The sequence below is a fragment of the Beta vulgaris genome, chromosome 6 (assembly GCF_026745355.1).
Source record: "Beta vulgaris subsp. vulgaris cultivar EL10 chromosome 6, EL10.2, whole genome shotgun sequence".
In the NCBI taxonomy this organism is placed as follows: Eukaryota; Viridiplantae; Streptophyta; class Magnoliopsida; order Caryophyllales; family Amaranthaceae; genus Beta; species Beta vulgaris.
Genome location: NC_079207.1, coordinates 60,877,973 through 60,950,061, shown reverse-complemented (window position 1 = coordinate 60,950,061; position 72,089 = coordinate 60,877,973). Strand labels below are relative to the sequence as shown.

General features: G+C 34.9%; 3 protein-coding genes across 3 annotated transcripts; 2 read left to right on the top strand and 1 right to left on the bottom strand.

Moving 5' to 3' along the window:
• Positions 1-36,815: 36,815 nt before the first annotated feature.
• On the bottom strand, positions 36,816-47,695 carry LOC104897280 (amine oxidase [copper-containing] zeta, peroxisomal). The gene is made up of 12 exons (XM_010684131.4): positions 47,228-47,695; positions 43,203-43,312; positions 42,760-43,065; positions 41,268-41,380; positions 40,786-41,116; positions 40,461-40,676; positions 40,092-40,328; positions 39,489-39,674; positions 39,125-39,265; positions 37,945-38,213; positions 37,595-37,676; positions 36,816-37,207 (listed from the first exon to the last, which is right to left on the bottom strand). Exons 1-12 carry the CDS (start codon positions 47,430-47,432, stop codon positions 37,082-37,084), a joined length of 2,322 nt encoding a protein of 773 aa, XP_010682433.1. The 5' UTR covers positions 47,433-47,695; the 3' UTR covers positions 36,816-37,081.
• Positions 47,696-54,705: 7,010 nt separating this feature from the next.
• LOC104897281 (hypothetical protein) lies at positions 54,706-59,445 on the top strand. The gene is made up of 4 exons (XM_010684132.4): positions 54,706-55,280; positions 57,845-57,997; positions 58,101-58,306; positions 59,027-59,445. The coding sequence occupies exons 1-4, from the start codon at positions 54,819-54,821 to the stop codon at positions 59,232-59,234; spliced, it is 1,029 nt and encodes a 342-aa protein (XP_010682434.2). The 5' UTR covers positions 54,706-54,818; the 3' UTR covers positions 59,235-59,445.
• A 3,131-nt stretch (positions 59,446-62,576) lies between these two features.
• LOC104897282 (60S ribosomal protein L27a-2) lies at positions 62,577-63,218 on the top strand. Its single transcript, XM_010684134.4, has one exon. It carries the CDS (start codon positions 62,655-62,657, stop codon positions 63,096-63,098), a length of 444 nt encoding a protein of 147 aa, XP_010682436.1. The 5' UTR covers positions 62,577-62,654; the 3' UTR covers positions 63,099-63,218.
• The last annotated feature ends 8,871 nt before the right edge of the window (positions 63,219-72,089 follow it).

Sequence of the window (72,089 nt, the reverse complement as noted above, 5' to 3'; positions counted from 1 at the left end):
GTAAAAATTAAGGGGATGTATTGTGTGGTATATATAATTTCTCCATTTTATTGTAGATGCACCCATATTTTTTTTTTGTTTTGAATTAATTGTACCATTTACCTTATTTAAAAACTTTATTGTCTTTCAATCTACGTAATTATACTTGACACATGGGATGAATGCAAACAAAACAACAATTTTCTCTCTAGCTTTAACAAACATTACATTTGTTGTTTTGTAAATTCACGCTCTTAATCTTTTTCTCCTTCATATTTATGTTAAACCAATTTGTATACAACTAAAAAAAATGAAGGAAGGTTATGTGTAAAAAAGTATGATCTTTTCATTCAACAAGTACATATATATATATAAATTAAGCTTTCAAGAGTTAAAAGAATTAGATTTCTCGATCTTGCTGCTACCGCTTTCCAACAAGTGAGGGAGTCCTCGAAAGGCGCTTGAACGTTTATGAAGAAGCTACTAACAAAAGAACTTCCTTAAAAGTTAAAATTGAGTAGTTCATACTTGATAAATAACTAGGAGAGGAAGTCTTATCATCTCATTGTATTGAAAAATTCTGGTTCCTTTATTTTTGCCCCGCCCCTTTCTCGTACTCAAAAAGGTAGAGAAAGAGGTGTATATATAAAAGAGGTACAAGGAGGGACTAGTGAATCCGTAGCTTAGGGAGCGACCACTAGAAACTAGAGTACAAAGAAAAGAAAAAAACCAAAAAACCTATAGCTAGCTCCTCAAGGAAGCAGTACAAAGATTGATGGCGAGAGCCAAAGACTTGGCTTCAATTCTTCAAGCTTCACATAAGCGGGCAAGGTGGGCATCTTCCTGCCATCACTCGGCAGCAGCCGAAGTCGATGATGGCGAACTGGGGAAGGGATGGTCCACCACGGTGTTGAAGAGAGCAGATATGGCGAGGAAAACGCCTAAAACAAGTCGTAGCAAGCCGTCAGCAATGGAGGAGCTTAACCGACAACGGCTGGGGCGGAGTCGATGAAGAATATCGACTAGGGAAACACTCATCCTTGTGGCGGCGAGATCACCCTACTGACGAAGAGAGAGAGTCAAAACAATTTAGATCTGAAAATTTCCAGATCTGAAAATTTTCAAGATCTTGACAAAAAAAACTTAAGATGGGGCAGCAAGAATTCAGGATTAGCGGTGCGAAGACCACCAAACCACCATCCGAATTTAGATGTCAAGGCGCAGGACTGAATCTTGAAATTCACGGGATAGGCGGGCTGGTTCATGGACTAAAAATTCTTGACCCACACTTGTCTATTATTGGTTTTCACGATTTGAAAATTCGTTTGGTGGTTCGTGGGTCTAGCGGACTAGACCGAGCAGACGGGACGGCATGATAATTTTTTAATATTTATTTAATCATTGAAATTATTCATTATTATTACATAAAACTTTTAAAATAAATTAAAATATATACAAATAATAATAATATTAATTAATAATTTTATTATTTTTGAATTTGATTGAATTACAGTATGTGTAATCAGATCAAGATATATACATTTTACTTAAAATATACACAATTCAATTTGGTGAAGTAATTACTTAGGCTAAGCTGGTCCAGTTTCATGAGCCAGGTTGGATCGATTTCATGGTTCAAGTTGGGTAGCGGGATTTCATGGACAGGGCTCAAAAAACACAGTCCAAGGCTCACCCACTAATATCACGGTTCGACCTGGGCTAGGCCGAGATTTCCGCATGACCCACATGACCTACGAGGTAGGCTGGGCTAGATTAGCCTGCATGGTTAATCATCATTATGATGGAGAAAGAGATGAGAGCTCTATGAAACACATGTACCACCCTCATTCCCTGAATTTTAAACTTTAAAGGTTTGAATCCTCATCCCAAGTTAATTTCCAACGGTATATTGGAGAGTTTCTCTGATAATTGTGTTGAAGGTGGACTTTTGCGCTGATTGTCTTCTAGGCTACAAAGACATATACCCAACCTCTAATCCAATGTGTCATGCAGGCTAATATTCTACCAAGGATGGGCCTTCGACAACTATCTAACTTGATAAATTTTTTTTTTGAGGGGAATCTAACTTGATAATAATAAAAACCTGAGTGGAGTCCAATATCCAATCATATAAGCCACTTGGATAATACTAAATACAAGTGGCAAACTCTCGTCCACATGCCGCCTCCATTAATTTATAATACCTTAATTAATGAGGAGAAGGTCGGTCGGTAAGGCTTGCCTTCCCATTAGCTAATTATACTCAAAAGTCTCAAATCTCAGTCTCTATATATTATGTATTCACTCTCCTTAATACCTAAACTTTTCTCGACTTGTGTGGACCCGGTTCACGTCAACATTAGTGTACACCAGACAAAATAATATATCATTAATGACAATCCACTATATTATTCGAAAACCAACTATATTATGCAAAATCCACTATATCATTCAGACCCACACTATATCATGCAGAAACTTACTATATTATTTAGACACACTAACTATATCATACAGATTCTCACTATATCATTCAAACACACATTATATCATACAGAAACTCACTATATCATTCAGAAACACGCTATCATGCAGAAACTCACTATATCATTCAAACACACACTATATCAAGCAGAAACTCGGTATATCATTCACACTCATTATATCATGGAGAAACTAAATCATTTCATATGTTAGAACACGTGTCATGATATATATATATACTACGCAACTTAGATCTTCCTGTATGTTAAACCATTTTAATTAATTCCTTTATTATATTGCATAGAATTTCACATTATGTTTTCCGTTAATGAAATATACTATATTGTATATAAGTTCATTATATCTCTGTAGAGTTCACTATATGAAGTTAATATATTACCAATTCGATGCACACTAAGTTAATTTGAGTTTTTTTGAACTTTTCTTCCCTTTGTATTGCTTGACAAACAGAAAGCTTTCAAGGTTGCATTAGGTGGAGGTTGAAGGCCATACAACCAAAACCATGCATTGGCATTTGGCAGTATGCTGTGATGCCACAAGACGTAAGGTTTAGAATAAATAATGCACACTTTGGTCTAATATTATTGTTTATATCTTTTTTTATGCATATCACATCCAGTTCACCAGAGCATAACTTCGACTATATTTAATTTGACCCGAGTCGCAAACCTGTTTATGATGACAGAGTCTCCCAATAACGATTTTCCAGTTTCTGTATATGGTAAGACTCGAATCGAGATTTTTCTTAAACGACATCAAATTACTTATCATTTAAACCAACTCTTATTGGTGATATTATTGTTTATATTACCTTAACATTTTTGATTCCTACAGATGTTTGTTTACCTAATCGTCTAGTTAGACTTTTAAATGTTGAGATATGTCGACATCAAGTCATTTGTCCTAGATACTAAAGATATCAGTATATAATTGTGCGTACATCCAACATAATATAAAGAAAACTATATCCCGTGACCATGAGACACATATCTACTTTGTAATATTAATATACATGGGGGTGGCTAACCTATATTGATAATTTTATGCAAATAAGATAAAAGTGAACCTTCTTCTGAAAATCAAAAGTGACACAAAATATTTAAAATAATTGTTAAAACATCATATAAGATCTATATACATTATTAATGCATTTAGACAAGGGTTGTAGGTCATCAAGTCTCATCCCGAAAATCTGAGAAGATTAAAGGCATGTTCTCTTCGGCATAAAACAATTGAACTGATTGCAACTTAACTGAACTGAACTGAATTGATTGCAACTGAACTAAATTGAACTGAATTAAATTATAACTAATAATAGTGATAATAATATAATATAATATTACTGAATGAATAATAAATTCATAATAATGATTCATTATTAATAATAAGGTATTAAATAAAATAATAATTAATCGATTATGAAAACTAGTTAATGTTCAATAATACTATTATTTTGCCTAGTAATTCAACTATCAAAATGTGTATTTTTTTTCATTTCAACAATGACAAGTATTATTGTTGTTATTATTTATAGTATTATTGTTGTCATCTATTAAAAAGTTTGTACTTTGAACAATGATAAATATTATTGCAATGTGTACTTCTTAGGCTTAAATCATTTTAATATAATTAGCCGAATCATATAAACAAAAAAGTATTAGCAAAACAATAATTAGCAATATTAAAATAATAATAATAATAATAAATAATAATGATTGTAATCATGATATTAATATTTATAATAGTAATAGTAGTAATAATAATAATGATAATAATAATAATTATCATTGTTTTTTATCAGAGAATTAAATGATTGAACTGAACTGAATTGATTGCAACTGAACCAAACTGAACTGAATTGAAAATAAGCTGGAGAAATTAGGCCCTAACTCAGGTAGAAACGAGATAGAGAAGAACCTTATCTCTCTAGAAATGTGTTGTAATGACTTAATGAGAAAAGTCAACAAACTTGCTACTTATAATAGCTCACGAGTTATAACGTGGATGTATAGGAGTTATTTACAAGATGTTGTAGGAACGTAAACTGGTAACAATTAAAATAAACTTATTTGACAACCGTTGCATGAGAAGATCACTGCCCCAAAGTTGAATTTGCCTCACAACAACACACAGACTCACAACAATCAACCTCCAGGGATACACAGTTTTTGTGTTTTAGGTGTTGACGGAAAAGCAGATTGAGAACTCTCTTTATTATTGCCTAGAATAATAGAGGAAATTGGAACAGAGAGGATGTGTTTATGTTTTTTCTATGTCCTTAAGGAATACCAGAACACTGATATTTATAGGAAAAATGGGAAACCAAACGTGATCATATCATGGCTGATAACGTGGGAAAAACGGGCACTAAATGGGGAAGTTAATGGCAGCAGATCAAGAGAGAAATCAGGGAATAAAACGGTAACTTTAAGAGACGAATTAGGAAAAAGGGGTAACTTAATTACTGATTAAAAACGATCATTATATGCTGACAAATAATTGACCCAAAAAGATAGTTAAGTTTATTTCCCAAGGCCCATGACCCATGACCCGGGCCGGGCGGGAGGCGCGCGCACTCGTGGTAATCACACATCACCACAAACCCACTAAAAGCCTCATTGATACTCAACTTAAAGGGTAGAGGAAGAGTAATGGTTATAAACATTACTCTTCCCGTCTATTCTTTCAATGTGGGACAAATGATAAAATAGACTCTTCATATTCTTTTGAAGCAAACTTATAGTTTCTATTATAAACTCCAACAATCCCTACATGATTCAAAAGAAGAAATTAGAAAGAAACAGAGTTGGAAAAAGATGATATGGGCAATAGATTCTAGGTTTTGAAGTATCAATGTCTTATTGACTTGAATTGACACTCAATGCATACAAATATGTTATACTGTCGTAATAGGTAGATTTTTCTTTGAACCTTTCACGAAGTTAGCAAAGCATAGTTGCGCAATCAACCTTTTTCAAATTAAGAAACGTTCTCGCAATTGTAACATCGCTGCCCCACAATTAGCCTAGATTCTCATCAATGCTCTAGGGAGCCTAAACCTTCTGACTCTCATAGGGGATTGGGCGTAGCCCCCACATTCATATAGGTAAGTTCATCAAGTTTGTACTGTCACAAACCACCTTAAGTAAGACTATGAACTTATTGAGAGCTCTATGCTCAACCTTACACATATAACAGTTTTATGAAACAAAATACTACATCACTTTTATTAATAAAAATGGTAATAGTATACAGTAACTTGAGTTCTTTTCTAATTTTGTTTGACCCTTTGAACTTAGAAAGTCCTAAGAAGGGTATCCATAACAGTTCACTCCACAATAGGCTTCAAACCCATTCCTTGTGCTGACTCCAGCATCATTTTTCTACAAAGGTCTTTGGTGAAAGGATATGCAATATTCCTATCTGACTTTACATACTCGTGACAACACATTATTTTTAATTAAATTTCTAACTATGGCATGCCTTAAGCGAATATGCCTTCTCTTTCCATTATAGGCTTGATTATTTGCTACCCCAATTGATGCTTGCCAGTCACACAACATAGAAACTGATGGAGGTGGCTTCCCCCACAATGGAATATTAGCAACCGAACTCCTTATCCATTTAGCTTCTTGACCTGCCAATTCTAAAGCAATAAACTCATATTCCATTGTAGTTTTGGCAATCCATGTTTGCTTTGATGATTTCCATGATATAGCTCCTCCCGCAAGAGTAAAAACATAACCGCTAGTAGATTAAATTTCATCATTATCTGACACCCAATTGGCATCATAAAATCCTTCAATGACACAAGGTGTCCTTTGATAATGTAGACCCTAATTTGATAGCGCCTTTTAGATACTTTAACAATCTAATCAAGGCACCCCAATGCTCCCGATTAGGATTGTGAGTATACCTGCTCATTCTACTAATAACATAAGCTATATAAGGTCTAGTATTATTCATCAAGAACATACTTATTTTTGCATATTATTCTTGTGATATATACTATCACCCTTATTCTTTTTCAAATGAATACTGCAATCATATGGGGTTTTCACGGGAATGCAATCAAATTGATCAAACATCATTAATGTTTCTTCAATATAATGCGATTGATTTAAAGATATCCCATATAATGTTCTAGTAATCTTTATTCCAAGAATAACATCAGCCTCTCCTAAATCCTTCATCTCAAAACAAGAACTTAGGAAACTCTTACTTGCATTTACTACGTCTATATTGGTCCCAAAGATTAATATATAGTCCACATATTGACATATGAAAACACAACCAAGCTGATTAATTTTTGAATAAACACAAGCATCATAATCATTTACCGAAAAACCATTTGAAGTAATAGTATGATGAAGTTTATCATCCCATTGTTTTGGTGCATGTTTTAAACCATACAAAGATCTAATAAACTTGCATACCTTGTCCTCTTGCCTAGGAACCTCACATCCTTCATGATGCTTCATATAGATCTCCTCATTTAACTCACCATTCAAAAATGCAGTTTTCACATCCAATTGATGCACAATAAAATCATTAGTAGATGCAAGTGCAATTAATGCTCTAATGGTGGCGGCTACCTTAGTCACCGGAGAATAGTTATCAAGGAAGTATAAACCTTTCTTTTGGCGATGCCCTCCAACTACAAGTCTAGCCTTATACTTGTCTAAAGACCCATCAGTCTTGCATTTCCTTAATTTGTAAAGATCCACCTACTACTAGGGCCTTACAACCTCTATGAAGGTCTGGCAAGATCCAAGTATTATTACTCATAATAGACTCTATTTGACTGTTAATAACCTCTAACCAAAAATTTGAGTCTACATATCTCATGGCCCCAACATAGCTTCTCGAGTTCTCTTCCAATACAAACACATTGACATCTTGCTCATCTAAACACTTTTTCTCAGCTAGAAATAAAGGTAGTAATCAAGTCAGGACCAAAACTAGACTCAATTCTAGCTCTCTTACTCATAGGTTTTAAGGCCTCACTAGATGATGCAAATGTCGTGATGCAAAGTAGAAGAAGATGTAGCATGCAAGCATGATTGTACACTAACTTTTATAGAAAAAACATGCTCAAAGAATTCAACATCCCTTGACTCTCTAATAAGACCAAAATAAGATGCATCGTTAAGAATGATTCTATATGCAACATTGTTAGAAGCATAACTAGTAAAGATATCATCTACAATCTTAGGTCCAATCTTACTTCTTTGAAAGTCAGGAAGTCCTATTTTATCCAAACACCCACACACTTTGAGGTAACCCAAATTAGGCTTGTAGCCTTTTCACAATTCATAGGGAGTCTTATCTAACTTCTTAAGGGGAACTAGGTTAAGAACATAGCAAGCAGAAAGAATAGCCTCACCGCACATGTTAGTACGCGCACCTGAACTAATAAGCATTGCATTCATCATATCCTTAAGAATCCTGTTTTTTTGCTCAACTACTCCATTTTATTCGGGTGTATAGGGAGTTATAACCTCATGAATAGTTCCATTAGACTCATAAAATTTCTATAGAGAAATTTCATCATATTCTCCACCCTTATCTGATGTCACTCTCTTTATCTTAAGGCTTAATTGGTTTTCCACTTCGACTTTATAGATTAGAAACTTTTCTTTAGCACCATCCTTGAAACTCAATAAATAAACCTTAATATAACGTGAGAAGTTATCAACAAATGTAGAATCGTTTGGTCTTTTGATTGGTTTGATAACCTGATTATAATATTTCTTTCCTCCCCTACTAATGGAATTCTTAAAGTCACCTAAGTCACTATGGACTAACACTAATAAAGTAGAGGAACGGGACACATTTTTTGTTGAATGGTTTCTTAGGGTGCTTAGGTTCTACACACACTTCATATTTATCAAAAGAAGTATTGCTAAAGTCAGGAATAAGACTAAGTTGTTTTATCCTTTTAATAGATGCAACATTCATATGACCAAGTCTAGAATGCCATAAAGAAACATACTCAGTAATATAAATGGATGCAGTAGAATTTTTATTATCAATAACAACATCCAAAATAAAAATTCCATCATTACAAAAGCCTTTACCCACAATACACCATTTTTGGTTGATAAAAGTTTATCAGATTCAAGAGCTAACTTGATCTCAGCTTTGTTTAAAAGAGAACCAGAAATGAGGTTTCTGCAATGTGGGGGACATGCAAAACATTCTGCAAAGCAATGGTTTTCTCGAAAGTTAATTACAGGAAAACCTTTATTTTGCCGAAAACACTCGCAGCCCATGACGACGCATTCTCCTTCTGAAACTTTATTGTAGTCCTGGAACATCTCCTTGTTGGAGCAAATGTGAGGGATTGCACCAGTGTCCACGATCTATTCAGAAACATTGCTTACTAGATTGACCTCGGACACCACAACAGCAATGATGTCATCTTCAACAAGGTTGGCTCGAGCTTAATTTGTTGTCTTTTGCTTTGTTTGGAGCTTCCTTTCTTTGACGATAATCCTTGACAGCATGCCCGTACTTACCACAAGCGAAGAAACTTCCCTTAAATTGATCTTTTCCCTTAAAGTTATTATAGTTCTGCCTTGTACGATGAAATTGATTTGGACCCTTACCTTTCGGCCCTTTACATGCAACAACTTTATTTCCACCAGATTAGCAGAAGAGGAAGAATGATCAACTGATTTCCCTTTGATTTGGATATAATTCTGCTCCTTAATCTTAATGTGGGAAACTAATTCCTGAAGGGTAAAGTTTTTCTGTTCGTGTTTCAAGGAATGAACAAAATTTTCCCAGGTTGGAGGTAATTTTTCAAGTAAACATTTGGCTTACAAAAGTTTAGGAATCCATACCCTCAACCACAATATCAGCATATAAAGTCTCATACTCATGAACTTATTCTAACACAGGATCAACAACAGACATAGTAAACTTCAGCCAACGACTACATGCATATTTCTTAGTCCCAAAATCATCAGTACCATACTTAACATTCAAAGCATCCCAAGTATCCTTGCCATTTTCCGACTTATTATAAATCATGTAAAGGGCGGAAGTCATATAATGCAGTAACATCCCACGATAAGTCTTATTGTCTTTCACAAAATAACTAATAGAATTCTCAGGAGCAGCAACAAGCCAACAACAAATAATAATCTACCCCAATTTGACCCAAGAAAAATTCCATCTTATCAGACCACATCTTATAATTTTTCTCATCAAACGGTCCTAACTTAGACATATCAGGAACAAACGGATTGGTAATAGGGACAACATTAAGAATATACACATTTTTATCAGGAATTTCACCAACCATAGTTCCATAAAACAGATATAACAAATTCAACTTTAGAATGTAGGAACGTACACTAGTAACAACTAAAATAAACTTATCTAACAACCGTGGCGTGAGAAGATCACTACCCTAAAGCTGAATTTGCCCCGCAACAACACACCTACTCACAACAATCAACTTTCAGAGATACACGATTTCTGTGTTTGCGGTGTTGAAAGAAAAGCAGATTGTAAACTCTTGAACATTGCCCAAAATAATAGAGGAAATCGAAAAAGAGAGAGGATGTGTTTATGTTTTTTCTATGTCCTCAAGGAATACAAGAACACTGGTATTTATATGGAAAATGGGATATCAAACGTGATCAAATCATGGATGATAACGTGGGGAAAATGGGCAGTAATTGGGGAAGTTAATGGCAGAAGATCAGGAAAGAAATCAGGGAAAACGGTAACTTTAAAAGACAAATTAGGAGAAAATGGTAACTTAATTACTGATTAAAAACGTCATTAAATGCTGACAAATAATTGACCTAAAAAGATAGTTAAGTTAAGTTTATTTCCCAAGGCTCAAGGCCCATGGCCCATGACCGATGGCACCACAAACCCACTAAAAGCCTCATTGATACTCAACTCAAAGGGGAGAGGGAGAGTAATGGTTATAAACCTTACTCTTTTCTTCTATTATTTCAATGTGGAACAAATGATAAAATAGACTCTTCATATTCTTTTGAAACAAACTTAGAGTTTCTACTTTCTACTATAAACTCCAAAAATTATTACAAGAATATCGGAATTGTACGCATTTTGTCAACTCGGCAAAAATCTTTGCCATATAGAGATCCCTTGAAATTTCAGTGAGTAGTGAATGCATCAAGGATCATCATCTGACAAATGAATCAGACTCCATTAACGCTATCGTTGGTGTATGAAAACTCAGGTGGCTCTTGCAATTTTGGTTTCATTCTTAACTTCATCAAATACGCAAGAAAGAAATGGTTGAATATGGTACTTTTGCATAACGGAAGGGAGTCAAATGCAGTAGCTGATGCTTTAGCAAAACAAGGATTGAGGAGAATGGACGAGTTTCTTGCATGGTGCTGGTTCTTTTTTTATTCATATTCTTCCATATGATGTATTGATTGTTTTGAGGACTCAATTCTTAATCCTTGTACTTGATTTTGCATTCCCTCTATGAGGTCTGATAATGAAATCTAAACTTATAAAAAATATAAAAAGTAAAACAAGGAAATATATTTCAAATCCTCCATTCAAGATGGACATGGGCAAAATCCACAAGGCCAAGTTTATTTGGATGCAAGATATTGATTTTGAGGACCACTGAATGGTTTAATTTACAAGTCTGCTAGTTGAATTTGACTCTGAACATGGGGTTGTCTGCAAGAATCCAATTATTTCAACCTGTTCTTTAACATAGCGACAATAACGCTTCAAATGCTTTGTTCTTTCTTGAAGCACCAAATTATTTGCAGTATGTTTAGTTGCATTGTTATTACAATACAAATAATTGGAAGGGGCACTTGAATATTTCAAATCTTATATTCAACCTTCAAGCCAAAGAACTTCAGAAGTTGTACTACATATGCTTTGGTACTTTGCTTCATCAGATGATTCACTAACAATCTTTATTTCTTTGTTTTCCATGAAACCAAGTGTTAACCCCAAAGATACACAATAAGAACTTAATGATTTACTACTGAAAATACATGAACTCCAATCTACATCACTGTAGAATAATAGATGAAGATCACTGATACAGAGTAAAATAGGCCAAGATTTATCGTGCTTTTGAAATATCTATTTACATACACGACAACTACTAAATGTGCTTTTCTTGGGCAGCTTATAACTGAATAAAGGTGTTGTGTTGCATAGGACAAATCAGGTCATGTTATATTAAGATATACTCTATTCGTCCCTTGATAGATTCCATTTTTTATCTGGGCAATAATCATAGGTAAAGACATCGTCCAAAAAAATTCTAATATATAAGATCAAACATAATCATGAGGGATCTTGTTTGATTTGTCTCATCATGTACATTTGGAAAATCAAAATTTTATAACTTTTACTAATATGTAGTTAAAGTTATTAATGATACAAGATGTGCATTGGCAAACGTGTATTGGAGATATGGGAAATCTATTAAGAAGCGATGGGAGTAACAACTACCAATCAAATTTTTGTATTCTTGAGGCGCCCTATATAATGTCTCTAACGTTTGTAGACAAACTAAGGGTTTGTTCTCTTCCGCATAAAACAGTTGAACTGAACTGAGCTGAACTAAACTGAGCTGAACTGAACTGAGCTGAGAAACTGAACTGAATCGAATTAAACTGAATTGAATTAGATTGAATGTAATAAATATATAATTAATATTCAAACAATAATAATATGAATATTAAATAATTATAATGATAAGTAATAATAATGAATTATTAATAATGAATAATAATAACAGTATTTTTGGATTTTTTAAATGATAATTATAAATAAATAATATTAATAATCATAAATTATTAATAATAATAATCATAATTAATGATAATAATGATAATCAATAATAATTATTTTATATTATTTGTATTAATATATTAATATTTGATGATGATTATATATTAATAATAATATCTAAGAAGTAAATTAATATTACTATTTTAATAATTAGATTTTAATAATATAATAATATTTATTAATAAAAATAATGATTGTGCCGGACCTCCTAATAATAATAGTAATATTTTGACGCGATTTGATTGGTTTATGGGCTAAAAAACGTGAGTTTATTTGTGCTTTTGACCTAAACCATATTCCTCCTAATAATAATAGTAATAATAATGAGTAAAGCTATAATAAAAAAATAATATATAGAAATAGTAGTAGTAGTAATAATAATAATAATAATAATAATAATAATAATAATAATAATAATAATAATAATAATAATAATAATAATAATAATAATAAAATAATATAATAATAATAATAATAATATAATAATAATAATAATAATAATAATAATATAATAATATAATAATAATAATAAGAAGAAGAAGAAGAAGAAGAAGAAGAAGAAGAAGAAGAAGAAGAAGAAGAAGAAGAAGAAGAAGAAAAAGAATTAGTAAAATAAATTAGACCAACATAATAATAATATTTAACAAAATGGTTATAAAAGAATGGAGTAAAGCTGAACTAAACTGAATTGAACTGAAGTGAGCTGAACTGAAGTGAGCTGAACTGAACTAAGCTGAACTGAAATGAACTGAGTTGTTGAGCTTAACTGAACTAAACTGAACTGAATTGAACTAAAAATAAGTTGGGGAGAACAGGCCCTGGGCCCTTTAGGAAAACGAGAGGAAACAAGTCTTGGAAACAGGTCTAGAATTATCCAACTAAAGATCATTGATGATATCAGCGATATACGTCCTTTGACTTGAAAGGGTTCTAGAAGTATTTATAATAATTTCAATCCAAAGAAAATACTTAAAGTCTTCTGGGTCTTTGATGGTGAATGCATAATTAAGAGGTTGTTTAATGGAATATATTTGAGCTTGACAAGTTCCAGAAATACCATGTCAATTTATGTCATAAACATATACAAGAACAACAATGAACTCTCCATCGAACTCTATGCTAAATAGAGAATAATCTTGCTTTGGTTGAACAAAACTAAGACTTATTGTAAACTTACTTAATTCCTTAAATTCCACTGTTTTAGAAGCTCGTCTTAAATCATATAAGGAATCTTTAATTTGGCCAACTTCCCCAGATTTAACCCTTTCATACATAAGAGGAGGCTTCACTTAGACTTCTTCATCTAAATACCCATGAAGAAATGCATTGTTTATTGTCCAACTGACATAAATGCCTTTGCTTTACAGTAGCAAGAGATATGACAACTATAACTGTATCCAACTTGGCAATTAGAGAGAAAGTATGAGTGAAATCTTCCCCAACAACATATTGATAACAAATTGTAGCTAATGAGTTTTGTATATTTCAACACTCCAATCTTTATTATCCTTATTAACCCTAGAAATCCATTTGGAACCAATGGCTTTCTTGCCCTTAACTACTTAAGAAAAAAAACATCCTAAGTATCATTAGCCTGGGCATGTAATTCTTCCGCACTGCTTCTCTGCATTCAAACTATAAACTAGCTTGAGCATAAGAATTGGTTCAGGAGTAGCAAAAGTAACTTGCTCAAAAAAGATTGGGAATATGAATTCTGGTTGGGAAAATTAGGACAAATGAAATCCCGCAATTTAGAAGAAGGCTTAGATATCATGGTAAAAAATTTAGCAGGATATTAGAAGAAGAAATTGAATGTAGACAAGAAAAACGAATATCAATAGGAATAGAGGAATACGAGGAAGAAATAGGTAAAATAGGTGTAAAACAGTAACAGAAAGAGGAGTACTGGTAGAAGAATAAAAAAGCTAGGGAAAATTTCTTATAAGGTGAAAAATAAAGAGAGACAAAGTCCGATAGAGAAAAAAATAAGTCCCCAACCCTTCCCCTACTTCCCCGATAAAACCTAGCTCCAAATCTTCGAAAAAATCCCAAATTCCTCAGTCTAAAGACAAATCATTTCAATCCTTCATTAATTTAAAATGCTTCTTCGTCCTTTTACTCATAATTATCCTTCTATCAGGAGGGTTAACAAAGAGTGTGAATATTAAATTGCTTTCCCATGCGAAATTCGAGCTACTCCTACAAAATCAAGTAGGGTGGTTATCTTTCATTGCAAAGTCTGTCGGGACTGCAGGACTAATAATCTATTAATTTATAGCAATTTATTGCCAAATATCTTTAGAAATTCATTAAGGAGGTATAGGTGGCTTCAATTTCTAAATTCTAAGTAAAAATATAAAGCTAGGATTTTGGATTTTCTGTCAAGGGATGTGAAAGATCATTACTTCCCCTTTTTTAGAGTGGTTATCTTCAATTCATTTGGCCTTAAGGTCATGATTACTGGTGGCATGGAGGCTGGTGTTCAAAATTTGCAGAGTTCGAAGGAAAGTATTGGAAGTTTTCCCATTATTCACTTCAAGCAGCTATCGAGGGGTGTATTTTCCCCTAATTTCGTGCAATATATAAGCAACCAAACCGAGGTAATTTTTTATCATCTCGCAAAGTTCAATTTCTCTCTAGTCTTATTTTCTATAAATTCCCAAGTTAATTACGTTGTTGAGTGTGCTGAATGTGCCAGTATAATTGGTATGGAAAATTCTAAGTTATTCAAGGATGTTGTCCTTGAAACTGGTATTTCTTCTGGTTATGTTACTACTTTAGTTTCTGATTCTCATGCTGCATGTGAGTCATTTAAATTTAGTAATTTTCATGTTTCTTCTATGAACCATGCTCTTGACCCCCTGGTCCCCCTACTTTTCCTGAGTCCATAGTGTTAGATGACTTACCTCAGGTGCAAAAGATATTGAAGATCTAACTCAAACCTTTTTAGTTGGTAAAATGCTTGGTGAGTCAGTTGACCTAAGAACTACCCTATCAAGAACTAAAGCAGATTGGAAGTGTTGTAAGGGGATGTAGACTATCTCGAAATGGGAAACGGTTGGGTGCTAATTAGGTTTACAAATCCTAGTGACTTGTTCTTAGTCTGGTCAGAAAGACCTTGGCATGTCCAAGGGGAGTTATTTGTGGTCTATCGTTGTATGGCCAATTTTGATCCATATGTGGAAAATTTTAAAATGGATGATTTGTGGGTGAGAATTCCTAGGTTTCCAACTGAGTTGCTCAATTTTGATTTAGTTGCAAACCTATTAGCTGCTAATCATGTGGGAGCTTTGATAAAGCTTGATCCTAGATCATTCCAAAGGCATAAAACCAGGTTTGCCTGAGCTTGTGTTAGGGTAAATATCACTCAACCTTTATTAGAATATGCAAAAATTAAACGTGCTGGTGGTTTCTTTAGTAGCTATCTGATTTGGTATGAATATTTCTCTTGGGATTGTTCTTTCTGTGGATGTGAAGATCATGTGATCGATTATTGTGCTTTGATTTATCCTACTAAAAAGGAGTTAAAACTCAAACTAAGCATCCAAAAAAGAAATGATTTGCATATTTCTTGGATCAAGCTAATAAGCAAGATCACTCATCCACCACAGCTAAGCAAGCTAATGTGGTGGAGGCTAGACCTAGACATGTTGCTAGGCCTAGTCCTGCTCTTGTTGATGGGTTCAGTTCTATTGCTTCTAAGAAAAAGTTTCCTATTAAGTTGTTTGCTGGTGAGAAAAAAGAAGGTAAAGGTAAAGGGGTGATGATCAAAGAAGATGTTGGTGTCAACTTTGCAAAACAAGCTACCCTATCTCTGCCAAAAAAGATGAAAAAGGAAAGGAAATTGTTGTGTTGGTCCTTGCCATTGAGGTATCTTCCTCCCTTGATGATGACTTAATGATTGATAACTTGTCTCATGCTCCTCCTCTTGACTCTGGTGTGGCTAGAGGTGACCCTTCACACTTATATTACTCTTGTGCCCCACTGTGAGCAGGTTACCAAACCCCTTCCTCTATCCTTAGTCTGTGATGAAACTACTTTTCCAGTCCCTTTTAAAGTTATTTATCTCGGTGAGTTGTTTGCTCCTGCTTAATTAAATGCTGATGTTGGCTTTGCCTAAAGATGATATCTTTATGATGATTTTTCTAAATCTGAAGTGGATGATGATACTTACATCATGGGGGAACCTAGAGGTGTCAATCTAGGTCACTGGCTGGGTTTAGGTTGACCCAAGCTAGGTCGGAATGATTTGGGTCGGAATAATCTGGGTGAGAGTATGTCATGGGTCGAAACTGGGTGGGTCGGGTGAACTTGGGTCAGCTTCAGCTGGGTGAGGGGCACTCGAAACTAGGTCGGAACTGGGTTGGCTGAGACTGGATCGGCCGATTCCTGGGTTGGGTGAATTTGGGTCGGAATGAAATAAGGTGAAGTCGGCCCAAATTGGCTTTCGGAATAACTTGGGTCGGAAGAAATCGGCTTTCGGAATGACTTGGGTCGAAATAAATCGGATTTCGGAATGACTTGGGTCGGAAGAAATCGGCTTTCGGAATGACTTGGATCGGAAGAAATCGGCTTTCGGATTACTTGGGTCGGAATAAATTGACTTTCGGAATTACTTGGGTCGGAAGAAAACGATATCAGAATGAATTGGGTCGGAATAAATCGATATCGGAATGACTTGGGTCGGAATAAATCAATTATCGGAATTACTTGGGTCGGAAGAAATCGGCTTTCGGAATGACTCGGGTCGGAAGAAATCGACTTTTAGTATGACCTTGGGTAGGAATAAATCGGCTCTTGATAGGACTTGGTTCTTGGATCAGTTGAAATCTCAAACCGGCGGCGTATTAATTTGGGTCGAGATTGTTATAACTTATACGTTATAAAATTATAGCATGTGATATTGTGATATAGTGATATATTATAGTAATTATACTAATATTGTGAATTGTGATTGAGTCATTGTGAATTTTGTAATAATGCATTGAATCATTAATAGTTCAATTCTTATATTACAAAATTTTAGAAGTTACCAAACTAAGCCTTACAAGTTATAACTTATATAGTTATATTAATGGGCCATTCACCATTGGGCATTGGCTATAGCCTATCGAGTTATTCACTTATTCTTATTTGTGATTGCATAAGTATTCAAGTAACAACTAACAACCGTAAGGGTTAAGCACTTAAGTTGTTAAAGGCTTAAGGCATAAGTCCATACTTCATAGTCCATACTGATTATTGATTATAGACTTAGACTGTTAGAGTCAATAGACTATTAAACTTAAACATTTTGTTAGTTAGTGACTTACTCACTCTCAAGTATGAATGATTCACTATATAGCAACAAAAAAAGAGTTAGAATTAAAGAATTAGGTTGACATTAAATCATTAATGAAAGCATCGTAATTCGTAATTATAAAATTGTTCGACTTTCATCGTTCATGGAACAACCCAACAAGTAACAATGATCAATGTTAATCACTTAATCTAATATGTCATATGAAGATGATACATAATCATACACTATATTAGTAGATGATGAACATGAAACATTGAAATTATGAAAGTAGATCATATTTAATACGAAATAATCATTTCACTGTATCACTGAACTAGTAGATGATGAAACATTGATCGAATTTCGTTAAGTTAAGGTTGACAATCTTGACATAAATCAAAATATCATAAGATTGATTAAATTCGACATTAATCAAAGGTAAAAACCATCAAATGATCATAAGATTGATCATCGATGTTATTACACGGTTTTAACAATAATCGAAGCATCATTAGAAATTTAAAATAGATCGATCGACTTTCATCGTTGATGTTTCAGTTTTGGATCTTAAAAGATAGTAAGATACTAAGTTGCTATACATATCGTCGTATAGCAACTTAATCATACGTATCGTTGTGGATATTAATCAAAAGCCATACTAGGAATCCGTCTATTTCATTACTTAAATAATCATACTTAACATAACAATAGTTTATATAAACGAGTAATGTTACTAAATTAATGGCTAAGCGCTTATTGCATCTACGTGTTACTCCAACGGAGTATATAATTAAACAATATACATTAAAGTCACTAATGATCAATCATCAAATGATTACGTCAAATCAACTTGGGTATGTGAACATTCGGTTATAACTTTATCGTAATGAATCCCAACTTCTTCGATTCTTTGTAAAATTCTAACTTGTTAAAAATCAAGATCAAGAACTTATCTATTAACAAGGTTAATCTACCATAAGGCAATAAGTTAATAAGTACTTACTTCATAAAAAAAGTTGTTACTATATAAGATTGATGAATGTATCAATATAGGTTATAAGCTAATTGAAGATAATAATACACTATTTTACCCAATAGTCTTCATGTGAAATGCATTTCAAAACTATTAACATGTATTTATATTGAAACAAGTTGTTATCTGACGAGATCAATGAATGTATCATTGTAAGTCGATAATCTAAGTCAATGTAACACTACATATATGTTCACTTAAATAAATATAATCATATTATTACTTAATTGAGTTATAAACTGATAGTTGTATAAGTAACGCTATAAGATCTAATTAAATAGAAATTCAATTCATAACTCTAATTAAATAATAATAATAATTACAATAAGAATAGTTATATTATGCTAATTAATAAATGATAATTATACACTATACTTAAATACTAATCATAATAATTTCAATAAAAATAACCAAAATTTTAAATTATAATAATTGAATAATAATTAAAGTTAGTAAAAGTTACTAAACCAAGACAAGAATTAGTAGATTATAGGAATATAAAATTGCCAATCATGTGCTAGGTCATCAATCCACGTACTAAGTCATTCTCTTTTCCTATTGGCCAAAGAATAATATTATGGATCATGAATTAGAACCCTTCATTTGAGAAAGATGAAAATCTAACCATCAATCTCTCAAACCCATCTCGCCCACTTCCATCGTGTCTCTCCATCACTTCTCTCTAAAACCCTAATTTCCGATTCATTCTCCTCAGCCTAACATCCCCTCAACCATCCACTCCTCTCTCGCCACACTCTCAACCACCACCCTCTCGTCTTCGCCATCGTTCAGCTACGATTTTGAAGCTCCGGTCAAGCTAGGGTTTCGGATCTCTAATTTCATTTTAATTCATGAATGATTTTCGATTTGTATTTTTGTAATTGTGTTTATTATTTCTGTCAAATGTATAATGTTGTGATTTTTGATTGATAATTACAATTCTATGAGTTTTTCTTATACTCCCAAGCCCATTACTTTCTTTTCTACTTTCTCTCTCCTCCTTCCCTCGTCTCCCTCTCTCATGTGTTCAAAGCTTCTTCATTTTTTTGGGGTTTGAGATCTAATGATTTTGGTATGTTTTTTCTCATCTTAATGAATACATCTCATAATCTGGGTTTTTTTCATTACTTCATTTTCTGATTTGAGTATCTTTTTCAGTGGTATTGCTGAAGTTAATTAGATCCAGACATTATTTCTAAAATCTAAAGCTGCTTGTTTTTGTGTTTTTGATTGATAATTACAATTCTATGAGCTATTATATATTTATTCTATTTTATTTTGCACCTGGGTTTGTTTAATTTTGTCTAATTTCATTAGGATGATGAATGGCTTCTTTCTTTCTTTGAATTATTTTTCTATTTTACTTTTTTGTTCAATTTCAGAGATTTATGAGTCATAGAGGGAGATGGAAAAAGTCCCACGTGAAAATAATCCAATGTAGTTTAGAAACTTCAGTGAGAAAAAAGTTTGACAAAGGAGGAGGAAAGAGGTGTATAAATGTATAAAATGCAAGACGTTAGTAGAAAAATTTAGGGCGGCATTTTGCAAAACCTATTAATTTTTTAACTCGATTTGTAAAAGGTTTGATAATTGATAATCTTTCTATTGATGAGTATAAGCTATTTATAATACAATTTACGTAGCTAAATATAAGGAGATGATAAATACAAGTTGTTACAAAGATTAGAAACTATCAACAGAGAGGATAGAGAATATAGAAGATAGAGATGTAGAATAACAAACTAAGATATACAAGGAGTCCACTTGCCGAAGGTGGTGGAAAACTCCTCGTAGTAGGACCAGAAAAACTAAGATATACAAGGAATAAGTTACAGAAAATATTATGATTGACCCAAAATCAACTACAATTCTGTGGGCGACAAAAAGTAGAAACTTTCGCCTAAAGTGTGTTATATGGGAGACACAATTAAACAGGTGACGCCCATAGAGTTTTGGGTCGAGTTGGTAATTGGGTCGGGTGATAACTGGGTTGGCTAACAACTGGGTTGGGTCATAACTGGGTTGGGTCACAAGTGGATCGGTGATAATTGAGTTGGGTCACAACTGGGTTGGGTCATAACTAGGTTGGGTCACAACTGGGTCGGTGATAACTGGGTTGGGTCACAATTGGGTCGGTGATAACTGGGTTAGGTCACAACTGGGTCGACTGCTAACTGGGTTGGGTCACAACTGGGTGGGTTTAACTGGGTCATTGGCGGGTGAAGTTGGGTGCGGGTTAGTTTTGGGTCGGAAACAGGTTGGGTTTGGGTCATTGTTCACGTGTGCAACTGGGCACGGGTCAACCTAGGTCGGCCCAATTCAGGTTGGATTACCAATTGCACTAGTTCAACTGGGCACGAGTGGGCGTTGGGTCGGAATGGGTCGGCTTCCCAACCGAACACTCTCGGCTCGGAACAGGTTGGGTCTGGGTCGCATGCGGGTTCACCCGTGGGTCGGCCCAGTTTTTGACACCTCTAAGGGAACCCATTGATGATGATCTGGTGGAAGATCATATCTCCCAGCCTGAGAAATCCTTCCTCAATTAATTATGAGACTTCTATTGTTAAACAAATAGAAGGGATGGGAGGTAGAAGGGGCTAATCCTAGGGAGTAGGCTTCCCATTTTTGCTCAAGTAAGAGGAGAAAGAGCCAAATGAAGGTAGATTAGCCTTTTCAGTTCTGAAGAGGGGAAGTACCCAAGCTACCCTTATGTTGTTTGAACCATATCGTGCATTATGTTAATCAATTTTTGGAATGTAAGGGGTTGTAAAAGGCCTTCGGCGTTAGAAGAGGTGAGAGGCTTTTGTAAAGCAAATAAAATTATGGTAATGATGTTGTGTGAAACCAAAGTGCCTACTCCTTTATCAGAGGGTTGTGTTAGGCACTGTGGATTCACACATTTTCATTATCTCTTCTCTCTTGGTAGAACAAGTGGCTTAGTTTGTGATATTGCTATTAATTTCCCAAATATGAACTTCCTTGTGATTTTTTTTTATCTATGCACCTCCAAATTATGATTGTAAACAAGACTTTTGGGAAGCACTTATTGCTTATATTCAAACTATTTCTTCTCCTTATGTTATATTATGTGATTTTAATGAGTTGAATTCCTACTTAGATAAAGTGGGAAGAGCAAAGTTTACATTTTCCCAGTTATTTTTCATCAATATGTTATATTCTTCCATTATGAATTACCCTATGAGGGTCCTTGTTATACTTGGGGAAAAAGAGAAGTGGCCCAAACAATATTATGGAAACACTAGATAAAGGCGTTGCTAGCATTGAATGGTTAAGTATGTTCCCTACAACAAAATTACATCATCACAATTTTTCATCATCTGATCATTGTCCAGTTTCTTTGAATTTAAAGATTTAAGTTGCTTAAAAGTCCCTTCCTTTAAATTTGACAAATTATATGTACCTCAAGAAAAGATTTCTATATTCTTATAAATAAAACATGGTGTACTCGATTTGAACGATCTACTGTGTTTTGTTTGACAAAAAATGTAAGTTGTTGAAAGAAAAGGCCAGAAAGGTCATGCCTCCACAGGGTAGTATCATTAATATTGGGAGATAAGGTGAAATTGAGAATTTTACACAAATACATAACCTTAACCGTCACCGGAAGCATAACTTAAGCATAACTTAAACTTAAACATATTATAAAGTGAAATATAATATGGATCCAACATTAGTCTTGATTAATAGAAACTTATTTGCTAATCAGAGTTTAACATTAACTTAACTTAAAACCATGAGAGTCTACATAATCTAGATATTTATTAAATCCTCACTGCTACGCCATCCCGTTATCACCATCGAATCCTAAAGTCGAGGCTCAGTTCATCCTACTCTAAGATCGTAAATTCATTTCACATCATTTTATTTAAAAACGGGGAGGAGATAATAAGTAAACCATTTCACAAACATATCATATCATGTAAAATTATCTTCTTTATCATGTTTCCTCATCATAAATTATATTATTTGATAACTTGGCTCGTACAACAGAAGGAATGTCTCCCTAAAACATAGTAACATCGTAAACGTAAGGCAGTCACCCGAGGACAAAAGCCCTCACTAAACGGAAGGTGGCGTTAATGCTAAAAAAATGTGCGGTGCCACCCGAGGACAATCGCCCTCACTAAACGGAAGGTGGTTAACCGGCCGGAAGGTACGTGCACGACCTAGGATAACGAAATACTTGCCAAGAACCGTCTTTCACTTGAATTTATCATGTTTCATTTCTTTTAAGTATATCATCGTCATCATGAAATAATAATATTATTTCATTTCATCATTATCATCTTCATGAATATTTATATTCTTTTATTTTCATTCATAACATCATCATCATCAGTTCATAGCAATGTATCATCATAACCATCATAAAAATTTCATTCCCTCAATCTATATATAAAACATAATATTAATCATGATCATAAAACATACTTCGAAGGGGAATGTGGGTGTTAGCAGTAGAAGTTACCTGAATTCCTGCTTACCAATCTTGATAGCCGGGGGAGGCTTGTAATATCCTTTATCTTTTTTAATCTATTCAAGAATAATTTTATTAATGAATGTTTCGTTATTTAGCTTTTAAGCCTGAATATTAGTTAGCGCTTATTAAGGTCATAACGTTCATTATTACGTCGTAAAGGTCTCATTAAAGGTCATCATTAACTTAGTTGTTAATAACTTCTTAAGATGACTCTTTAATCAACTAATTAGGTGAAATAACTCATTTAGTTATACTTTTAGAATGATCGAAACTTTAAAGTTATATTAATACATAACCTATAACCATTTGAAAATATATTATTATTATAGGAGTTCATAGTTAATCGTTAATTAATCGTCCATTAATAAACTAATTAAGTTTAAAGCTATAATAGAACCATTAATATTATTTAATATTATTAAATTACTTAAAACTACTAAATTAAGCTAACTAGTTATTATAAATAAATTTAAGGATTAGTGAAGTGATAATAACTTAAACTCAAATTATAAATAATAAGCTCATTGAATTAGTTTTAACAACTTAAGTAGTTTAGAAGTCATAAACTATAGCCCAAACATAGTTTTTAGGAGTCAAGTTAAGTGGTTTAATAAAACTAACTAAATCAGTCCATAACTAAACTCATAACAAGTCCAAACATCTTTTAGCCCAATCATAATAAAATTCAGATTATAAATACTTGAATTTAGTCCAAAGGTATTCTCCTAGGCCCAAATTAAAATAACTAACTAAAGAATTTAAACTTGGGCTTGGATTATTAAACTTAAAAAAATCAGGATTTTGAAAAAAAAGGGCCATTATCTCTGCTACTAGGAGCAGGGAAGGCAGCGAGTAGCGTGGCTCGGGATTCCGGCTCCAGTGGACGGCAGTCGACGGAGAGGCAAGAAGCGACAGCGGCGTGCAGCACAGTGGCGGACGGAGGTCTTCGGTGGTGGCGTGGTGTTGCGCGTACAGTAGGCGCGACAGAGAAGAGGAGCGAGAGAGAGTGCGGAGTGCGAGGGAGAGAGAGAGAACGCGAGGTGCAGGCTGGCGGATCTCCGGCGAGTCGCGCAGGTGGTCGGCGAGTGACGATCGAAGATGGGCGAGGGCGCGCGACTCAGCGAATTGGTGGTGGTGATGGTGGAAGGTCCGAAAGAGAGGAGAGATAGAGAAAATTGGGGTTGTCTTTTTTGGTTTCTTTGGTCACATTTTCCGGTGAAGTTCTGACTGAAATTGTGGTGTTTGAAAGGTGGTCCGTTGGTGGTGGTGAAGTAAGAGGTGAGGGGATGAAGTTTGTTGAATTGTTGCGTTCTTGATGATGGATTTCATGGCTATTTATAGTGAAATTAAGAACACAAAATCAATGGTTGGAAGGAAGAAAATTGAAGTAACTATTCTGAATTTTTGATTTGAAGAAGCTAAGAAGATGGATTGGTGACAGGTTTTTGGCAGAGGAAAAGCATGGAGTGTGGTGGCATGCTTGCCAAGTGGCCATGGAGGAGTAAAGAAGGAGGCAAAGTTATAGAGTGTTGACCATGAAAGCTTTTCTCTTTTGTAAGCTAAAAAAAAAAACAGAAAAATTGCTCTACTCTACACCAATCTTCACGTGGCTTTATAGAGCTTTAGTGAAACATTGGATATTTTTGTGCCTTAGTGAAATAACAACAAAAACTAACCTTCTTGGTTAATTTATGAAATCGTAAAATATAAATTATTGACAACTAGGTAATAATGTTTTTAAGCTGGTAATTTTTATGTTACAATTCTATAATCGTTTTATTATACTTAATTAGTGAAATGATAAAATAAAACATATTTTAACTGCTTATTATAATTAATTATTTACTTAAACACGTTTATGTTTTTCGAGATATTACATCCTTACCCCCTTAGAAAAAGTTTCATACTCGAAACTTAAAAACATAGTCAGGTGCAGAACGTCACACATTTAGTTCCATAAAATTTTCGGAATCACATATTCACATATACATAGCATATTCTCTTGGTCAACTAAACCTTCATTAAGTCAAAAACAACACAAGTTTGGATAAACTTATACGTCAATGTCTAGAGCATATCTATAAACAAATGATTTTTCATATCAAAATCTCAATGTCTGGAAAGTCAATGAAAAGCCTCACTTTGTTGGCAAAACTACTTTCCATAATGAATTGGTCAGTTATACTTTCTTCTGACATCCACACATGTTTTAAGGACTTCTTTCAACTACGATATACATTCATCCATTGTCTAAGTACAAGCCTAATTTCTCGAATCATGTTCTCTATCAAAATAGTGTTATTTCATACTTTTATTCATGACTCTCCTTTTATTGATTTACTTAGAGGATGGCAAGTTAACTACTTCCCATAAATGATTTCGCAAAATTCTTTGAACCTCTAACATATATATCATCAATATCCATTCCATAATAAGTCTATACATCCATCAAGTAAGAGCTTTGATTCTCGTACTATTTCTACCATTAGTTTCTTTCTCCCTAAATCTCATCATTCACTTATTCTCGACACAATATCACTTCTCATAAAATATATTGAATCCCCATGACTTCAAATATCCATGACTCAATTCCATACTTGGTCCGCCAGTTTTACAAGAAAGTTTAAACTCAAATTCAATACGCTAATATGCCCTTTAATATATCAATTCCTTCCTCTCACACTCATAAACCCTTTGAAGAGTCTAATCGTGCTTTTTATACATTCTCGAACTTCGTGGGACAAATAAGCATCGCATTTTACCCTTGTCTTTATAATAAACATATCATATATTAAGGTATTCACCAAAGATCCCTAAACCTAATATTTATGCATTCCCAAATTTGCAATCATCACATTATCATATCAAATCAATATCATTATCATAGCCTCAGTTAAGCCCTTACTAATCTGACAATGTCATAACGTACTCCTTACCAACTTCCTTACCTAGATAACATCAATACTCAAGATCTTAATTATTCAAGGCTTCACCGATCCAAACAATGGTTTACTTCTCATCACAATTTCAATTTCCTCAACATTTTTCCCTTATCCTCTTTTATTGGTAATTTGATCACTTGAATTCATTTCTAGATCATCTCAATAACCTATACGAAGAAGCCATTTATCTAACAATATTTCAAACTTAGAAACTCTTTGTCCCAAATCTTGGTAAAATAGAAAAATCAAGCACCTATGCACATTAAGTTTCATCTCGACATCAATGCTTATTTCTTAATTATAGTCCATATAGCTAGTACATCCCCAAGTAGCAAATTCATATTCCTTCAAGACATCAATTTGTCTAACTCTTCAATTATTGCTTTATTTTTTAGTCATAATTTGTTTTTCACTACAATCCCATAACATCCCAAAAAGTGGGTCGCATAACGTTATGAAATGCTTCAACTATTAAAACTCAAATCCTTGATAACTGAAGTAATGATAATTACATTCTAATTCCTCGAGTAGAAATTCTAAATCCCTTCAAAAATTTTGATTCTCCAAAATCATCATATGAACTCCCATAAACTAAAATTCAATCTCAACTTATTACCATCAGGATTTCATATACAACTTAGCCTTTTATCATCCCAAAAATAACATAATCCTACTCATCATAACATATCTAAATATTATTTCTTGTATTACCTCGAGCATCAAATATTACCACTCATACCTCAAAAGATCATTCACCTTGGTCCATATTACTCAAATAGCCATCATTTTATCCTCAAGTTATTCAACATCAATCTTTTCAAATAATTCATACCAAGTTATAATCGCACCTTTTTCATTTAACATCTTACACTTTAGTAACTCCAAAGCTTTAGGTCGTACTAATTTTCAAATAATACCCCAAAAGATCATAGGTTCAAATCCTTATATCTTTAAGATTCTAATAACCCAAATAATCCTCAACTCATTCATAGTAATTAACCTCATATTTTTCATTCATTGTCTTATATCCCAGACTATATTAACCCAAATGGTAATTTACTAACCTTGAGTTTTCCTCAATACCTAATTTCCCAAAGGACCACACCTAGACGGTGCAAATTTTATTACTCCGCACTTCCGGCTAGGTTTCGGCTCTGATATTAGTTTGGTTATCCTTGACAAAATCATTAATAGCGTTTTGGACTTTGAAGCAATAGATAATTATGCATGCGATGTTTACCAATCTAAACAAGAATTATAAAGGGTTATAATTAGTAAAAGAGTTTACTTACCTTGAGAATGTAACGTTAAGAAAAAGGCCTCCATCTGTTTAGTGTTGCATGTTGATAGGATCTTGTTCTCACTTATTCAAATGGGACACTAAAATTGAGTAGGTGACGAACCTAGAAACCTTTGCATGTTTTAGGTTGTTGTATAAACATAAAATTTAATTTTGCTTTTTTCTGTCTGTAGATACTATGTCTAACAACAATAACTCTGTTTTCAATATTTGTCCTTTTCTTGAGAAGGATATGCTGAATGGAGAAAACTTCATTAATTGGGAAAGAACCCTAAGACTCGTACTGCGATCTGAAGGTTGAGAGGATGTCTTAGAAATCCCACTTCCTGTGATTACTAATGAATCGATTGAAGCAGACAAACCTCGTGCTAAGCAGGCCAATGATAGGTCTGTACCAATCACTTTCCTAATGATAGCAGCCATGGAGCCGGACCTCCAAAAGAGGTTCGAAACCAAGGATGCTTATACCATCATGCAAGAGCTGCGGGCCATGTTCTAGACACAGGCCCGAGTTGAGCGGTATGAGACCAATAGGGAGATACTGGAATGTCACATGAAGCCGAGTCAAGCTGGTGACCCCGTGTTTTTGCTATGATGGGACTTTTCAAAAACATGGAACGACTTGGATTCCCTTACAGGATAAAGTTGGATATTGACATCATTCTCCATTCATTGTGTGATAACTTCAATTAATTCAAGATGACCTTCAAAAAGAATGAGTCTGAAAAGACTGTGCAAGAGCTGCATGGATTGTTAGTCAATGCTGAGAGGAACATCCCTAAGGAACTAAATAAAGAGGTTTTGATGGTTCAGAAGGGAAAGGGTTTCAATAAGAAATGGGCAGGATGGAAGGACAAAAGCAAGCAAATTGTCGTTGTTGCTGAAAAACTAAAGTCAACCGCCAAGTCAAAGGTCATCGTGGAAAGCAAGTGCTTCCATTGTCACAAGATAGGAAATTGGAAGGGAACTGCCCTCTAATACTCGGAGGAAAAGAAGTCTGGTGCTTCCACTTCAAGTATATTTGTAATAGGAATCAATTTGACTTTTACTTCTTTATGGATATTGGATACCGGTTGTGGTTCTCACATAGTTAATAATTTGCGGGGACTGAGAAGATATAAGAGGCTGGCCAAGGGCGAGGTAGAGCTTCGCGTTGGAAATGGAGCATAGGTTGCTGCACTTGCCGTAGGAAGCTATAGTCTGCATTTGCCATCTAGCTTTATTTTAGAACTCAATAATTGTTATTTTGTTCCTTCGATAACAAGAACATAATTTATGTTTCTATTCTGGATTATGAAGGGTTTTGTTTTGAAATTAAGAACAATTGTTGTTCCATTTCCTATAATAACATGTTCCATGCTAGTGCTAAATTGATAAATGACTTATATGTGCTTGATAGTTCAATACAAGTTTATAACATAGATAGCATAAAACAAAAATCAAATGACTCAAACCTAACCTACATTTGGCATTGTCAAGTGGTCATATAAACCAAAAGCACATCCAAAAGTTACAACAAGATGGCATTCTTCCATCATTTGATGTATGTGAATCATGCTTGATGGGGAAGATGACGAAGCCACAGTTTACTGGGAAGGGTGAAAAGGTCTGCGATCTCTTAGGCCTCATACATACAGATGTTTATGGTCCTATGAATACAAAGGCAATGAGAGGGTTTAACTACTTCATTACCTTCACTGACGATTGAGTAGATATGGATATGTCTACTTAATGAAACATAAGTCGTAATCTTTTGAAAAATTCAAAGAGTTCCAAATTTGGTAAAACAATTAACTGCGATTCGATCGTGGCGGCGAGTATTTGAGCCAAGAATTTGATAATAATTTGAAGGCTTGTGGAATTCTTTCACAATTGACTCCACTAGGAACACCGCAGGAAAATGGTGTATCTGAAAGGAGAATCATACCTTATTGGATATGGATCGATCAACGATGAGTCTTGCTGATCTTTCGATTTATTTTTGGGGATATACTCTCAAAACAGCTGCACACACACTAAATAGGAGCCCATCAAAGGTTGTAGAAAAGACCATATGCATTATGGAATGGAAAAACTCCAAACTTGTCTTTTCTTAAGATCTGTGGCTGTGAGGTCTATGTAAATCTGCTAATATCAGACAAACTTGCACCCAACTCAGATAAATGTCTCTTTGTGGGATACCCAAAAGAGACAAGGGGTTATTACTTCTATAACCGTCAAGAGAACACAATGTTTTTTGCTCGTGATGGTGTCTTTTTTGAAAAGGAATTTGTTTCTAGAAAGACAAATGGGAGTAAAATAATTCTCGAACAGATTCGACATGAGCAACAACTGGACATGGGTCACACCATGTCAGAAACGGCCCGACAAGATAAAAGTCAAGTTCCGGAGATGATGTATCCAATGCGTGAACCTCCTACCGTCCCACTTGAATCTAATTTAAGCTAAGATTTTCGAGAAGTTGAAGAGAACATTTCCCATGATGCTCAGGCCCCGCGTAGGTCAAGTAGACCAAGGATTCCAAACAAGAGGTTAGTTGATTTCCTGTTAACTGAACACTCTGAGATTATGATTTTGGAGAATTCAGAACCTACTACCTATAAACAAACTTTGACAATCCTAGACTTTGAGAAATGGCTTGAGGCCATGAAGTCCGAGTTAGACTCCTTGTCTGAGAATAAAGTTTGGATCCTGGTCGACTTGCCTCGTGGGGTTTAACCCTATTGGATGCAAATGGGTGTTCAAATTGAAAACAGACAAAGATGGACATGTCTATGTCTACAAAGCAAGACTGGTTGCAAAAGGATTCAGCAATTCATGGTATAGGCTACGATGAGACCTTTTCTCCAGTAGCAATGCTTAAGTCAATTCGGATACTTTTAGCGATTGCTGCATTTTCGCAGATGGATGTCAAAACTGCATTCTTGAATGGGTTCTTGAATAAGTATGTATATGACACGACCTGGGGGTTTTGAGGATCCAGAAAATCCTTAAAGGGTTTGCAAGCTTAAAGATCCATTTATGGATTGAAGAGGATCTCGGAGCTGGAATCTTCGTTTGATGAGGCAATCAAACAATTTGGTTTCATCAAAAGCGAAGAAGAATCTTGTGTTTACAAGAAGTTTAGTGGGAGCAGCTTAGTTTTCTTGGTTTTGTATGTAGATGACATACTACTCATGAGAAATGACATACCACGCTTGGGTCAACCAAGCAGTGTTGAGTACATACTGGAAATCAAAATCCATAGAGAAAGGTCTTGAAGGATGAATGGACTAAGTCAAGAAACTTATATTAATAAGTTCTTGCAAGGTTCAACATGGAAAACTCGAAGAGAGGATTCATTCCCATGTCATATGGCATATCATTTAGCAAGAGTCAGTACCCGAATGAGGCTGATGAGTTGAAGCGAATGAGTAGCATACCTTATGCTTCGGCTATAGGATCTATCATGTATGCCATGATAAGTACTCAACCAGATGTTGCATATACCTTGAACATGTGTAGCAGGTTCCAAGCAAATCCAGGAGAAGCACACTGGACTGCAGCTAAGAGCATCTTTAAGTACTTGAGGAGGACTAAAGGCATGTTCTTAGTCTATGGAGGTGAAAATGAGTTGGTTGTCAAAGGTTATAATGATGCGAGCTTCCAAACCAACATATTTTATTACTGCTCTCAATTAGGGTACGTCTTTTGTCTAAATGGAGGAGCGATGATCTAGAAGAAAGCAAAGCATTGTAGAAGACCCCGCGACATAATCAGGATATTTAGCAGCCATTGAAGTAGCTAAGGAAGCAGTTTGGATAAAGAAGTTCTTGGCAGAGCTGGATATCATACCTAATGCTCTGGAAGGGATTGAGTTGTTCTATGATAACAATGGTGCTATTGCACAAGAAAAAGAGCCGAGATCACATAACAAATCCAAGCATGTAATGAGGAAATATCACCTCATTCGGGAGATAGTTGACAGGAAGGATGTCAGAATCTGCAAAGTTCACACGGATGAGAATGTGGCTGATCCGCTCACTAAACCACTACCTCAACCCAAGCATGAGTGTCATGCTAGGGTTGTAGGCTTGAAGCAAATATTAGAGTGGCTTTAGATTGTACTAGGTTTAGAGAAACTTGTTACAATGTAGAGACATGATTTTGCTATATTATGTTTATGAGAAAGAAATTTTGTCTTATTTAATTTTGGTTTGGTATTAAATAAAATGTCCAAAATTGTAACACTCCCTAAATCCATACACATCTAAACTAGGTCGCATCGACTTTGGGAGTGTTACCGCCGCGGTGAAACGCAAGGCTTATTGAAATAACGACATTAACTTAAAGCATTAACTTACTCATTATTATGAAAACTAAACTGCAGCGGAAATAATATGTTAACTACAACTCAGGAATCACTATGGACCCCTTTTTATTTAAAATCATTAACTAAGTAATTCATAAACAAACTCTAGAAGGTTCAATAAAACACTTTAAAAGTTTAGAAAGCAAAGAGTATCCCCTGAATGCCCGAACTCATGCAGCATGAACAGCATACCTAATCTTCTCCCTATTGAACATCAATGGTTCATCACAGGTCAACAAACAAACAAACAATCAATTATGCTGAGTACGTACTTAAACAATAAAATAATATACCAAGCATAATCAAAGTAATAAGAATCATTGTTAGACATGATATTACGAGAGTATTACATTTTATTATAATTACTTTTTATAATTTAATTGGCAACGAATGGGCACCGACATCTTTCTAGAATCATACAGGCTACTTAATCCTTAATAGAAACTTGGTCTATTAGATGGAATACAAATGCGGTTTCGTTCCGCTTCACACCCATCACCTTAGTATGCATACCTCCAAGATCTTACAAAACCTTCCGCCTACTTAGGTTATCAAAATTTATAAGGACACTATTGTCGTCACAATAGGCCTGCGTAGGAGTGTAGAACAAGTCCCACACTCCCCCCCCCCAATTGTTCATTACTTGTAGAGATTCCAACTACAAGTTTATCGCCAAATATCCTTCTTAGTATTATTCATTCACACAACATTAACATATAATCATTAAATGTTCTTTCTTAGATACATTGCTTAATTCTTTAGTTTAGGAAACCTCTTCTAACATCCTTGTTATAACAATAAATCATTGGATTCCGATCCAATTCATTTCATAATTGTGATACAATAGAATTACGCATTCCAATAGTAAGGCAATCCAATTCACAAGTCATACAACCAGGAAATACAAACAGACTTCCAATCGATTTCATGTTACCAAACAATCTCATCAATCATAATCATACAATTATTCCCTATCATGATTCTAGGTTCCAATGAAAGAATTCATAACCTAAACATGATACTAACGTATCCAATTGAGCTAGTACGCGTACGTACCTTGTAACGGAGAATCTTTGCTGACTACTTAAACGTCCCGCTTATGAAATTGGCACCTAACCGAATAATAAAAGTATTTCAGTGCTAAGTTATTGATATTATTTAATAAAAATCAGCTTATCTAACTATGTAAAATATGATGTTTTGAATATTAAAAATAAATGTTATTGTTGTTTAAACTTTCTTTTTATAAACTTTATTGAAACTAACATATTCAGGACTGAATAATATGTTTACAAATTTGAGTTCTTTTTAACTTATAATATACTTCTTCATAACACCAAAAGTTAACCAACTATACATAAGTATTTTAAAATCATAATTAAGACATACTTCATCATAAGAACTACTAATACAATTGTAAATTTGAATTCATATATATATATATATATATATATATATATAATATTATATATATAATATATATATATATATATATAATATGTATATATATATATGTAGACGAATTACAAAAATCAGAATTTACAATTTAACTAAAGCAGAAAAGAAGGAATTTTATTTGTTTTATACCAAAGCAACTCGCCGGCAACAACCACCGGCGATGCGACGAAGGATTCCGGTAGCACTACCAGCCCACGCGTGCCTCAACTCGTCGCAACACGCACCACGCACAGCACCACCCGCCCCACGTCGTACATCAACACGACCCGCACAACCTCGACTCACCCAGTAGCGACGAACCCCACGCTCGAGCCTCGCACACGCATCGACTCGCACACCTGCAGCGCATCGACTCGCACATTACCCCACACATACACCCTCGGGGCCTCGCACGACCCACAACTCACACGCACACTCGAATGCCTTGCACGACAGCAGCGACAACTCGCACTCCTTGATCCCCGAATCGACGCATAGCAGGGACCAAGGTTGTCAAAATCGCGATTTGAATCGTAAAATCGTACGATTTTACGATTCAATTTTCACCAAAAGATTTAAATCGCACTTAGAATCGGTTTTTGAAAAAATTGCATGTGAAATCGGTAGAATCGTTTAGAATCGGTAAAATCGCGATTTTTGACTAATTTTACTAATTCTCTTTTTAGCCCATTATATTGATTCTTGTACCTGGGGATTAAAAAAATGGGCCAGGCCCATTTTCTCTCACCCTCATCAAACACGCTGCTCACTCTGCTCACCCATTTTCTCTCACTTGAAACACGCTGCTCCAATACCTAAAGAAATACGCTGCTCTACCTGCTCACAATTCTCTCTCTCTTTTGGTTCTTGAGTTCTTCAAATCTTAAGATTCAACTACCACTCGTCCACTCCAGGTAATTATTTTCGATTTTGTGTTGTGTATTATCTCTTTCTTTCGATCTCATCAATAGTTGTTTTAAATTTTTAATTGATAATTTAGTTTTCGATTTTTTTTTTTTGGTAATTTTCGATTAGTATTTAGTAGTACTGAACTTCCTTCTATTGGATCATTTGTAGAAACATGTCAAGCTCTGCTTCAAGTTCTAGGAAAAAGAGAAAAAATGCTTCTGGTAATAGAACAGACGCTGGATGGGAGCACGGTACAGAGGCATATAGTGATCCTACAAAGATAAGATGCAAATATTGATAATATTTTGTTCAACTTTAATTTTATTGATGGCGTCCTTTTTCATCTCATATTGATATCATTACGCATAAAATAAATTTTTAGTGTTGTTCATTGAAAAAATAGGTAAACAGTTTACATATTTTATCATAGAATCTTATTCCAGCAAAATTCGTAGAATCTTACGATTTTACAATTCGATTTTACTATCCGGTTCTGACAGGCCCTTCCTATTTAAAGTAGAATCGCGATTTTGACAACCTTGGCAGCGACTACTCGTACACACACACCCGCACTCCTCGATGACTCTCCCTCGCTCGACACACCCTCGCACACCACACTAGCACACCGCACACACTACACGCCTCGGAGGCCGACGAGAACTTGGGGAGAGGAGGAAAAATAGTGTGGTGGAGGAGAAAGTGGCGTGACGAGGAAGAAGAGGTAAACGAACGCAGGAGGAGGAGAAGAGAAGGAGAAAGAAATTCTTTGAGGTAAGGAAAGAAAAACGGTTGATGGAAAAAGAGAACTAGAGTTTTGTTTTTTTTTTTCTTTTTTTCTCCTTTTATTTATAGCATGACAAACCTAAGTTCAATAGGATTTGTTTCCAAATCGAATTCCTATTTCTTATTTTATTTATTTGGAAAATAAAACAAAACCAAATTAAAGTATAATTAGGTACCAAAAAGTAGGTTGTATAGTTAAATTATAATTGTACGTTTACTCAAATTATATATTTCTGTAAATAGTATTAAAAATACTTTCAACATTATTCTTTATATTTCTTATTTATAAAAACTAACTCTGAAAAATACGGAGTATTACAAAATATATCTTGAACTCGATGGTATTGTCAAATACGTGATTTAATGAATGAAACACCATAAGTGAACTGAATTCATAGAATATTAAGTTCCTAATCTAAGTCATTAAATTGGACATAAATGATTTAATAAAGGATTAGCATATAAGATTGATTGATAGTGTCGTTTCATGGGCTATGGAAACGTAGAGATGTTTAGTCAACCATATGGATACGTATAGTTGATACATGATCGAACAGACCTACTTAGAAGTTTTTATAACTTCGTAATTATATTAGTGGATGCCTAAGACATGAGTGGAACACTACTTCGCTTAATGTTTGGTATAACTTTGATGTTATCAAACGTCATGCCGTAAAAGCGGACTATAAAGGCAGCACTTGGGTTATGCTAAAAGTTGACTGGTAGTTTTTGGTTGCCACAAGATTGAAAAGTCCTATATGAGATAGGATGGGTGTCTTGGCCCCTTAGAGAGTGAAAATTGAAAAATGCATGGTCGTGTTCAAATAGATTATATGATGATCATTTGTTTGTCAATTCGAACTTCGATTTCAAGGATTAATTTGAAAACTCGTATGGATGACATAGACATATGGTCATATCATGAAATTAGACACTGAAAGACTTAAGAAATATAAATATTGCACACTCGTCTCGAACAAGTGGGAGATTGAAGGAATTATGTCCTCGACTCTAGTGCAATTACTTAATATATAATGGATCGTATTATGGGAATAATTAGTTCATTAAGTTGGATCGTCTATACGTCTTGCTAGAGAATGCTATAGAACTTCAGGTTTAGTAAATAATAAAACTGAAACCCAATAAAATGGATCCCACAAAGTCACACTTAAACAATTCGAGTCAACAAAAGGAAGACCTAGAGACCATAAGGACTCTATGGTGGTCGGCCAAAGAGGAGTAAAAGGAGGGGACTCCTAACCTAATTTGTTCTTATAATTAGGTGGGAGATCTGAAAAATAAAGCAGTCAATTTTCTCTCATTATTTCTCCCTCCTATTTTCTCTCTTTTTCAAAGCTACGTAATATTAACTCCAAAAAAAGAAGACTATTCCTCCTTCCAACTAGCATTGATGGAGTGTTGATCTAGATTAGTGGATCAAGTAGAGAAATCACAATTACGATTTTATCTCCGGATCTCAACGAGCTTTGTGAAAATTACACGTCAAAAGTTAATTCTAAAACTATCATGTGACCCTTGATTGTATGTACATGAAATCTTGTTTTAATTACTTATAAATGTGGTTCATGAAATTTCGGTGTATAGTACTTATAATCCTACAGCTGCAAATGTACATTTCTTTTTATTAATGGTCAATCTTGTCGAATCATTAATTGGTTGCCAGTATGAGGAAAAGCTTTTAATATGCACTTGGCCAAATCAGTGAATCACCATCTTATTATTCGAGCACAACGGTATACAGAAGGATCAAATTTAAGAGCATCTCCAATAGTTGCAAAATAGGACTTGCTTGCAATTTATAAAAGTTTCTAGCTAGTAGCCCAACCATTGAAGTTAAACAAGCAATATAGCTTAAGTGAGCAATGTTGCTCAAACAAGCTACATAGCTTGCTTTAAAAGTGGTAGAACCCATTTGTTAAATTACCAATGATATGCAAGAATAAGAGCTTAGTTAGCAAAGTAGGTCACATTCAAGCTAGAACTAGTTGTTGCTTGCCATTGGAGTAGTATGTAGCTTAAATTTATTGTAGCTTGAAAAGATTATGTGACATGACAAACAACATAGGGTTGTTGCTTGCCATTAGAGATGCTCTAAGCAATTTGTTAAAATATAAAATTTACTAACTCCAATTTAGGCAATGAGGAGATTTTCAAGTTCATGGATTGCAAATTACAAACCATAGCTCGCACGAAACGAACTTCTCGTTTATAGCTTTCTCAGAGTTTGGCGATGAGCCCATTTTGAACAGGCTTAGCAACCACGCCATTAGTTTCCTTGCTATCAGATTCATGTGTGTTGGGTGGTACATCAACCGCTGGTGAACAGTTGAAAAATCCATGGGGCTGCAGAAGTCCAGTAGGGAAAAGAATCATTACATGAGTGTCATCTATTCAGTATTAAGAATGGCAATACTGGCTGAAATCATACTCCGCATAACAATGACCATAAAGCGATAAAGACAATAGGGAGCAGACAAATGATTCAACCTATTATTCACATGAAAAATTTGCAGGACATCGAAATTTTAAGACATCTCTTCTTATTCTAGTTAGTGGAATCAAGAATAAAAACTCAGTTATCAAGCCTATTTTTTTTTTTTTGTTTTTGTGATGAAATTAAGCAAAACTCATTGTTCATGGTTCACATGATGACCTAGAATTTAGTAAACTAATTTTTTTCCTTTTAATTGGCCAACCATGTCTGATCCAGCAAAAGGGAAGATAGCTTACCATGAGCATAAACCCCAGATGTTCCACTGGCATGACTGGCCAGTCCTCAAGACGCGGTATATGTGTCAACCCAAATACGTACCTACAGCAATTTAAAATACAACTAAATGCTCAACAACATATGGAAGTTTAACGGCAACCCAGATGTTTGGAGCTTCCCCAAAAAAAGTATAATAGGATACCAGAAATGTGTTAAGACTGTTAACACTCCAACAAAAAAAGTCAAATAAAATGAAAATGAAAATGAAAATCACGGAGAGAAAATTTAATTAATTTAGACTTTAGAGGTATATGCACATGCAAATGCATATTTCAGCCTATGAAACCAGCACTAATGAAAGAAAACTTACCAAAGAACTATATCAGCCTCTTCCAAGGAGCGATCCTTCTTAACCCAAGTGGCCAACCCTTCCCCACTACGTGGATTTTGATTTGGGAACTCTCCACCAGGATACATCTCATTCTGAGCATAAGATGTAACCCACAAGTTATGCTTCAAAAAGGCAGCCCTTCTCAGAAATTTTGCCTCAGGACCTGCTAATGGCAAACAGTTTGACCCTGGTACTAATTTGTAACCAGTTAGTTGCCCAGTACGGTTAACAGTTCGTGTATTCCTCACCTAGATCATGAAATGAGATTCACATATTAGCATCCACTGCCTAACGTAAAAGGAAGTGTAAAATGAAAAGCAAAGGTGTGAAGGTAGATCGATAGTCAACTACTAACTGTAAAAATTACATAGCAGAGGAGCACAGAACAGACATGAGGTCACATATGGATATAATCAAAGCAAACGAAACAGCTTTGAGCTTAGCACTAGCTCACCTACACTGATGATAGTAATATTAATTACTCTTGCAGTTTTTTGATGCTCAAATTTCTTCATAACCACCCCTCCCCCTCCCCCTCCCCCCAAAAAAAGAAGGGCATAAATTAATGATTACCCATACTAGGTTGCTTGTGAAGGTGAAGTGAACACTGCAGCAAGTATCAAGTGTGCCATGAAAACTATTAAAAGAGCAATTTCTTATGAGATTGATGGTCCAGAAAGCGGATTCCAAACTGGTAAGTGTTTCATACTAGTCTATCAATAGAGTAGGCTTAAAAAAGTGCAAACTTGCTATAGAAGGGACACTAAGACATGATCATTCGATAGAAGCTGCACATATATATATATATATATATATATATATATCTGTCATCACAAAAAAAAAAATACAATTGTTGAAACCAATCGACACCAAGACCAATCAGAACAGCACAGATCACAATAGTGCTTTTTAATGAACTGGACCATGGTGGCAACGGTATGAAGGGATCCAATAAGCCATGAAGTATCGAATACTATAAGCATTAGGAGAATGCACCAGCTACACATTTACACCATATCTCAATTTGTAAAATCTAATTGTTAATGTTTCTACATATGTTGAGCAATATCGACACTACGAGCAACATCTCTACAAGATATCCACAGAATAAATGCAAAACTAGATAGAGATCAGCAGTGAAGAGACAAGACTATCTTACAATCCAATGGCGGGCAGTCAAAGGATTACAATCGCGCATTGCTTGTAGCTCAGATTTAAGCAGTTTCTCCTCAGCATAGAATGCATTATTGTGAACATTGTCCTTCCCAGGTTCCTCTACCTTGACATTCAACTCAACGATCTACAAAGAGAGCAGTATATGATTTAAGTGAGCTAAATCATACATATAAGTTGCCAAACTCAAAGAGGCAGATATCAACGCTGATCGCCTTATTCCAGGACGTTATTGCTTATTTCAGATCATAAAAAGTAAGTTCACTTTACGGGAAAAAAAAATCAAATAGCAGAAGAAGTTCATATCAGATCAGAAAAATGCTATAGCAAGCAATAATATTAAGAGTTACCTGATTTAGAGCTTCACCGGGCTTGCAATCAACAGCCATGTCCATACGAGCAACAAAGAAGTGTTGGTGTACTGGTGCATACAACCCAGGAGCAATTGTAGTACCATATTTTCGAACTTCACCAGGCAGAAGAGCTCCTAAGCTGAGAATCCCAGTAAGTTTTACCTCAGCTTCAATCTTGCCATCCTGTAACACAATCAAAAGTCCAAACCTTTGGGTCTCCAACTAAGAGCAAATCAATTGAGCCTAAGCAATTAAATTCACCACTTCCTATTTAACTAATAAAGTACAGCACTGCGCTTCTAACTAGTTAATTTTTCTTGTCTACCAACTCACCTAAGTGGCTCTTTGGTTAAATAATAAAAAGTTAACTTACCAAGAAATTGCACTATCGAGGGAGTGTCTTCCCTGAAAGATTCAAAATTGTTAGCTTAACAATTCTTGTTTCAACTTACCTATGAGGGCAAGGCATAAAGCTTCGTTTATTTGGTCGGGAGTCCGAAATTATATCAACCAAAGCACCAGACTACTCAAATTATTCGTATTCTATCTTATCAGACTAAATATAAATTAAGTGCAGAAACCAGGGTAGAGAGAACTTGCCTGGTAAAAGTGCCAGTAGAATCCATACTCATAATTGGCCACTGTGCAGATAAAGGATACAGTCAGCCTCCTAGATCTTCTCACCTCGGCTAACCCTGTTCGCCAATCTTGATGCTTCCATAACATTCCATGATCTTCCTCGTGCAAACAGACGCAATTTTCAATTGTTTCAACACCTCCAGTAAAGTTTGTAAAATGGGCATCAAAATATTTAATAAAACCCAAACAATCACAACCCTACAGCATGGGAAAAGTATCAAAAAACACGATTACTTCATATCATATCCAGATAATTTAGAAGCAAACAAATGACTTATGATTGATTATTCCAACAATGAGAAAAGAAACATCAATAGGCAAATATCTAACCTTTTTCAAAGAGTGTGCATTCTTGCCTAGGCCATCTTCACCAGCATCAAATGCATTTTTCCTGTAATGTGGTTCGTTTGGATCACCATAAGGAACCACCATCTCAACAAAGCTTAACCTCTGAGCTACAGAGCGATGGCCTCTACTTCCATCAACATATGCAACAGAATGTATAACCAAGCCTTCCCGAGGAGTAAAACCAATACGGAAACTCCACTGCCAGCCAAAATCCAATGATAAGCAGAGAGAGACTAGGTATAACAATAAATATACCAGAACAAATAGAAAGTTTCAAGGCAAGCTTCAACATATATTAAACAAGCACCTTTTGCCATTCAACATAATGGCCATTCACGCGAAAACTAGGCCCTTCAGGCTGAAGAATAAGTAATGGCTTTACATCACTTCGATCAACACCTCCTCTTGTTTCACCAGGAGTGTAATTTCTTAAAGGATCAGCAGGTGGCAGAGGAACAAGTTTCCTGTCTTCAAACTCAACCACTACCATATTTTGCATATCCACGAGGACATATATTCCTTCTACTGGACGAGCATATCCATTCTCCATCGGGCAATCACTCTCAGTTCGGCAGAAAATGAGTGGCTTAGCAAGTCTACGCCTTGGGGCATCAGCCTCGCTGTGATAACCAACACACCTATAGAACAAAAACAATAAAAATTATGAAAAATGAAAAAATAAAATCAGCAAACCTTTTCTTACAGATCAGAAGTTAAAAAAATATTGAGGAAATGAAAGTCACAGAAAACAGGTAGACTTTGAACTTAAGCATAAATTTTTTCTCTCACCATGCATCAACCATAACAAGATCCATATCCTCAATACCCCTCTTTTTCATAGCCTCACGAAAAGGAGGATAATCTTTTACAACTGCTTCACATTCAGCATATTCTACAGCATCCTGAAAGAACGTGACAGTATTAAATAAGTTTAAGCAACTAATGGCGCACGGTAAACAAGGAGACTTTTACAGCTATTAAGTAGTCCAGTAATAAAAGTATAAAGACGGGAAGTTAAGGAGGAAATTATTTGAACAACTTCCTGGGATAGCGGAAGAAGTGAATACGCATAACATTTTGCTTAGACATGGTATTAATCCAGCACAAATGCAATGTGATGATAATATTAATTTTTGTTCACTTGTTAACCCCTTAGAATCCTAATTCATCAATATGCACGCCATCATAAGCGTAAGTTGGCAAGTCGAACCATATACCCATGCTACCCATGCATTGTTTGACATTCTTAATTACCTACTGCTAATCTGCTATACATACAGCATCTGCTGACCTCTAGCCTTGTTCAGCAGTCAGGGGCAGTAGATGCCATCTCACGACACGAGTTGTCACTTTATTGCTTCCAAACAGATGTGTACTTGATGGCTATAAATGCAAGTCAATATATTCTACATTGGAAAAAATTGTGGTGAAGTAATTCAGCATTTAAATTTAGCAGGATACTGCATCCATTACCAATCGGTTTCCAAAAAAGCCTCACTGTGTCTGTAGACTTGGGCCTAGCACTCCCCTCAATCCCCACTCAAACGTTTCTCCACCACACTAGATAAATAAACTCCACAATCGATGGCCAATATCTAATAGCTCAAAACTACAGAACATCAATATTCAATAATCAAGTTGGCTTTAATTTAGAAATTAAATGTAATATCAGAATCATTCATATCAAGGTTTTGAGTTCCTCTCTTTCCGTTTCCATTTAAAATTAATCTTAAGATTTGATGTCTCTTTAAATTTATTATATTCTTTATGACCTTTTTTAAACAACAGCTGAATAAATGTACTATAAGTTACATATCTAGAATATCATTCTCATTAGTCACAAATCTATACTTAGAAAAAAACAATACTGGATGAAAAGAAAAGCAAAGGATAATATTTTGAATCTGAAAAGTCTGAGAGAGCATCTAAGAATGTAAACAAAGTGTTCGAGATTAAGCATTACACAATCTCCAAGATAGTATTTTTCAGTGCCATCAACAGAGCATGTGAAAATGAATAAGGCATACTATAGTAGGTGAAAGGCTTAATTATTCTGATAATCTTTTAAAGGAAGCCAGCCTGAGAGCTAGAGTCTACCCCCCCCCCCCGCGCCGAACAAACACAAACTCAACACCAAACTCTAAGAAGTTGAGCTTAATTTGCAGCCAGTAATATGGAGGAAAATTCCAAGTATATTAAGAGAAAATTTCAGAAGATGATAGCATTATTCACATGAGTGTGAATGGCCAAACATATTACTATATATCATTGCAGAACATACCATGGGAGGCTGAACATCAGGAACAACTTTGGATGAAATGACTTTGCCCCTATGGTGGCCTCCTCGAGTAGTTGCATGAACTTCTAGAAGTTCCACAACCCATATGCTAGTCTCATTGGACTTTATACTGTAGACGATGAGTCTTGCCTGTCGTGGAGGAAGCTTTGATGGTATTACATGTCTGCCTCTCGTCCTGGTTAGCAGAGAGGGCTGAAAAGGAGGAAAAAAATATGCATCTGCCATAGCAATTACATGCTTCTCTGGCTCCACCAAAACCACTTCAATAAACCGCATGCCATCTCTCTCCTGACAAAACAAACAAACATGAACCAGAATAAAAAAAAATATTGCATCTTATATTCATCTATGAATCAATCGCTACCATTTGTTATGCAGCCAACAACTGAACCCAATAACTAATAACAATTGAAACACCAACCAACCTCAGGGGTTGCTCCAGCAGCCCTGACAGTAGCAACTGCCACTTTGATTTCAGTAGCAGACAATGGATCTAATGGGTGGCTTGTTCGAGCCTTCAATGGCATCTGGATCACTGTAAAAGAAGCACGGTGAGAGAAAATTAAGAGGGGAGGGGGGAGATAAAGAGATGGATCACATGTGAGGTGTTACACTTCATTCATAAATCAACCATTAATCAAAGAATACAATTATGAATTCAACACGTCAAAAATTTCTTTAGAACAGGAGAGAAAGATAGTGCTGGTAGGAAAATGACATCAATCTAGTCATCTACATACTTTATCTAACATTCTAACTTCACAGAATTTAAACTTTTATGCAACTATGTCTTGTCAGCATGATAAGGTTCACCAAACTTGAAAATTTTAGAACTTCCCAGAGAATCAGACATTACTCTATGAAACTGGCGCATTGAGGTATTGAGTCTTCAAATAATAATGTATTGGCAAATTCTTCTACCAACATTTGCTTACACTACTATCTGATCATATATTCTTGCCTCTCCCATGGCTAACCGGTTCATGTTGATGAAAGGTAAACAACAGCCTAATCAGGTTCGTGCTTATGGTTGGCAATAGAGATGGCCAATAGTGCGGGCCAATCCAACCCACCCCGCCTCTTGGACCGTGTGGCTGAACCCGCGAAAAGCCTGGTCCAGACCATGCCGGACCGTGAAATTGGTGGGTGGGCCGTGGGCCAAATTTTTTGAGTCCAACCCACAACAGCCCGCTACTAAAAGTCTAAAACCGACCAGCCCGGTCCACGAAACTGGTCCAATACGGCCCATGAACCGGACCAGGCCAGCCCAAGTAATTATTTAACCAAATTGTATATATTTTAATCAAATTGTATATATTTTAAACAAATTGTATATCTTTTAATCAAATTGCATAAATTATGATTCAATCAAATTTAAAAATAATGAATTTATTCATCAATATTAATAATAGTATATATTTTAATTAATTTTAAAGGTTTTATGTAACAATAATAAATGATTCCATTGATTCAAAAATTTTCAAAAAAAATAAATTCTCATGCCGCCCTGCCAGCCCGCTACGCCCACGAACCGCCAGAACCGCTTCTCGAACCGTGAAAACCGGTAACCAAGGAAAAAAACGCGGTCGCGTTCGCGGGAACGGTCGCGTTGTCGCGGGAACGGATTGTAACGGCGAAACAGAACGTTTCGCGGCCAACGCGGCGTGAATTTTTCAAAAAAAATCACATTAATATGGTTTAACCTTATTTGCATTTTTTTAGTTTATGAAGTATTATTACAAGATAATATAATCAAATCTAATAGAATATCGTGCTTCCTCAACTATATAATTAAATCATAAAAAAAAATTGGCCAATGTTTGAAAAGAACGGATGTAACGGGGATAAAAGCGTTCTAACGCGGCGAGTTCGCGTTACGGAACGGACAATGCGGCGAGAAGTACGTGAATTCTATGATGGCATTCTGTAACGGGATTTCGCGGAACGGCAGATCCAAAATCCGTTACAGAACGGCCGTTCTGTAACGGAACGGGAGAGTTTTAATTCCCTGCCGGTAACACACCAGTGTGATCCAAGATTTTTCAGTCTGTGGACCGGCCCGCCCAAACCGTGAATTTCACAGTTCGGTCCTGTGCCATGGAATCTCAACCCGGCCAACTAGGGCCCAAGGACCAACCTGCACTAGTGGCCATCTCTTGTTGGCAAAGACGAGATTCATAAAGATTATAGAAATAGCCCTTTCAAATCAACACTAGAACAAAGATTGCTTCTAAATTTTTTTGCATAGACAACATGAGAAGTACCTCGCTAGGGTCCTCAAGGCCAATGAGATAGCTATTAATTTAATAGAGGAAATGGCCTCTACAATGAAAAGAATATAAAATAAAATGCGGGGTAGAATTTAAAAGGCAAATGGAGCAGAGAAAAGCTAATAGGATTAAAGTATGACAATTTGATCCTGGAGGAGGAGCTCAGAATTTTTTTAGAGAACACTTTGGTGAGAGAGGAGAATAGGAAAGGAAAAGTACTAAAAGGCGATAGAGAAGCTAAACAAAATTTGAACTTAATTTAAGGAGCCAGCCAAATCTTGAAACTTTGAGAAATAGTAACTGTAATAAAAGAATTAAAGAAGGAGAAAGTGTGGGTCGGAATGAGAGTCGAGACTATTTTGGGAAATCATATACTTGAAAAAGCAAGAGTCGAGACTATTTTGGGAAATCCATTTGATACAAGTGTGAAAGAGACAAGTGTGAAAAATTATGCTGGAAGGAGAGAGTAATTAAATAGTTCAACTAAAGGACATGCAGATAAACACACAAAGGGAGGATGCATACTCATTACTCCCGAAAGCCATTAAATAAGAACCATAAACAGGACCTCCTACTATCTTGCTTCCTATTGTAGTTGTAAAAATTATAGTGGCAGATTTTGTATAATAACCATGCTACCATGATCTCTACAGTGAATCATACACTGCTCCATCATGCCCGATCTTTTACCCACTCAATTTTTCTTTCTGCCAATTTTTTTCCTCTTGCAATCTCCTAGTGAAATTTTAAACCATTTAGCTCCCACCTCATGCATCTTGATTTTGAGGTCAATAACAATTGTCACTGGTGATTTTCTTTTGCATTCTTTCTCTTAAGATGCTTGCATATTCGAAAAATATATCATCTTTGCAGCCAGTAAATTGTAAACTAGAATTCCCTTGATTGGCCAACACTCTACCCTAATACTAAAGCCAATCAAATAACTGTCCAACAGTAGTTCCCTAAAGCTCATATGGAAACCTTTATGCACAGTTTTCAAAGAACTACCTTTTTTTGGTATAGCTCCGTCCCTATCCTAATTGGAAACTTTAGCACCTATAAGCTATAGCAACTGTGAATTCACAATTTAGATTCTTTAAAATGTAATAAATATTTATTTAAAAGAAGCATTTCCTATATTGTGTATGTTTAGGTTTCCTTGCCTAATCCTTGTAGGCTTGTACTACCAAAATTCCGTCTCCTTGTACAACCTATATATATTGTGGATACAATAGAACCCTCATCAGAGATTTTAGTAGGCATTTTACCCCTATGTTCCGAATTGTTTGCTCCAGTTGACCTTTTTGTAATCTTCAAAACACATCTTTAAAGTTTAATGTCTTTTAGCTATGTATAAGTGTGACTTTTACAATGTTACATATTTTGCAAATACACGTTAGGACAAATCTAGCAAAATTCCCAATCAAAAGAATCACTATTATATATAACGAAAATATGCCGTTAAAGTTGGAGAAATTTGACCCAAACAATATAATGGAACAAACAATTAGGATGTATAGTTTGATGCTGATGCCTCCATTTGTATGATTAACCCATAACATTAAATAAGCAAATATCATAAACCATAGCCCATTCCTCGGGTTCGCCTTAACAAACATACATCGTTGCAGGTGGAGAAACGCAATCTTAAACTTGATGTAACCAAATAGAAAAATCTAATTTACTGTTCTAATAAACATTATAAAAAGAAAAAGCAACTCTTCCCAAGCTAGACAACTTGATGCTTCTCTATGAGCGCTGTATGGGAGTAAAACACCAAAGCAACAACCGATGAACTCCATCTATACTATATACAGTTAGATCAAACTAAACAATTCACCTCAAAAAGAAAAAACTTAAGAAGAGAAATCTAAAAAATTTCAAATAAAGTGTTGCTCACAGTAAGTGATCACATAAACATCCATACAACTTTACATGTTTATAAAAATCCATCTGATAAAAACATACGCAAAATTAATCAGATATACCGATAAACCTCGGGATGATTAAATTAAACATATCTTCTAATATTATTGCTTCGATAGTAATGAATTTCGTATCACAAAAAAAAACTAAACTCTATTCATGAACTATATCAAATTAGCAAAAGCACAGTATCAGTAAAATATCAGGTTTCGCAAAAATCAACTACAAATTCTCAGAAAAAGGAGATAGATAACCTTTAGCTTTGGCAGCAGCATTAACGTTAGGGTTTTCCGGAAGCGATTCGACAGGACGAATCAAATTCGGCGGTCTCTCACCGGAAACCTTATCGACGATCGCCGGCGATTGATCGGCGACAGAAGACGCCGGAGAATTGGTGATGTTGCCGGAATCGCAACAGGAAGAAGAAGAAGACGGCGTTTTTTGCGAAGTTGAGGCCATTGAAGAGGATTAGAGATCCCACTGTAGTGATAGTAGTAATTATCGTCAGCAAAGTACTCCACAATTGACATACAGCAGCACTTTCTCGCTCTCTTTCTTTCTCTCTCCTCTCTCTCTCTCTCTGTTTTCTCTCTCTCTCCTCCGCCACAGGAGAACGAACGATGAGTTGTTGTTGCAGTGATGGAGTTGGGAAGGGGAAAGGTGGGTGGATTTTTATAAGACAGAAAGAACAGGATTTCACGTGTAATGGAGCTGTTTTTGGCTTCTTCTTTTTAAAGGTGTAGAGAAAACAAGATAATTTACCATAAAGAGGAACTTTTTTTCAGTTTGTGGGTTACTTTTTTTATTGCTTTCCATAGGTCTCTTCTTGTTCACTAGGAGTCTAGGACAGTGGTCCTCCATAAAATAAAGTATAAAGTATAATGGACGTGCTCCAACGATTTGAGTTGCTAAATTGGTTTAAACATACAATGTGGCACCATTTAATTGGTCTTTTTTGTGTTCAATAGATCTCTGAAATTTTTGGAGGGAGTTGACTTGATTAAAGAGGGGAAAGGAAGGGGTATTTTTCTCAAATGTTAAACATCACTATTTTTCGATATGCAAAAATTACAAAAAGTTAATATTTGGATAATACACATTGAGACGAATCCAACAAGATCTCACATAACTATATTTTTGCTTAAATACAAATTACAAGACATAGTCAAAGTCATGTATGTGAATAGTGTAAAAACTCAAAACAAGTAAACTAATAAAGACCGGAAGGAGTATTAAAATCATTTTAACGTTTCTCTAAAAGTATAATTATATTATTATTTTGTTTTTACTTTAACTTTACAATTTTAAATTTTTACTTCAACTTTATCATTTTGAAATTTTACTTCAAATTTACAGCTTTAGGACTCTCTAACTCCACCCCACGTAAATTCACTCACCACCAACACCACTACCAACGATCACCGGGTGTAGGGTCTACATCTATCTCAAGTTCCCGCATAAATGCATTCCCAAAATCATCATCATTAAGAACTCTGAAACACTGCTCGACATCGATATGTGTAACCGACTCATCCCCCCATCCTCATCCTTATCCATCTCCTAATGCTCCCTCACGTTGTACGCCTCGTACGACCGACCAACCCCCTCATCGTCCAACTGAAGCTGATGTCGCAGGCGAACCAGGTTCACTTGTGACCTCCTAACTAAAGCGTAAACACCACGTGATTGGGGATGACGTAGACCTGAATTCTCGTTGTGCCACCGCAAAGCCCTGGAATTGTCTTCCCGGCAGATTGTCAAAACCTGAATTGATATTTATCAACGAATAAATAAAATTAAATACTAATAAATCAAAACTCAAAATCCTTCAATAATAATTATAATTTTCTACATAATTAAATAAAAATATAATAAATAATTGCTTTACGAATTATTTTTATAAACTATTACAATAGTAATTATAATAAAATAAAAACGTAACAAATAAACTTTTGACAAATTATTTTTATAATTACTTTTATAAATCCTACAATAATTATAATAATATAAAATACAACATAAGCGGACTAAGAAAACTACACTTTAAACTTACATTTAGAGTAAGTAGGGTAGACAATGAGAACATCTATACTTTAAACTTTATGGGAGGTTAGGTAGGCTAAACAATAAGGAAGGCTAGAATTTGCTTATATTGAGAATAAGTAGGCTAGACCTAAATGTGAATAGACTTTGAACTTACGAATGAGTAAATAGGCTAGACAAATGAGGAAGATTAGACTTTGAACTTATATTTAGAATAAGTAGGCTAGACTTAAGGGTATCTAGACTTTGAACTTACGAGTGAGTAAGTAGGCTAAACAATGAAGGAAGACTAGACTTTAAACTTATATTTAGAATTAGTAGGCTAGACCTGAAGTTGACTAGACTTTGGACTTACGGGTGAGTGAGTAGACTAGACACTAGGGGAGACTAGACTTTGAACTTACATTTAGAATAAACAAGCTAGACTCAGAGGTCATGGCATTATAGACTTGGGGAGAACTCGCTTCGAAAAACTCGGGGTTTTGGACCTTATGCGATTAAGGAGGACTAGACTTTGAACTAACATTTAGAGCAACAGGCTAGACCAAAAGATTAATGGGTTTAGAGTTTGGACTTCATCCTATATGGTCTGAATTGGATTTAACTAGGGCTTACATAGAGATGCAAACTAGAACTAGGATTTTATAGTCTTAATACTTGACTAGGGCATACAGGGAGAGATGCAAAATAGACCTAGGGTATGACTTGGGCTTTTATAGTCCTAAGACTTAACTAGTGCTTACATAGATATGCAAACTAGACCTAAGGTATGAGTTGGGATTTTATAGTCCTAAGACTTAACTAGCACTTACATGAAGATGCAAACTAGACCTAGGGTATGAATTGGGCTTATATGGACCTAAGTTTTGGATTGGTTTACAATTAGACTTAGATTGGAATGGACTAGGAATAGAATAGGAGACGCACATGGGCTTGACATACACTAGGATTCACATAAAGATGTAGATGGGCCTAAGTTTTGAATGAACTAGACTCATATGGGCCAAAAGTGGACTCTAATGCTAGTGGACCTAGTATGAAAGCTTGGACTCAAACTTATATAGGCATAGGATGAATACAAATGGATTCTAATACACATGGGTCTAAAATAAATGCAATGACTCAAACTTAGATGGGCATAGGATGAATACAAACTAGTTATTAGCCCGGACTACGTCCCGGGTAAGGAAAATTTTCATTTATTAATACTATAATTTAAGATGATAACACTAAATATTATTTGGTCTAGTGGTTAAAACTTTAGTGTATGCTCTCGAGGTTCCGGGATCAAACCTTACACTATGCAATTTCTAATTTTATTTTTATTGTTGTGGATTACATGGAGTAAAACTTACTTAGGGACAGCGCCACGTGGCACCATTTCTGGCTTAGGCACACCTTTTAATATATTAGTATAGATGGATTGGGATGGGGTTGATTGGATTGAATTGGATTGGATTATTTGGTTTATTGGATTGAATTGGATGAGGATCTTTTGACTGGATTAATTATTTTCAAAATTTATTTTTTAAAGGGACCTTTATTTTTATCTTTTATTGGAAAGATGATGGATTAATTTTGAAAGATATTTTTTTTAATAGGTGGTATCATGATGATTAATAAATATTTTCGGAGAAGATAGAACAAAAAAGGGTGTATGATTGATTTTGAAAAATATATGTTTTTTTGAAAAGGATGAAATATCATAGGGTATGTATGATAAGGAAAATTGGTTGGATAGAAGGGATAAGATGAGGGAGGTAGACATGGATTATAACTCTATCATAATCACTTGTCTAGATTAACCTTTTTTTTTTAGGATAGACTCAACCTTAGATGATATGCATAAAAAGATCGATTATTGTCTTTGCATTAGGTGAGTTTTTTTTTTTAAAAAAAAGATAATCTAAAAAGTGATCATGATGATAATGCAAAGATAAATCGAAATACGGCAAATCAACTGACAGAAAAGAGCCACATAATTACTACTATATAGCTTGCGCCACAAGCCAAGGGATTGCGAGCCACGCAAAGGGATTGCGCGCGACATAATAGACTGTGTGTCACGTAGCTCTTGCGTGGCACACCATCTAGTGCGCCAGGGGAACTAGGTTTGTGTGTGAGACAAGCTTGGTGCGTTTGGCGCATCGGTTTTGTGGAGTGGTTTTTGGGTTTCGTCAATGTATTCGTCGTGTTTCGATTATTTCTACCATAACTCGAGGGGAGGTTCGATGAGAAAGGAATGGTGAACATAGAAAATAGGCAACCAATAGTGTCATACAGGCAAGAAATAGTATGCAGTTCTCATCCTAAAGTTAAGATCTATGTTTAGTACTATGGTAAGGTTTTGATTAAGGCTGAAAAGGATTCATGATAGATTGATCACATGCTTCGTACCTTTACTTAAGTAAATGGCCACGTGTAAGACGCACTCCAGTCTTCAAGTAAAGAACAAGAGAACACTATCGCTCAGGAAGCTTTTGGAAGGACAAAGCACACCCCCCCCCCCCCGTGGGTGGCCTTACACATAGACATGCGCTAATCAGACAGAGACGATTATCCTCATAGTAGCTTAAATTAGTAGCCATGCATATGCAAAATTGTAATGTTATTTAAAAGCATAAAACAAGTATAAATTGTATTTTTCGAGTTTCACCCACTCATTTTTTAAAATATTCCCCAGTGGATTAGTCAAATTATAGGCGTGTTTTTATTGCATAGGCGGGATGAGTATTTATATAGTATTGGATAGGTAAAGGTAACTGAAAACAACTAGGTTTCCGAAAAGATTATTATTGAAAAAAATTTAGAAAAGGTTTTGGATAAATAAATATTTTGGAATTACTTTGGAGAAAGATGAAATTTATATAATTTTTTTTATTGATAAACTAAATAAATATATTAATTAAATTGGGTTAGAAAATAGATTTTAGAAAATGAGATTTCATAAAACTAATTGAAATGGTTTTCGAAGATGGGATTAGTAAAACTATTTATAAAAAAAAGGTTTTTCCGGAATAGGTTGTTATAACAGGTTAAAACATGGATCAGACTTGAAATATCTTGTTTTAGGCTCGATCTTTATTCGATCAGGACCAATTAGGAAGGGGGGTATTAGTCATCATAGGGTGCTCAACGGGAAAACATGATTCTGTGACTACATGAAGGAGGAGTGGATTTGAAGATGATATAAGTTTTGTAAAAATGATACAAAAATAAGTAATAATGATATTATTTCTCTTATCAGTTATACCAATTTTAAGTAATAATGATAATGCATATAGAGAGTTGAAAAACGATGATGAAATAAGGAAATGGTAAAAAAAAATTACTGGAAATTAACAGAATAATAAGTAACAATGATATAATTTATCTTATAAATAATATTAGTTTGTGTAATAATGATAAAGTATATCGAGAGTTCAAAAATAATAAGCAAATAAGGGAAAATGATACAAGTTTGCTAAAAAATGACATAAAAAAGTGAGTGATAATCAATGATATCAGTTTGTTTAACAATGACAAAATATATAAAGAGTTGACAATTAATAATGAATTAGCGAAAAAAATACAAGTTCGCTAAAAAATGACATACAAGAATTTGCCAAAAAACTTTTTAAAAGTTCAATTTTGCGAAAAAAAACCTTTCAAAGCATTCTTTACAAAAAAAAGCCACAAACTTAATTTTTTGCTAGATAAAACCTATGATCGTGTTTCCGTGTGGTTTTTTCCAATTCCGTCGTTAACTCTTTTATCTTCATTCAACCCCCTATTTCAATAATTGCAACGCCATCCATGTGTATCTCAAAAACCACACCGTAGAATGAGAATAGGTTTGATCTTGTAAGAAAAATGAAGTTTGTGGTTTTTTTTGCAAATAATGCTTTAAGGGTTTTTTCTGCAAAATTAAACTTTTAAAAGATTCTGTTGGTAAATTTTCCGAATAATAATAATATAGTTTTTCTAATAAATGATATTAGCTTGGCAAATAATAGTAAGGTATATAAAGAGTTGAAAAATAATAATGAAATTAACAAAATGATACAAGTTTGATGAGTAATAATGATACTGAAACTTGCCAATAATGACATAAAAATATTTTATGAATTCTACAGAATGAAATGAACTATGAAGCACACCAATAATGACATAAAAGAGTTATATAATGACAAAAAAATAAATATATTAGTTCATGCATGTGAGATGTATGAGACAATAAGTTAATAATGTAACATGTTACACCTAATACACACTCTTAGTCTTTATGTAAATTTTGTATTTTTTATTCTGATTATTATTGTATGCTTGTCAGTTTGGTTTTCTTCATTCTTGTTTGTCTTGGTTGGTATCACCAATCTTATAGTTTTGATGATAACAAACAAGTTTGTAATTAACGTGTACTTGGATTCTTATGAATGTTTTAAGTGAAGACAAATTTGGTGAAAAAGAATCATGAATGGTTCAATTTAAATAACCACGTAGCAAGCAACATGTAAATTCTTGAAAGGAACATGAGCAAAAATTTCTAAAAGAGTTGTTGGGTAGGAACACAAGCAATGAAATTCTTGAAATCTTGAAAGGAATATGACCATGGAGATCTAGAATTGGATCATCAAGACGAGAGTAGAATTCCAAAATCAAACCAATTAGGGGGCGTTTGTTTCCGATTCTGGTATGAGGTATGGGTTTAGAATGAGCAAAATCCATACCTAGTGTTTGTTTACAAAATTAAATGATTTAAAACCAATACCTCAAACCCATAAGGCATGAGGTTTAGAAACCCAAGGGGGTAGGTGGGTATGACTCATGCCAATACCTCAAGGTATCAGATAGAAGAAGAAAATTCATTTTCAAATAAAACCAAATACATGGTATTAGGTATCAAGTTCCAAACCTATCCCATATTGGTTTCATTCCTGATTTCAAATCCATATCATTATATGAACCAAATGCTAGAGCAATTCCTCAGCATGAATTGACAAAGTAGTGTATGAAGTTCATGAGTTAGACCAACTTAAAAGGCGCATATAATTACCATTAAAATCAAGCCAAACTTGGCCTACTGGTAAGAAAACAACATTCAAATTTCAAGATTGAAAATTCGATCTACACTAATAACATTATGGGGAGAGGATTTCCCTTACCATCTCCTAATAAAAGATAGACAAAAAAAAAAGGAAAAGTATATCATAAGGCATACCCTTATTTCCCACTATTTCTCCCAACCTATACGACGTCGTAACAATGACCTAGACTACTAAAATCAAGCTAACCTTTGACTTAGTAGTAAGAAAGCAACATTCTAATTTCAAGATTGAGAATTCAATCCATACTAATAGCACTATGAGGAGAGGATTTTCTCTTGCCATCCCCCAATAAAAGATAAGACAAGAAAAAAAGGAAAAGCATCTCACAAGGCATACCCTTATTTCCCACTATTTCTCCCAATCTATACGACGTCGTAACAATGCCGTGATCTCAATCTCTGTTCATTTCTCCACGCATAGAACATTAGAAAATCTCCAATTTTTCCAATACACAACACCCGCCACAACACAAGGCAGCCGCCTCCACAACGCGCCACGTAACTGCAAACCCACTATGACCATAACACCCTCACAAACCCAAACTTTTTCCCGCCTCTTACCATAATTCTTCAACTAATTTAGGGGCAAAACCGTCTTTTCACCTCCACCCTTCCTCAAATATCTTCTTAACATTTCACACTTCACGCCTCAAGGCTCAAATTCCTCCACTTATTTTCTCCACTCAAATTCTCTCTCCTCAATTTTGCCGGCAACAATGGCGACGGTGCTTGGAAACCTAGCATTACCAGTAGACCTAACATTACCGGCGAAGATAATCTCCGATCACCGGAAAAAGCTCCGACTACTACCCTACGACATCGTATTAGGTCTAAGCTTGCCTAAGAGAGAGAAAGAGTTCCAGTTATGGGGGGAGGTTTCGGAGAGAGGTAGTAGGGTTAGCTTCTCGAGGAAGTCGAATGCTGTCGAGTATTCGAGCGACGAAGAAAATGGAAATGGAAATGGAAATGGAAATGGTGAAGATGGAGGTAGTGAGGATGAAGAGGTTTTTGATTGGGAGACGCAGATGAGGAAGAGAGTTAAGGAATTGGAGGAGATGAGAGAATTGGAGAAGAAAGCTGAAGAGTTGCAAGGGATGGTTGATGATGAGGTTAGTGAAAATTTTGATGATGAAACTGAGGAGGAGAAGAAGATGAGGGTTCGTAAAGAGCTCGAAAAGGTTCGTCGTATTTTCGCCTCCTTTTGTCTTCTTTTTTAAGTTTAGAATAGTTGATTGAGTGATTCATGTTTGAATGATTTGTGGAATTTGTGTCAATTTAAGTGTTCAATTGTTGTGAACTTGTGATTAGTTGATTGGTATCTTTTTTTTATGTTCGATATATTGTTGGTGTTTTTGTGATGTTTGTGATTCCAGATCAATTGATTTGTAGACTGTTTGATAATTTGTATTCGGCTTTGCTAAATGATTGTCTTGTTAATCTTGACTTTAACTATACGGTGTAAGTGCATAAGTAATGAATTTACAGTGCAATGTGCTTCAACACTCAGACTTTGCTTTCAGTGTATAGTTGGCGTCCAGTATACAGTTGAAAAATTGAAGATATGCAAACTAAGTTGGCCTCGGAGTTTAACTGGCTTCGATTTATTTGGTATATTGATTTTTGCGCCAAAGAGTAAGGGGTTCAGGGGTGAATTAGTGGCTTCTGTCAATCTTAAAAGGAAGATAATTGGAATGCTACCCCTTTTTTTTTCAAAACAATTTGATCCATGGGTTTCACAATGGATAGTTGTCTGAAGGAAAAGCTAATGGGTCCAATGTCCCCTTGGTGGCTTGAGATTGATTCGTTGGCAAAAGATTGTTGGGGGCTTGGGGATTTGGTTTACATTAAGGCTCCGTTTGGTAGGGCGTAAAACGTTTTCCCGGAAAACTGTTTTCCTCTATTTTCAGTTTTACATTGTTTGGTTGGCAAAAGAGTGTAAAACCATTTTCCCTTGGGGTAAAATTACTCTCCCAATGATGGAAAACCATTTTCCTTTCAAAATGAAGGGAAAACTATTTTCCTTCTCTCTCTTGTACACTCCTCTCACTACCTCCTTACTTTCCCTTTCATTTTTCTTTCATTTCATCATTTTTCTTACATCGAACCAAACAACGGAAAACTAATTTTGGAATTATGTTTTCCATTGTAAATTGTTTTCCATGAAAATCATTTTACACTGAAAATATTTTACGCCCTACCAAACGGAGCCTAAATCATGGCTTTGAACTCTTCTTCAGTTGCTAAATGTGTTTGGGACGTGGCTACTAATTCTGATTGTTTTTTGGGTTAAATGGATAGATTATGCCTATCTTAAAAGTGTTGATTGGTGGGGGGATGCTTTCCATCTTTTCTGCCAGCGTGTATTGGAGATCCACATGTGCTACAAAGAAAATTGTAGCAACTGGTATCAAGGTCACTCCTGGGTGGCTAACCCAAGAGGGCAGTACTATGTGGCTAGTGGCTATGAATGGTTAGAAGGTTATTATCCAAAAGTGCCTTGGCACAGGTGTTGGGTTTGGAATAGGTTGGATATTCCTAAGCATGCCTTTATTTGTTGGTTAGCAACACTTAGAAGACTGAGAACAACCGCTAACTTGCACTCTACTAATCTATAGGGGTCCATGATTCTAGTTGCATCAGCTGTGCAAATTGTCCAGAGAGCTGTTCTTTAATTGTGTTTACATAAAAATTGTGTTTTCTATTCTCATGACCTGGATGCGGAGTGTTATTAGATAATCTGGTCCTCACTTGGTGTGCATCAATATTTGACGTAGAAGGATCTTTGAGTTTTAGAAAGTTTTCTTTTATGCTCTAACTGTGGCCTGTATTTATGATCTTTGGATTGGTTGTAATGAAGGCTATCGGAACAAGAATGTAGTACTCCTTCCTCTGTGAAGCGCAGTAAAAAGAAATTAAATCCTGAATTTGTGCTGTTATTTATACCACATAGAGTTTCTTAATCAGACTTGTGTTAGTTTGATGCTTTGTATTCCAGTTGTTTCTGGGTCATCTTTTGGTTATTAATTTCCATCTAGTAGTTCTTGTATTAAACAGAGTTTGCCTATTTTGGCTATGGCTTCTTACGCTCTCTCTGTTTTTGGGAATTAAAGATCAATAAGAAGCTTACTTTTATCCCAAAAAAAATTGATCATAGATCAGAAATGATGGAAATGAAGGTTTCTGTACTCCCTTGATATGGGGGAAGGAAGATGTGTGGGCTACGGGTGAAGATGGCTAATAGGGGTTAGTGCCTAATGTTTGGTTGAGGGGTTACTTTAATAGACATCCTTTCTTCTCTCTTTTATTTAAGAAAAAACTGTGGTATTACTTAAAAGTATCATTCTTTTTTTTGGAAATACCTAATCCGAGCTAACTGGTTGAGGTTGTGGTTTAGGACTTGTGCTGCTGCTTATGGACATTGTCAAACCTATAGTGGGTGATCCATGTTGGGTGTTGCAATTGTCATACATAAATGACTTGAGCACTTTAATAGGTGATTAGATGAAGGCATTAAAGCATGAATTTTTGAAGTGGAACTTTCTTGTAGTCAGCCACAACAATGGTGACTAGATTTATCTTCTAAATACATCGCCAAACTTTGTTTTGTTGGTCTAATATATGCATGGGCATTTGCAGCTCGATAGATTTGGTTGGCTTTATTGTTTCCCCTCTATAAGTGATAAGTGATTTTGCTTTTCCACTGAAGCTAATTATTTATGTTTCTCTTTTGATGATACTGTAGGTAGCAAAGGAGCAAGCTGAAAGGAGAGCGACTGCTAAGTTGATGTTTGAGCTTGGTCAGAAGGCTTATGGTAGGGGCATGTATGAACGATCAATTGAATTTTTTGAAGCTGCACTGACAATCATTCCCAGACCTACGCTTTTCGGTGGCGAGGTTGGTTTGGCTGCTAGCAGATGATAAAAGATGGCTAATCTAATGTTAGTGGGTAAAAGTATTTCGGATTCGCTTAATATTGTTCTGCTTTTCTGGTCTTCAGATACAAATATGGCTTGCTATGGGGTATGAGGCCAACAACCGACATGCAGATTGCATTGCTCTTTATCAGCAATTAGAGAAAGGGCATCCTAGTGTCAGCATCCGCCGACAAGCCGCGGAACTTCGTTACATCTTGCAAGCACCGAAAATAAAGATAACCCAGGAAGAGATGGTAACAATTCCATTAATTGGTTCTAGTTATGACAGGTAATTCTCAGATATTAACATATCTTCTTCATTTAACAAGAGTAGGTGTTACGGATCAAGGCCCCTACTCCCACTCGTAGTAGGTGTTACGGATCAAGGCCCCGACTCCCACTCGTTGGGGATTATAATAATCCTAGAATTGTTAGAGAAATATACACTATGGACAGGAAGTTAGCCACAAAGTGATGCTGCAAATCTCCACTAGGTATCACAGGAAGTTAGGAATGTACATGAGATGCTAGCATTTCGGACAAACACCATTATGTCTTTCTTCATTTATTAAACTATTATAAAATAATCATAGAATTATTAGAGAAATATACACTATAGAAATTGTCCAGAAAGTGATGTTGCAAATCTCCATGTATGCTACCACATTTATGGGTCATACTTTGCAGAAGCTGAAATCGAGCTACACATAATCTATTGAATATCATGTAGGGGAATCTCCTCACAATAAATAATGTAAAAGAGTGTGAAGTTGGGTAAGGGTTTATTTAGATTTTGGAATTGTGAGCATAAATATATCTCTGGACTTTGAAGTACATGTATCTCACAACTTCCGTTATATACATATCTCTTGCTTATCTAGTTATTTTGTTACTTGTTAGTAATACAACTCTCAGTAAGGATGCTTGCTTTTTCTTCGAGTTGAATTTCCTTATGGAGATTGGCCTTCAAACCTTTCTGACACCGAGATACTCTTATTGTCCCTTGCAGCTATGCGTCGAGTTGGACCGACAAAAGCAAGGATAGTGACGAAGTCATTGGTGCTTCAACAGCAACACCATACCCATCATCCAGAGACTATATGTGGGAACTCCTGAAGTGGAAGCCCCCTAGTGGCTTGGAGAATAATCGCGTTTTTTGGGCTGCAGTGACATTATGGTTGGGTTTGGTCGGAGCTGCACTCTTTATTCAGAGATGATCGGACATACATCCTTCCATATCCCTATATAAGTAGAATCCTTCAATTATTGTTTCTGAATATTTTTACTGTTGGTCTGTTTGGTCTGTTGGATATGTAAATATATGTGCAGTGTTTAGTATGAATTGTATAATAGTAGAGCAGAGATAGATTTGTATTCTTTCTGTAACTGTCGTCAATATTAGATCAGTATTCTAAACCTTTTCTAGTACCTCTGATTTAGGAGTATACATCACATGAATTTCATCTTGAACCAGTAGATGCTTAGGGAGATTGATTACGTACGATGAGGATATCGTTTAGTTCGATAGCTATCCTTTCATCTTTATAGTTTCATCAGTTTGCATTGTTAACAGGCAGGCTATATACTTCAAAACAAGTGAGATAAGGTAGTGTTTAGATTCATGGATTTTATTTCTAGAATTTCAAGTCTCAGCTTTCGAATTCAATTATTTTGTTTGGTAAAATTTAGGAATATGAATGCAGAACTCAAGGACCCCCTTTTCTCTCCACCACCACCGTTGCCGATGCTGCCACCTTCTCTCGCCTCTAGTGCCACCTTCACTTCCACCACTGCCACTCTCTGCCTTCCAACAACACCACCATAACTGAACAATGGGAAGACAAAATTTAATGGAAAATAGTGACAAAAAAAGGTAATCTTTATACCTTAATATGTAACTGTCATGAATTTACCGCATAAATTGTTGTTTGTAGCCATTAAATTTATTGATTAATGGTGGGTAGTCTACCCGATGGATAGACAAAGTTTTTTCCATTCGAAATCTATTTTTCCTACCAATGAGTTCTTAATGTTATTTGAGCTAAATTAAAATAGATACTTCTAGATTTGTACTACATTTTATTACAATATTGAGTTTTCAATAAAAATTAGAATTTTGGTCTGGACAACTTCCCGGGTCAGTTACAATTATCAAATATATTATTCATAATTTTCATAAATTTTAAAAAATTTGTATATTTCTGCCTAGTGAAAAATTATCAAAAATTGCACGTTATGACATGATAAATTATTTTAAAAATAAATTCTAAGGAATTCGGATAAAAGTAACAATTTCGATAAAATTGGAATAAGAGAATATTATTACCGTGATAAAAGTGTAAGAGATTAAAAAGTTTGTTTACGTCTCGATAGTTGCATAAAATTACAAGACTTTATTATGTTTTTACTTTGAAACATTAAACATTGACGTTGTAGTGGATTGGTGATTAAGCTCTCATATTTGATGTCAAAGGTCATGTATTAGTGTTACATTCCTAGTAGCTACACATTATCTATACAAATATATTAAGACGTGCGAAAGAAAGCATATGTGCCACGTGACACTCTCCTCACATTTCTAATACAAATGTTTTATGTCTTCGAGTACTCCTCACTTTTAAAAAATGTGTAAGTACAAGGTATCGAACACGTGACCTTTGAAATGAAAAGTAAGAGTTTAATCATCAATACACTATGACTTTGTTGTCTAGTGTTTAAGATAAAATATGATGAAGTCTTGTAATGATTATAATTAACTAAAAAGACTTAAACAAGTATATATATCTCTAACACTCTTATTAAGTAACTTACAAAAGAATATTGATATCATATTACGTGAATTTTTCAATTTCTAAAAAATACGAAAAGTAGCAAAATAAATTATGAAATTTAAAAATAATAACATATTTGTTTATTGTAACTGACCCGAGGCATCGCCCGTGCAAAAAAAAACTAGTTAATATTTTAAAATGAGATTATAAAATGTGTATTAGACAGACTTGACCCTGGGGGTTGTTTCGAGGGGAAACAGCCCATGGCATAAACATAAAGGGTCCAGTTTTCATGAAGCATTAAATAAAACTAGGTAACAACCACAATGTTCAACAAAACAAGCTTAGCTTGCTGGTTTGTGCTATAATTACTAATGTACAAGTCACGGGTTCAACTCCACTCCCTTAAGGGCCAAAAGTTTGTTTTTGTTTTCTTTTTACATTTTTGTTTCTACATTTGTCTTTTTATACTATTTATCTCACAATACTTTTTGTACTTTATTTTTATTTGTCCTACATTAGCCTTTGTAATTTTATTTTTGGATACAAATATATAATCCGTTGCTATTTGAGTCTTTTTTTTTCCTCAACAAACATAACCCACCACTTTTTCTCTCTCTCTCCTCCAAATAAAACAACCATTTTGCTACCTCATATTACATCTTCCTTTTTTAATAAATAACAATTGATATTAATCTTCTTAAGTTATATATATTTTGATAAGTGTAAGAAGTGACGCAAGACTAAGGAAGTAATTCATTTTGAAAGTTTCCGTTATTTATATTAACATATTAGTATCCTGATAAGTGTAAGAAATGACGTGAGCCTAGTTTATTTATGTTTGTTTTGTAGTTGTTTTTCTTTGTTTTCCTGAGGTCTCCCCCTCTCGTGTTGCACCAAAAAAACAGGTAATGGCAGTAAGAGTCTTGAATTTCTTGTTTAAGTGTTATACTATGTTATGGTACTTTTTTTTTATTGTAGAGTTATTTTATCCATTTAGGGTAATCTTGATTTAAGTATTAGTAAGTTGTAAGTGTCAAAAATAATATATATTTTTTATATATCACAAAAAAATATATTTCCTCCGTTCTCTTAATAGCCTATCGGTACATTAATATTATTAAGATATATACAGGACTTTGACTATCTATATTGATGTATACTTAAGAAAAAAACATAGTGTAATCATTTTGTTGTGTAAGTGTCAAAAAAAGTACTACTTAGTGGCGAAAAATCGAGCTTTGCCAACACATGTCAGAGGCCCTAAGCTTTAATTTCACCCCGGGCCTATAAAATGTCAAGAACGACCCTGGTATTAGAAGCTTAAGAAGAGTTGCATGTGACACCATTCATTTGATCGAAACACCTTTTAATATATTTGTATCAATAATGAACATTGTATGCACCCTATATTTATTTTAAATTCCCGTATAATTACACCTTTTATTTAACAAACTAGTATCCGAACTTGATATGTATTTTTTTCATTCCCATTAAAATATATTAAGGAAACTCAACATTTAAAAGGTACAAATATAACAATGCGGACACTTAAAGCATGATTAAAAAGTTAGTTAAAACGCACGTTTTTTAATATATTTGCATGGATTTGCTTTATCATTGCCAAAGATATCATCAAAGGGTCATAAACTCATAATCCTGAATCAAACGTTTTAGGTCAGACCTAAAAAAAATTGATGAACCCATTCACCATTTGGGCTTTCTAACTCCCACCAAAAAACAAAGCCCACCCACAAAACAAAAACCCCCATTACAAAAGCACACAAACCCTAATCCCATTTCCCTCGCCTCCCCATTTCTCACACACAACACACAGAGAGGAGAGAGAAAAAAACCACAGGCACCATGACAACAAGCTTAAGGAAGAACAGGAAGAAGAGAGGTCACGTATCAGCCGGACATGGTCGTATCGGAAAACACCGAAAGCATCCAGGAGGTAGAGGAAACGCTGGAGGAATGCACCACCACCGTATCATGTTCGACAAATACCATCCAGGGTATTTTGGTAAAGTTGGTATGCGTTATTTTCACAGGTTGCGCAACAAGTTTCACTGCCCTATAGTCAACCTTGACAAGCTTTGGTCAATGGTTCCTGATGATGTCAAGGAGAAAGCCATTAAAGAAGGAAAAGCTCCGGTTATTGATGTTACTCAGTTTGGCTATTTTAAGGTTTTGGGTAAAGGTGTTTTGCCTGATGGTCAAGCTGTTGTTGTTAAGTCTAAGTTGATTTCTAAGACTGCTGAGAAGAAGATTAAGGAGAATGGTGGTGCTGTTCTTCTTACTGCTTAAGTTTTTGTTGTTTTTAGTTTATTTTTGGATTGAAGGAATATTTTTAGTGTTGAGATAATTTGCTTTGTCTTCAGATTTTGGGTTATGTTTAATGCTATGATTATTGCCGTTTTATTGTTATGTTTTTTTATTAATTATGGTAGTGTGTGATAATGTGTGTTATGCTATGATTTGTTAAGTGGTTTATTGTTTGATTGTTTAAGGGAAGTGTATGGTATAGTGGTTGTTGTCTTGTATTTGTGGTGGGTATTTTGAGATAAGTGTTGCTGAGTTTTATTCGCTTGTGCTCTTTGAGGTTGTGGAATATGTGGCTGCATATATACTTGTGTGTTTGCATTTTGAGTAAGTGATGAAGTTTTAGGAGAATCGAGGGAGCTTGTGGATGTAGTTGTATTGCTTTTTTTTTGTTGTATTAGTGGTAGTGTTGTATACTCATAGATGTTTTCAACTAGGAGACACTAGGTTAAGAATGGTTATGTTTACTGATTATCATTAAGGTAGGGATCTGATTTTTGATGTTCAGTTTTGTGTATTGAGATATTTATCAGAGGCGCGGTTGTGTTTAATTTGGTGTAAATTAGATAAATCTGAGATCTCTGATGAGTACTATGCTGTCCTGTCCTGTGCATCCTATGTCGTTGTGTGCGTTTCATTTGCTTGAACTAGAGGAATTTGTTCTGTTATTATAATTGACCGAGCCTTTAGATTGGATTGAGCCATTGATTGATGTTCAGTTTTGTGTATTGAGATATTTATCAGAGGCTCGGTTGTGTTTAATTTGGTGTAAATGAGATAAGTCTGAGATATCTAATGAGTTCTATGCTGTCGTGTCCTGTGCATCCTATGTCGTTGTGTGTGTTTCATTTGATTGTTGAGGGGAAGTGTATGGTATAATGGTTGTCTTTATTTGTGGTGGGTATATTGAGATAACTGTTGGTGAGTTTTATTCGCTTGTGTTCTTTGGGATTGTGGAATATGTGGCTGTATATATACTTGTGTGCTTGCATTTTGAGTATGAGATGAGGTTTTAGGAGAATTGAGCGAGCTTGTTGTAGTTGTATCGCTTTTTTTGTTGGATCAGTGGTAGTGTTGTATACTGATATATGTTTTCAACTAGGAGACACTGGGTTAAGAATGGTTACATTTGCTGATTATCATCAAGGTAGGGATCTGATTTTTGATGTTCAGTTTTGTGTATTGAGATATTTATCAGAGGCTTGATTCTGTTTAATTTGGTGTAAATGAGATAAGTCTGAGATCTCTAATGAGTACTATGCTGTCCTGTCCTGTGCATCCTATGTCGTTGTGTGCGTTTCATATGCTTGAACTAGAGGAATTTGTTCTGTTAGTTTAATTGACCGAGCCTTTAGATTGGATTGAGCCAGTGATTGGTGTTTTGGGTAGTAAGTTTATGCTTGACCTTCCTGAGAGAGACGGTATACAGTATAGTAACAAGCTCTTGCCTAACAGTGTTTTACAATTGTTCTGAGTTTAGTCCATTGAGGAATTTATAGTGTGTTTGTGAAGTTTGCATGATGGATTAGGATGTATAGGCTCTCTTTGGTTTCCTGTGTGAAGAGTTAGAGAGAAAAGGATTTATATGAGGGGAGAGGATGGATGGGGCAAGAGAAAGGGTTATGCAAGTAATATTTCGATCACCACATGTTCCTATTTAGTATTATTGAATTGTGCCGTTGGATTGGATTCAATAGTGGACATGAGAACTGAGCAGTTTGGGATTGAGCATAAATGTTCGTGTTATAGCTGTTTCAGTCTGCGATTTCTAGGATACAGAGGTTTAGCTTGATGTAGTATAAAATGCTACATATAGTTCTTGAAGTCTTTCTGCAAACATAGTTTTTATGGTCTTTGAGATGCGTAGGGATCTTTGATTTACTGGATCAGGTTGCACCGTTGCACCATTATTTGAGTCTTGGCTGCCAGGCATGCTGCTGTGTTTCACTTTCTTTGGGGGTTTTGTTGGTACTCAAAACCATTCATCTTTTCTTGTAAATGTGATTGTTTTGATTGATGAAAATGCTTGGTCTATATATATCTCAGAGGACTGAGGCCTGTATCGTGGAAAGCTATGGTTGCGAAAGATAATCTTGAGATAGTGATTTTTTTTTTTGGAATTATGATTGTATTTTTTGTGGAGGAAAGCTTTATTTCTGGTCTGTTTTGTTTTGTGCTTGCATTTGGGGGCAGTGATGTTTGTTTGAAGTCTGCATTTTCGCAGCATTCAAAGGATTGTTTGGATACATATTAATTGTTCTTGATAATTATCTGAAACTAGTATATCTTTACTTGGCAGTGTTGGTCTCATAAGTTTTTGAAGATGTCCTGAAGTTATAGAAGTAGTATTCAATAATTTTATTTTCTAATATGGCCTTCCTTAAATTAATTGATTGGAAGAGGATAAATGTAACAATGTTATGAAGCATGTGTAGAGGTTGGAAAAAAACTGATCTGATCAAAGTATGTATTCTCAATTCTTCCTTTTTTTGTGACAGTAGCTCAATAGGGACTAGGGAGTATTCTATAAAGGAAGAGGTTTGAGCTTTTTCTGTCGAAAACCTATTATATCCAGACTATCCTAACCTATATATATATAGGCAAGATCACATGAGAAAGAAATTAGGGTGAAAACGGAGAAGAAATCACAACTGTCCGATTTACATAAACAGATGTCCCAGATCATTTCATTAATTCTCGCACAGATGAAAGTTATTGCATTAAAAGCAAATTCCTCTTCCTTCTCTGGGTTAAATTTTTCATCAAACACCCATTAAGTTGAAATTTTCTTCTCCTAAATCCCTTTCTATACCTAATTTCACAAATCAATCTGCAAATGCCTTCAAAAATACATACTCAATATGTATTCGGTCTCATTAGTTCAAGATTCAATCAGGTAAGAAGTACTTCAATATTATTCTTTTAATCTTCTCTTTGCTGAAATTTAAGTTTTTGGTTATTCAATTTATTTGTTCTTTGATGACGAAGCAGTAGATGCGAATCTACATTTTGATTGATTATTGCTGTTTTTTTATACCAGTGGTGCGAATTGGAGTTGCTAGGATTTCATGTAATCCCTTTATCAACAATTAGGGACTGTTCTCTTCGGCATCAAACAGCTCGATTGAACTGATCTGAACTGAATTGAACTAAACTGATGTGAACTGAACTGAATTGAATTGAAATGAATAGTGATATGTGAGAGTAAAAGTATTGTCAAGAGCTAAGCTGAACTGAACTGAACTGAATTGAATTGATCTGAACTGAACTGAACTGAATTGATCTGAACTGATCTGAATTGATCTGAATTCAATTGAACTAAACTAAATTGAACTGAACTGAACTGAAAATAAGCTGGGGAGAACAAGCCCTTAACTGAAGTCATGCGCATAATTCATAAACTTATTTGGTGCAGTATGATATAATTTCAGTTGCTTAATTATCCAATATAATACTAATTTTATTCATTTTTCACAGTTGCTTTGTGTAATTGAGATCTTATTCCACTTCTTTTTATTTTATGATGTTTGCTGCTCTTTTTGTATAGTGAATAATGCTAAAAAAATGCATTATTTTATTGAGACTCATGAAAAGTACCAATTAGAGTTATAGTAATATTTCGCTAGTTATAAGAAGTAGTAATTAAAGTTATATCAACATCTTTTTAGAGTTACAACAACTTACTTATTAGAGTTATGGCAACACTTGTTTGGAGTTGTTGGAAATAGTACCGAAGCGTTATATCAATGCTTGTTTAGAATTATAGGGAGTACTAATTAGAGTTATAGTAACATCTGTTTAGAGTTATAGAACGTACTAATTAGAGTTATAACAATGTTTATTTAAAGTTATAAGATGTACTAATTAGAGTTATGACAATACTTCCATAGAGGTGTAGGAAGAAATACTTAAAAGTCATACCAAAGCTTGTTTAGAGTAGGGAAGTACTAATTATAGTTATACTAATACTTGTTTTGAATCCAAGAATTTGAATTTTTTTAGAGTTATAGGAGTAGTAATTAGAAAATGTTAATACAGTCTATTTCGTCATCTCTACTTGATCAGGGAAGCATGAGGTGTCAGCTTGCTGACTTATTGATGTTAAAGTTTGATGTCCGAGTAAAGAACATGCCTTTGAATTGTAAAATATGTTTACTTGCATTCCATAGGTAACATCTCAGTTTGTATTGTCGACTTACTATATAGTTGCATGCTACAAAATTTGATTGTTGTTTCGCTGGTGGTTATAAACAAAATGCATTCTGGGTGAAAGTGATGAACATCTCTCACTCAATTTTAGAAGACATGTAACTTTGAATGTTTCAGGATATCAACAAAAGAGAAGAAGAGGCAATGCAGAGATCTCAAATTATGAACACCCTGTTAACAAGGTGCCTTGTAGTGCTAGTGAGCAGAATTTACTTCGTTCAGCTAGGTTTATAAATGAGGTTTATTTGTGCACATATTTTCTCAAAGCGAGCACTGTGATTTCTAAGAAGTGCTCACTTGGACACCATGCTCTTGAAGAACAAAACATTGAGAAGCTCAAAGTAAAGCTAGAGAAGTGCTTGAGATTGCCAAGTTGGCAATGCAGGGGATCGATATTGCAATGGGATTACGTGATATTATCTAGGGAACCAGTTTCATAAATTTGCGCCTGACAGTATCATACATTTCAAAATTCAAACATAGATTTAGTAAAGGCAATTTAATAATTATTTGGTTAGCCAAACAATAGCCACTTCTTATGGTTTGTATATAAAGTATGTTGCAAACTATCCTTTGCAAAGCATGTCAAATAAAAGCCAGAGGAAATTCAAATTGAAAGCAGCATATATATGTTCGAGGAAAGCAAAATTCTTCAGGAAACGCAGACACTAAACCTCTTATTTTTTTTAGAAACCTAAGCCAGCAAACCAATTAATTCACCACTTCTTTTGCACAAAAGATAGCAACCCAAAACACAATACATTAGAAGGATAATTCCACACTATCTTACTCTGAACTTGGGTAGTTAGGTATGTGTCTAAATGCAAAATTTATGAAAAAATCATAACTCTGGTTCCATGACTCTATAAGGTGTTACCTATGACTCTAATTGTAGTCCAATTACAATATTCAAAAACTAAATAATTATTACTCCAATTGTAGTGCAACAATCAATGATCATGTACACATTGTTTTCCAATATCAAAACAGACCCATTTCGATATAAATCTTACTCTCTTTAGGCCAAAAAATTGATAAAGAAACCTCGCATCAACTAGTTGGTCTTATGGTACATCTCGGTATCAAGGACAATACCAAGTATTTCTCTTGGCGGATAGTTTTTACACGGAATGACTATTTTTGATATTGTGCAATATGTGAGATCCTAGTCAAGTGAGAATTTGATAAAGTTAGGGACACTAGTTGAAGTTGTAGGAAGTAATAAAGAGTTACAACAAAAATCATTTAGAGTTGTAAGAACTACTAATTAGAATTATAGGCTTATGGCAACCATTTTTCTATAGTTGTAGGAAGTAGTAGTCAAGAGTTATAACAACATTTGTTTAGAGTTGCATGAAATACTAATTAGAGTTATAGCACAATATTTGATTAGAGTTTTATGAAAAACTAATTAGAGTTACACTAGTGCTAGTTTAGTAATTGGATCTATCATGTTAGCAATATATGCTGAGAGTTATAACATTGTTTGTTCGGAGTTATGCCAACTCATCTATTTTAGAGTTATACGAACTAGTCGTAAGAATTATACCAATACTTTTCCATAGTGATAGGTAGTAGTAGTTTAGAGTTATAACAATATTTGTTTAGAACTATAGGAAGTATTGATTAGAGTTATATCTACACTTGATTAGAGTTATAGGAACTTAAATTAATAACTAATTTGTTAGAATATAATCATGGCATACACCGTAATAAAAAAATTGCAATTTCTTTCTATCCCTCTATCCGATCAGTCCTTACTACCATATCCCTTTACAAAAGTAGAAACAATATACTTATAAATGTGTGAAAATCATTCAACCGCAGTTTCTTTGCCTTCAAACTAGCTAATTCTTTCGGTGCATTATCTTGTTCCTTGTAATTCATCCGCAACTTGCCTCAAATATGTCATTGAACTCACGAATCTTTGTGGTGACCTCCTTCCACACATTATTGGTATCACACAAAACAAGGGAAGCACAGATTTCAGCTCTCATTTTGCGCCTTATCTTGGGTACATTGTATAGTGAACATTAGAAAATTCAAATTAACATGATGTTTTTTGTATTACATATTTCACAGAAAACAACTACATAAAGTTTCAAAACCAACTCGAAATCTTCTCCATGTACATTGTACAGAGAACATTAGAAATTTTAGATTAACATGAGACATCATTATTCAGCAAGAATTGCAAACAAAAATCAGGACTTTGACTGTTACATACTTACATGGAGTATAATAAAAATGGCCAAAAGATCTTCTTTCTTGGAACAAAAACTAAACCCTCCACACCAACCAACCCTCCCCCAACAAATAAGAAGATAAGAAACAAAAGTAGGAAGCAAAATAATGAAAAGCTTCTAGAACTATTGCCACAAGACTCGGGTATGGTACACTTCGACAAAAACAAAAACTCGGGCCTGAACAATATCAAGAAGACAACCACATTATACAGACCCAGTGACCCAGATACTCGACATTACTCATGTTTCCTTATTTTTACCTAATTTAAACGAAAATATAATCACTTCAATAATATTTATCTAATTTCGAATTATCTAATTTAATGAAAATTATGATCCAACAAACTATATATAAGTACAAAATGAAGAAATCTACAATTGGATTGACTAAATTAATATAATCACAAAAATTTCGAATCAAAAACCGTTTCGTAATGAAATTTATATGTAAATTTGACTCGAAATTCTTTAAAAAAAACAAAAAAAATTCGAAATACTAACCTTCTTGTTCCATATGGCCATATATATTTGAATGTCTTGAATTGATCTTGAAAAAAAAATTTCGAATGGGGTTAGATGAAATAAATTAACAGGGTAATCGAAGCAAGAGAGGAGGGAGAAGCTTCAGAAGTGGAGATGGTTTTGGGATTTTAGGGCGTTTTACTTTTTTTATTTTAATTTTTAATCAGGGCCATTAAATGTGACATGATCTAAGGGCGGTTATTTTTTCTCATTTCTCATGTGAAACCTCATTCTCACCTGAACTCAATTATATATATATATATATATATATATATATATATATATATATATATATATATCACCCATCCTCTCCATATATGAATTCACGCCATGTGGTTGAGGGTTTTGAACATTATTGTTTTTGTCTGAAAAATTAGGATGATCTCTCCAACCTGGGTTGTATGTAGTATGGGTTGTGTGGGGGTCTCTGCTGAAAAACATTTGCATGCTCCATCTAATTCGGATCACGGTGATTGTAGCAACAATTATGACCAAAGTGGCCTTGAACACCACACACCTCACAAAAGGAAGAAGTAATAGGAGCCATGGGAGACATCACATTAATACTCATAGGAGGAGTACTATATTGCAAAGATTTCAGTGAGTCCATCTTCATGCTAAACTGGGTTACTTGTGAAGACAACAAGGCATATGTATCAGCATCCAACTTTTTCTTTGTAATAATCCTGGAAGAACTATGATCATTCGCCGCTAAGTTGGCCAGAAAATTATATCCTTTATCCACCTCCTTATCTAAGAAGACACCCCCTGCAGGTGAATTAAATATACTCTTCATATGAGGTTGTAGACCATTGTAGAATGCTTTGGTGATGAACCACTTATCCAGATTGTGGTGTGGGCATTCTCTCTGCAGATCCTTGAACCTATTCCATGATTCCTTCAGTGTTTCATCGGGTTCTTCTTGAAAGGTAACAAGCTTATGTCTTATTTATGCATTTTTGGTGGGAGGGTAGTACTCTTTCAGGAATGCGTCAGATTTAGCACTCCACTCAGTTTCATTAACATCGTTCAGCCATTTTTGTGCCTTGTCCTTTAATGAAAGTTCGAATACGATGACCTTCAACTGATAAGGAGTGACCCCTTGGTGCTAACGGTACGACAGAGTTGTTGAAACCGTTGTAAATGATTTGCAGGGTCTTCAGATGGATGCCTACCAAACTGATTCTGTTGGATCATATTAATGAGAGTAGGCTTGATTTCGAAGTTGGCTGCCTATATATCAGACATAGTAGGACCTCTGGAAACATTGCCAGGAGAAGGTACCCCATAAGACTTCAATGACTTAGGAGGCATGATTGGTTCTGTTGGTTCTTCCGTGGGTTTTCTCTAATTGGCAGACTGCTTTTGCTTCTTTTGTGTCTTCTTGAGCTGCCGCAAGGTTTTCTCGATCAAGATCAGGATCAGTTGGAACTGGAGTATCTGTTCTTTTAGACGTGGTCATAAAAGAAACAAAGAAAAATGTGCAGTGAGATGGCCTCAATTGGAACTTGAAGTTCCAATGAGACAGCAAAATTAGTTCAAATAATTAATCAGAAAACTATAGAAACTAGCCGTCTCCCCGGCAGCGACGCCAAAAACTTGATGTGTTTTAAAATATACCGCAAGTGCACGGTGTCTGTTTAGCAGAAACTGGCAAATACAGGTCGATCCACAGGGAGAGGAGTTCTACAGATTTATGGTCAATTATTCAACTACTTCAAAAGAGAAAATTGATTGAAGAACTAATAACTAAACTAAAGTAAACTAGAACACAAAATGATGTAAGTTTATCAAATAATTAAAAACTTAGGGTAATTGATCGGTCCACCATGCTTATACCAATCTAATCACTACAATATAGTTCAACAATACTTGGATTAAGGTTCGAATAAATAGAGTATTTCGCTAATCCTTGGTCAGATATTAACAACAACTCTTAAATTAACATATGTCAGTATGGTCGCTCAACATAATCAAACCTACCTATCGTAACAAGCCT

Coding starts and splice junctions, on each gene's coding strand:
- LOC104897280 (XM_010684131.4), bottom strand. CDS start 47,432: ATGGCCTCAACTTCGCAAAAAACGCCGTCTTCTTCTTCTTCCTGTTGC. Junction 40,677..40,785: donor ATTATGTTGAATGGCAAAAG/GTGCTTGTTTAA, acceptor TTTGGCTGGCAG/TGGAGTTTCCGTATTGGTTT. Junction 40,329..40,460: donor ATGCACACTCTTTGAAAAAG/GTTAGATATTTG, acceptor CCCATGCTGTAG/GGTTGTGATTGTTTGGGTTT.
- LOC104897281 (XM_010684132.4), top strand. CDS start 54,819: ATGGCGACGGTGCTTGGAAACCTAGCATTACCAGTAGACCTAACATTA. Junction 55,281..57,844: donor TTCGTAAAGAGCTCGAAAAG/GTTCGTCGTATT, acceptor ATGATACTGTAG/GTAGCAAAGGAGCAAGCTGA. Junction 57,998..58,100: donor CTACGCTTTTCGGTGGCGAG/GTTGGTTTGGCT, acceptor TCTGGTCTTCAG/ATACAAATATGGCTTGCTAT.
- LOC104897282 (XM_010684134.4), top strand. CDS start 62,655: ATGACAACAAGCTTAAGGAAGAACAGGAAGAAGAGAGGTCACGTATCA.